Below are 72,089 nucleotides of genomic sequence, written 5' to 3' on the forward strand. Positions count from 1 at the left end.
TCTCCATAGTGGCTGTATCAATGTACATTCCCTCCAACAGTGCAAGAGGGTTCCCTTTTCTCCACACCCTCTCCAGCATTTATTGTTTGTAGATTTTTTGATGATGGCCATTCTGACTGGTGTGAGGTGATACCTCACTGTAGTTTTGATTTACATTTCTCTAATGATTAGTGATGTTGAGCATCCTTTCATGTGTTTGTTGGCAATCTTTATATCTTCTTTGGAGAAATGTCTATTTAGGTCGTCTGCCCATTTTTGGATTGGGTTGCTTGTTTTTTGATATTGAGCTGCATGAGCTGCTTGTAAATTTTGGATATTAGTCCTCTGTCAGTTGTTTCATTGGCAGATATCTTCTCCCATTCTGAGGGTTGTCTTTTCATCTTGTTTATGGTTTCCTTTGCTGTGCAAAAGCTTTTAAGTTTCACTAGGTCCCATTTGTTTATTTTTTTAAAATTTCCATTTCTCTAGGAGCTGGGTCAAAAAGGATCTTGCTGTGATTTATGTCATAGAGTGTTCTGCCTATGTTTTCCTCTAAGAGTTTTATAGTGTCTGGCCTTACATTTAGGTCTCTAATCCATTTTGAGTTTATTTTTGTGTATGGTGTTAGGAAGTGTTCTAATTTCATTCTTTTACATGTAGCTGTCCAGTTTTCCCAGCACCACTTATTGAAGAGACTGTCTCTTCTCCATTGTATATTGTTGCCTCCTTTATCAAAAATAAGGTGACCGTATGTGCATGGGTTTATCTCTGGGCTTTTTATCCTGTTCCATTGATCCTTATTTCTGTTTTTGTGCCAGTACCATACTGTCTTGAATACTGTAGCTTTGTAGTATAGTCTGAAGTCAGGGAGCCTGATTCCTTCAGCTCCGTTTTTCTTTCTCAAGATTGCTTTGGCTATTTGGGGTCTTTTGTGTTTCCATACAAATTGTGAAATGTTTTGTTCTAGTTCTGTGAAAAATGCCATTGGTAGTTTGATAGGGATTGCATTGAATCTGTAGATTGCTTTGGGTAGTATAGTCATTTTCACAATGTTGATTCTTCCAATCCAAGAACATGATATAGCTCTCCATCCATGTCTCCATCTGTCTCCATCTTTAATTTCTTTCATCAGTGTCTTATAGTTTTCTGCATGCAGGTCTTTTTTCTCCTTAGGTAGGTTTATTCCTAGGTGTTTTATTCTTTTTGTTGCAATGGTAAATGTGAATGTTTCCTTAATTTCTCTTTCAGATTTTTCATCATTAGTGTTTAAGAATTCAAGAGATTTCTGTGCATTAATTTTGTATCCTGCTACTTTACCAAATTCATTGATTAGCTCTAGTAGTTTTCTGGTAGCATCTTTAGGATCCTCTATGTATAGTATCATGTCATTTGCAAACAGTGACAGTTTTACTTCTTCTTTTCTGATTTGGATTCCTTTTATTTCTTTTTCTTTTCTGATTGCCATGGCTAAAACTTCCAAATCTATGTTGAATAACAGTGGTGAGAGTGGGCAACCTTGTCTTGTTCCTGATCTTAGAGGAAATGCTTTCAGTTTTTCACCATTGAGAACGATGTTTGCTGTGGGTTTGTCATATATGGCCTTTATTATGTTGAGGTAAGTTCCCTCTATGCCTACTTTCTGGAGGGTTTTTATCATAAATGAGTGTTGAATTTTGTCAAAAGCTTTTTCTGCATCTATTGAGATGATCATATGGTTTTTATCCTTCAATTTGTTAATATGGTTTATCACATTGATTGATTTGCATGTACTGAAGAATCCTTGCATTCTTGGGATAAACCCCACTTGATCATAGTGTATGATCCTTTTAATGTGCTGTTGGATTCTGTTTGCTAGTATTTTGTTGAGGACTTTTGCATCTATATTCATCAGTGATATTGGCCTGTAGTTTTCTTTCTTTGTGACATCTTTGTCTGGTTTTGGTATCAGGGTGATGGTGGCCTCGTAGAATGAGTTTGGGAGTGTTCCTCCCTCTGCTATATTTTGGAAGAGGTTGAGAAGGATAGGTGTTAGCTCTTCTGTAAATGTTTGATAGAATTCGCCTGTGAAGCCATCTGGTCCTGGGCTTTGGTTTGTTGGAAGATTTTTAATCACAGTCTCAATTTCAGTGCTTGTGATTGGTTTGTTTATATTTTCTACTTCTTCCTGGTTCAGTCTGGGAAGGTTGTGCTTTTCTAAGAATTTGTCCATTTCTTCCAGGACATTTTATTGGCATGTAGTTGCTTGCAGTAATCTCTCATGATCCTTTGTATTTCTGCAGTGTCAGTTGTTACTTCTCCTTTTCATTTCTAATTCTCTTGATTTGAGTCTTCTTTTTTTTCTTGATGAGTCTTGCTAATGGTTTATCAATTTTGTTTATCTTCTCAAAGAACCAGCTTTTAGTTTTATTGATCTTTGCTATCATTTCCTTCATTTCTTTTTCATTTATTTCTGATCTGATCTTTATGATTTCTTTCCTTCTGCTAACTTTGGTAACCCTCATTTTAAGTCTTCTAATTGAGGAAGAGTGGGGACTTACTTTATATTACAAAGAATATATTATATACATAAAATATAGTTATGTACATGTAGTTATATGTATGTATAAAGTTTTCCTCATATATACATATCATAATTTTGAATAATGGAAATGTTACATATGGATATATTCCTTAAAGCAGTTTTTACAATAGGAGAAATGTAGAAGTTGCCCAAATTCTCCATCACACAAGAACTGATTGTTCCATATGGAGTATGGGTACATATACAAAGTATGTAATAATCTGTACTTTGAAAAGAAAACTGGGAAGGAATATACCCAAATAGTAACTGTGGTTGCTTTTAGGTGTCAGTTGAGTTTTTTTCGACATGGAATACTGTAATGAATTTTAAGGACAAAAGAGCTCAGGTCATTGAGTTCTAGCTGCCAACCATGCAGACAACCTTCCCAGTGTAGTCATCCACCTGAACTCACTCTCTGTTAAGGATGTTTGTTTCTTGGCTGAATAATGTCAACTATGCAAAACTATTCCTGCTATTAGATTAAGTCACACACATTTAAATTTTATATTTCTATTGGCCACAATTCTGGATCTCTTTCTGAACACAAGAATAGGAGTGCCTGCTTAGAGACTCCAGATTCTCTTTGTCTGATTCACACCGAATCTCCAAACACGGAGAGAACAAACTTCCATCTTTCTTTTTGGGCAGTGTCCTCCAGCTTTGAAAATTCTGCCATGGTTGCTTTAGTCTTTAGCTCATGGCTATTATATCTATTAAATACAATGTTCCCTCCCTCCCTCCCTAACCTCAGAAAACCTGAAGCCTCCAACTATTTCCATTGTTCAGAAAATTAGTATGGACTGGTTTCAGGTCATTTCTTGATACCAGGTTTTGATGGGAATAGAATAGAGGCATATGAGGGATGTGATGGGGAGGAGGGTCCAGGGAAAAGGCCCAGAAAGATGAGAACAAGGAGCCGTGGATGACCTACTTTACAGTTTGCAGAAGGTTGGCAGCTGGCAGCCTCCCTTAGCTACTGCCAAGGCTTTGGATCATTCCAGCAACCGTGAAACACTTTTTTTTTTTTTTTTTGGTGTGGAAACTGCAGGATTCAAAGATTCTGTACTCCATGAATTCTCATATTTTCTTTCAGAGACACTGAGAAAATACACATTTTAATACTGACCTTTACATTTGCTGGGGAGATAAGGTTAATATCAATTCAAGTTTTAAATACTCCGAGTCTACAAGAGTATTTTCCCTGGTACTAATGTTTTTGTGTCTTTCCTTATACTTTGTCCATATGCTTCCTATTTTTCTTAGCTTTGTGAAGTAGGCAGTCCACAGTAGGGACTATTTTCTTGGGTCACAAAGGTAGTAAAAGAAATCTACAGACTTAGGGAAAGCCAGGGTACAATCTCTTACAGAGTTTTGCAGTACAAGGACATCCTTGTAAGGTCTGGCACAAACTAGCAATAACATTCTCATGAGCAGTATCTCCAGCCCCATTGTCCTGCATGTGGAGAAAGGAAAGGTCCTGCTGCTCATGGCTTTGAAAGCCCGTCCAGTGTGTTATCACCTCATGGATTCAGAGAGTGAGATGGGTAAGGTCAGTGATTTAGGAAGGCATCCTATCAAAGTTTTGGATAGATCTGCAGGCATTCCTATGGTACCTGTAGAGTTGTAATAACTACTTTCCAATAATTCAGTTAACTTTCAGTCTCTTAAACTTAGTCATGACTCAGGATTCTCAGCTCTCAACAGGAAGCATTAAATCTGTAAAGATGCTCAGGAGAAAGTCTCCCAGTCTCTCTCTTTGGGCAGGTGTCAGGTGATTGATGGGATCACAAGTATGGGACTTTCTGAGAAGCTGATTCTCATGCCCTGCCCTGGTGGATGCTTCCTGGGTAGTTGGCGGTTGTGCCCCACATCTATTGTGAACTGGCCCAAAGCCAGCAGCTTTTGTTCTCTGAATAGGAAAGGAACTCAAATGTGGGGTGTCAGGGGGTACGGGAACCACAGAATGTGGATATTCTGGGTCTCTGGTGCCTCATAAGGAAGACATTATTAGGCGGGTGGTGAGAAGACTGAGTCAGCAGTGGACTTGAGCAGTTTCCCAGCACCCAGGTTCCATCCATCCCACCACTTTCCACCTCTATCTTAGAATATGGGCTTTTCCAGGTTTACTAGCCAATGTATATAGTCAGGTCTGATTTCTGGGATCAGTGTGATGGTGTCAACAATGCTGAACCAGGAGATCCTCCTCCAGATGTGGAGGAGACAAGATGGCTTGAGGTGTGGAAGCCAAAAAGCAATGGCAGAACCATCTTAACCCTTTGTGGCAAACACTTCATCCAGAGAGAAAGCCAGTGTAGGAAGAAAGTGTCTATTGTTTTTCTTCTGTAAATAGAAGCTAAATAATCTTAGTACAAAATTGTCTTCCCTTTACATACTCATTCTATACTGATAGTTGAGTTATTAGTGTATGTAGGGTGGAGTCTCCATTTTCATCACGGAATTCTCCATATGTAGAACCTATGTACAGGAAGCGGGAGAAATATATCCAAATGTAAAAATAGGGTGCATAAAGACCTGCTTTATACCTAGCTCTTGGAGTCTGTACTGGAGAGACGGAAAGATTTTACTCTGGAGTCAGATTCACTTACTTTAATTTGAGTCTGAAGACTTGCAAAGACTATGTCTTCGTCCAGTTTATTTTTCAGTAGATTTGATCTAACATTAATGGTAGAATGAGGTGTGGTATCAGAGAACACAAGAGCCGGGAGAGTTGGAGTTTTTTAAGGTGACAATGTTTCCTTCTTCCACTGAAGGTCTGTGATCTGGACAGCCCCCATCACAGTGCATAGAACTGGGGCACCTGAGCTTCATACATCCATATATCCTGTAGAATCTGAGATTCAGTTCTGGGACTTTCAAGGAGTGGTACGAACATAGCCCACCTTTTCCAATGGCAAATTCCAGTGATACAGTAGCTGGACCTGAATTTAGGTAGAAACTTGCAAGTCTTTCTGAGTCAGGCATCTTCAAGTGTTATAGTGTCATAGACTCAGCCCCAAATGTTGCTCTGGTGACAGATCTCTGAGAAAGTGTGCACAAACTGGGAAGGTGGTCCTAACTTTCCAGTCCTACATGGGTTGGGGTAGGACTGAGAAGCAAAAAACTGAAATAGGAAGGGACCTGTTTTGCATCATTTTTCAGTTGAGATACAAATGTCCTGGGAAAGGTCATTGTTGGAAGGTGTAAAGCCCAGGGTGAGGGAGGCTGGAAGGAAGAAATGAGAGGTGGAAACTATCAACACTGTGAGTAGATGTTGAAGAAGAAAGTATGAATTTATAAAGTGGAGGCCCAAAGATCAAGATTAGAGAAAGATATTGAGGAATAAACGCCACAGAAGACACAGTGAGTAATTTGTTATGCAACAATGACCTGGTAGGCATGTTTATGGTTGCTATATGTCCCAAGGTTGTCTAAGCTTGAACTCTTTGCTCCCGATAGGTACCTGGGATCACAGAGAGATGGAGGAGGAAATCTCTCCATAGAGGTGTCTGAAGAAATTAAAAAGTTTAAGTTGTACATTGACCTTGTAATGAAATGAGAAAGTGTAGCAAAGCCCTTTGGGAGTTAGCTTTAGAAAGGAAACACTGGAAAATACAAGTAGGATAGAACATTTACAGGAAAAGAGGAGATTCCCTGGTTAGTGAATGGTCAGATTTAACACAGTTTGGAACATGTACTTTTCCATCAAAACATTGGTAACAACATTTTAGTGAACTTGGGTCTGGATGCCTTGTGTGAAGTAAAAATGGCAGCTGGTATTTTGTGGGAGTTCAGTCAGGGAGTCATGGGAAAATTAGTCTGATAGTCATGGTAACCAGGCTGAGGAATTCAGGGGGAAATTCCACTTTTGCCCCTACAGTTTCTGTACAGGTCTCCGTGGGTTTTGTAGCAATGTGCTCATAGATCCCACCCACAGTGCTACAGAGCTTTACAAAAACCTCCCCTTGGTTTTGTCCTATCGAGCCTCTGAGAACACCCATCATAGGATTTTTCTGCAAGTCAAGCTTCAGCAAGATCAGAGTCTTGACTGCAGGTCAGGGCAGGCTCACCTGGGTGCGTCTTTCTCAGGCTCTTCTGTCCTGCTGCTGGGATCTGCCCTGGAGTTTGCAACTAGAATGGACTTTCAGAAATCATGACATCTTCTCCCATCTGTGCTTTCTGGCCAGTCTCCTCTCAGATGGTTTCCCACAGAGGAGTTTGTCAGACCTGAATGTCTCAACTGGGTTCTATAAGCTGTAGGTAGGCAGAAAAGTTTTGTGGTCAATGTAATTTCTGCTCTCACCTGCTATGCTTCCAAATCACCTCTGCCTGCCCTACTTTACACGTGGAGGGTATTATAGAGTCGAAAAGGCTTTCATATAAACTTAGAATTTTATCCTCTCCATTGACTAGCTCGTGGCTAAATTCAGGGCCAGTAGTCCATATGCTTCTTGGTGTGACTTGGAAAGGGCAACCCGCTGGGGAAACGCAGCGGCAGCTCCTAGTGTTCAAGCTTGGCAAACAGAAGGCACCTTTGTGAGCTTTATGAAAGGCTTGCCTTTCTCCAGCTGATGCAGCTCCTCACCAGGGCCAGCAGAGCTGGAGCTGAATTTTAGCCCCACTTGTCCCCTTGGCCGAGGGTCCTTGTGCCAGACACAACCTGTGAACCTAGGCGCAGGGGCTCTGGCCAAATTCAGGCCATGCTATTTATTTATATTCTTGTTGGACTTCTGATTTTTAACATCATCATACCCTTTTTGAAAACTTTGGTGCTCTCAACACACTGGTCTTGGTTTGCCTTTGAACTCTGTGTCTATTACTGTGAAAATAAAGAGATACACTAGGGTCATTGAAAGTGCCCTCATGGAATGTTAACCACTAAAGAAGAGTGTGAATTCTGTTGCTGTTGTTATCAAGAGAGAGCAGGATTGAAAAAAGGTTGATCTTCACACCTTCTTTGGAGGATCTTATCCAAATCCATGGCTTAATTTAAGTATAACAATTTTCCTTATAATTTTGTGACAACGCCTTCCCACCCTCCATACAACTGTATCCCTGCCCCATGAACTCCAAGCAACGTCATCTCCATACACAGGGTCTAACACTCTTTTGCTGATTCAAAAACTCAAAGAATGAATAGGAAAACTGGAGAAGAAGAAATGTTATTTTCTCAGTAACAGACAATGTAACAAAGGATGGCTTGAGCAGAGAGCAGGAGAATGTGGACCTCATGGGGGGGCGCCAGTTGGGAATAAAACATTGAACTTGGATGGTTGAGTATGGCTGGTTTAGGTGCTAGTCTTTGAAATGGCAAGAGGTGGGTGGTTAGCGTGTTGAAGAGTAAATTCGGCTTCTGATGCACCCCTGTGAGGCTCACTGACTCCCTCCTGGTGCTGGTGCACAGACTTTCCCAAGCAGCCATCAGAGACTGGTTTGAATGGGACTAGCTTTAAGAAACAAAAAAGTTGGGAATGAAAAGGCAATTAAAATCTCGAGGAAACCAGCACTTAAACTCTGCAACCTTGTGGGTCTGGGGCCGTGAATCTTACAATCCTGTGGCCGTGGCAGAAAGTTTTGGGGTGCTGAATCCTGAGGAGAATGCAGCGGTTGTGTTTCCCAGAGTTTCACTCCTCCCTGTACCAGGAGTATCACCCAGGGACTTTGCAGGGCCTCCACTCCAGGTGGGTGTACGTCCCACTGCATTGACCTGGAGCGTGGCCGTGCATGGATCCATACATCGTGGGTGGAGGTGACAGTGCCAGTTCCAGGCTGAGGCTCCACATGGCATCACAGCATGGATTTCTGCCAGCACTCTTGAGCCTTTGTCCTCTGAGGTGAGAAGAGTGTGCTCAGGGGGCCACTGCTGCTTCAGCCTGGGTCCCAGAACAGAGACACATAGAGCAGCCCTGAATGCAGCCCACAACTTGAGGCCGAGTCCAGCTGGCCTGCTGACCAATGAGCAAAGGCAATATATGTTTATTGCTGTAAAGCAGCTGCGATTTTGTGAATGTTCGTTATAGCTAATAATCACAGTAGAAATACCTGATTAATAAAGATACTAAGCCTTGTGGGGCCTGACCTATGAAATTACATGCTGAAATTTATTGTAGCACTCCATTCTCCTCAGGATAAGATGGCTTGGAATACAGGGTTTTGCTTGCCTTCCTAGGCTATGTCTTATCCTTTTCCACATGCTCCCCTAAACTCAGCTGTGTTGAACAACTTGCTTCCTGAAAGCTCCGTGGTCTTTCATACCTCTTTGCCTTTGCCAAGTGATTGCTTTTGCCTGAAATGCCCTTTCCTTCTTCAGTTCCCCAGTATTGTCCCTAACCCACCTCCTTAGATCCTTTTATTTTTTTTTTAATTTTTAAAAATTTATTATTTATTTATTATTTTTATTTTTGGCTGTGTTGGGTCTTCGTTTCTGTGTGAGGGCTTTCTCCAGTTGCGGCAAGCGGGGGCCACTCTTCATCGCGGTGCACGGGCCTCTCACTATCGCGGCCTCTCTTGTTGCGGAGCACAGGCTCCAGACGCGCAGGCTCAGTAGTTGTGGCTCACGGGCTTAGTTGCTCTGCGGCACGTGGGATCTACCCAGACCAGGGCTTGAACCCGTGTCCCCTGCATTGGCAGGCAGACTCTCAACCACTGCGCCACCAGGGAAGCCCCTTAGATCCTATTGATTTACTGGTCTGAGCTTAGCTGTTTTCTTCCCTAGGAAGTCCTAAATGACTGCCCAACAGTGCACTGGGTTAGATGCACCCCCTTCCCTTCAATTTTCATGGCATCCAGTGCTTATCTCTATCACTGCACTCAAAACCCCTTTCCTGTGGTCTTAGAGAAGGAGTTTGTCTTGTTCATCTCTGTGTCCACTAGGCCAGCACAGTACCTCAATGAACTAGTGCTCAGAAAGTGTCTTCTGAATCCACTTTAAGACGGAGTATCTCATATTCAGAGAGGATGAGCTAGGAAGTGTCAGATTCATGGCCAGAAGCTACATCTTCCCAATTCCTAGCCCCCTGCTCTCTCTGGCCCTAGGTGTCTTGTGAAATACTACCTTACATTTGATTAGCAGAGCACAGCACTATTAGTTGTAAAGAATTCGATTTTTAACATTGGCCTGAGTTAAGCATCATTATGAAGATATATCTGTTGTGATTTTCTCCACGCCATGAAATATATTCCAAAGCCAAAGAGAAATGAGTTCCATGTTATCTACATGTTTGGAGTAGTTAAATCACATTCTTTCCACTAACATGAGTAATCTAGCGTGGACCGTGCCTCTAGAGAAGCATCCTAGGATGTCACTGTTGGGAGAGCCCTCAAGGATCATATATTTGCTCCACTATGTGTTCAAATGAAGGAGTCTAGAAAGATCCAGAGTGGTTTCACAACTGGCCAAGGCACCCAAATTAAAGAAACATACAAGAAATCAAGTATTCCAATTCCTAATCCAGTGATATTTTTTTGATACACTTAGCAAATACCCAGCCTTTGGTCTTCTATTCTGACATTGTCATTTGAAAGTGTCTGGGTATCCTCTCAGTCCTCCAGCTGGTCTCCTTCCCTGGAGTGGCCTTAGAATGGCCTGGGCAGTCCGGCGTTTTCTTCCTTTCTGTGGCTTTTCATTGTTGTATGAGATGCTCTTCTGTGAGAAAGGGGAGGGGCAGGCAGAGGTTGGGTTCATCCTGAAATTCACCTCTTCCTGGAAGGAGGCTGGGCCAGACAAGTGCATTCTCAGAAAGGACTAGAGGACAGGGATGGTGTGAGGGGACTGGGTTTCCCATGGTGTTGTCCAGTCCTGGGTGGGATCAGGCTTCCTGCCTGGAGACTCAGAGGACTTGGAGAAAATATATGGGATGCCAGGCCAAGAAATGAAATAGGGATTGGACAAGGGCATCCTAGAGCTTTTAATTTTGTGATTGTGGACTTTGAACTTACTTTATTTATCTCTACTCCTTGCTCCTGATATTGACATGTATTCATTGAGGGTTATAGACAAACTGCAGTCTACTGAAAGGAGAATACTAGACTGTGTGTGTGTGTGTGTGTGTTTTTTTTTAAGGTGGAACAGACTGTTGAAAAGACTTCAAACCACATACAAGGAGGAACAGCTAGAAAACTTTGGAGAATATAGACCAAAGGATGGGAGATACTGAAGGTGTTTGATCACAGTCTTCAAATAACCATCAGGGTAGAGCTGGCTTATGTGAAGACAATTGGATTTACATGTCTGCTTATGCCTCCTATGTATTGCAATATATTGGTTTGGTGAAATATATGAGCAAAACCTGGCCTCACACAGATATGTAGTACAAAAAGGTAGGTTATTTGCGTTGTGAAATCAGAAACCGTGTTAATGGGCTTTTCCTGTTCTTTTCCATTAAAGTCCATTGGTGTAGCTTGCATTTTGGATGGCACTTTCATCTATGCATGGTTTTGAATGATTATCCATTGGTCTTTTGGGAAATAATTTGTTCACTGAGTTAGGCAACTTTTGTGTGTTGACATATTTCTTATACAATATCAAATATATCACAGGAGTTAATATGACCACCAGTATTTTAAAATCAGAATCGTATTTAAATACTGGTGAGCCATACAGCTCATGGTGACAGAAACAAGTTTCCCTAAGCTCTATTTTTGCTTGAAAGTTTAGATTTTTATTATTAGCAACAATGATCCTTTGTTTTTCTTGATGTGACAGGCTCAGTTCATTCATTTTCAAGAAAATGCCTGACAGCTACCCAAGTCTGAATACCCATAATTTGTCTGTCAGTCATTCTTTCAAGTAAAAAGAATGGAAAAAGTGGCTAGTTCAGCTTGCAACTCAAACAATTGCACAAATGTTTTCCCTTGAGATAATATAATAATTTGGAATGCAGCAGAAGTGCTTTATGTGTACTTCCACTTTTGTCACACAGAATACTGAAAAGACATATACTCAAGAGTTGAGATTTAATAAAATTAATAGTTTCACTGCTTCTTCAATGTTATGGACAGAATTATGTCCTCCTCAAATTCATACGTTAATTATCCTTATGCCTCGTATCTCATGATATAACTGTATTTGGAGATATGGCTGTTAAATAGATGATTTAGTTAAAATGGAGCCATTTGATTTGTATTACAAGGTACTCTAATCCAGTCTGACTGATGTCCTTATGAGAAGAGGAAATTTGGACACACGAAGAGAAGAGACACAAGGGCTATGCATGTATAGAGGAAAGACTATATGAGGACACAGGGAAAAAGTGGTCATCTCCAAGCCAAGGAGGGAGGGTTCAAAGAGAAACCAGCTCTGTGGGAATCTTGATCTTGAATTTCTAGCCTCAAAACTATGAGAAAATAAATTTCTGTTGTTTAAGTCACCTAATCTGTAGTGTTTTGTTATGGCAGCCCTAGCCAATTAATATAGTCAATAACATTTTAATGTGACACTGGCTTTGTTTGCCCTGCAAATACGTAGCAACAAAGAATACAATGACCACTGATATAGAATCAAGGCCACTGACTTCACTCATGCTAAGGGACCATCAGTTTTACCCACCAAAGCTTTTGCAACATCAAGGCAATTGTCAACACTAGGATAGGCAAATATTGTTTTGATATTATTATGAAAATAGTTCTAACCTCATGGAAACTCCCTGAAAATGTCTTGGGGCCCCTAGAGGTCCATGGACCATCCTTTGAGAACCACTGTCCTAATCCATGTGGTTTGTGCTGCCAAAGCTGTAATGGCAGCAGTCAATCCAGGCTTTCTCTACTGCTTGACCACTCTCTTCTTGTTTGCTAGTGATTAGCAGATCAATTATATCATATGCTTTGACTGATGGATGAATAAGTGGTCAGAAGCCATTGTGAACAGTGACTTTCCAATTCCTTAAAAAAGATGAAATTGTCCTAAATACTTTGGTGGACTCTCTAGAGTCAAGGACCATGGACCTGTATGTCCTCTGCCTGTGGTTTGTTCTCCTTGGTGGTACTCAGTGTCTCAGATGCTGGATCCATGAAGATGGTGCTTTGGGGGCAGTGGGAGGGCTCAGCGAAAGCCCAGAGTCTGACCACATTATGTTCAGTACCCATACTATATTTCTGTGGTGATACTTCAGCCTTTCCATTAAAAATAACATTTACTTGCTTAAGTGACAGGTAGTTAGTATTGTGACTTGAGTTTTTGGCAAAACTGTAAAGAGGAGGAATAGACTGGCTTGGCTTTCATGGTTAATGGGTCAAGCACTATACTTAGTAACTGGACTGGAAATAAAAAAGGCCAGGCTTTTAAACTGGGACCCATATAAATCCCCAAGAATGGATAAACCCGGTCAAGTTCCCCTCAGTCAGGTGGTCCCCAATACACTGGCTTTTGTCAAAATCTTCTCTTACCTTCTTTGTGATGCCTACCCAACTGAAGGAGAAGTGAGCTTGCCAATCCACTGATTGGAGCCATTGGTACATCTGTAGAAGTCTGGCACTCTCCCATCCCCACACAAGTGGAAGACTGGATTTTGAGCTATTATTTTATAGAAAGCCAGTGATTTTAAGATATACCACTTATGCTTATTTCTTGAATAAGAATAATCCAAAATATGCAAGATCATCACTGGCGTTTTCTTATTTTTATTACCTAGGTATTCAGTAACAGATTCATTTTTGTTGTAGAAATATGTCATAGCAACATACAGTATTAATTTGTTTAAATACCTACAGCTTCAGGGTTTCTTTGAGCAGAGCAGTATTCTTAAAATGTATGCTAATTTTCAATAAATGTGGTTTTCCACTTTTTCACTACTTAAACTTGCTGCAGACTTCTTGGCCACTTAAAAATGAAAACTTTAAAAACATTTTATTATAAAAATTTGAAACATTACAAAAGAGAGGTGAAGAGAATCAGTATCTTTATAGTCTCCACCTAGATTTAACAATTGTTAATGTTTGTCATATTTGCTATTTATTTCAGTCAAGTACTTAAAAATAAATTACAAGCACCATGACAATTCATTTCTATCTGCTTTAGCACGTATTTTTTTAAAAAGAAGAATATTGTTCTACATATCCATAATATGACTTTCCACTTAAAGTTAACAATTCCCTAAAATCATTTTGTAGCCAGTCCATGATAAATTTCCCTACTTCTTCCCAAATATCTTTTACTGATGGGTTTTAAAAACAAGAATCTAATCAAAGATCATGCATTTAATTAGGTTGCTAAGCATTTTAAGCTTCTTTATTCTGTAATAGTTCTCCTTCTACTGCTTTCCCTCCACTGTACCTGTTTTTTCTTTTCATCACATTGATTATTGAAGGGACTGGCCTGTTGTCCTGTAGAATATTTCACCTTCTGGTTTTGTCTAGGTGTTTCTTTGTGGAATCCTTTAACTTGTTCTTCTAGCTCCCTTGTGTCCTGCTAGAACTAAAGGTTGGATTAGGCTTTGTTTATTTGTTTATTTTTGGCAGGAACACTGTGTAAAGGAGGTTGTGTCCTGCGTACGGCATCATGTCAGGATAGACCTAATGACTTGATGAGGCTAAGATTGATCACTAGGATAAGATGGTGACAGAAAAATTTATCCTTTGTAAAGTTTCATATTCCCATTGCAACCAGCAAGTAATGTGAGATTTTGCAGTGTTTTAAAACTTCTTCTTTTGGCTTGGAGTATTTTTTTTTCTGCATGATTTCTCTTATGTGAAGCCCAAAACTAGTCACATTTCTTCTTCCTGTAACTGTGAATGCCTCCATTCCGCTATACCAGAAAGAAATGTTATAAACAATCACTAGATGCTGAAAAATTCATATCTAAAAGAATCTGCTCTTTTAGAAATATGTAACCCAGGGAAGACATGTTCCGTTTCTGGTCTAAAAATGAGAATTTCATTAAAAGTGTTATATTTGTGAATTGTTTATATTCCCTGAAATGGACTCTTCTGATTTTATTTTATTGAGCTGATGTATTCTATCCTTTAAGCCATAAGCCCAGTTATTTTGGACAATCTGGGTGGAAGCATAGGTACAGTTTTCCTCCTCCGTTTGTCACTTTTTCTCTTGTGGACTTAAAAATAGCAATTGGACCTGGTGTGCTAACTGGTGATTGTAATCCCAGGATGAAGGGATTAATTAATTAGTATTGAACACATGCAGGGTCAGGGGAAGAGTGAAGGAGAGCCCAGGACTGGTCAACTCTCAGATCAGATGGTGGTATTCACATTGATTGATCCTCTGACTGAACAGAAATTTTTCTTAGTTCCTAGGAAATATCTTTCAAAAACACATAGTGTAAGTGGGTGGGAACAAGTGGTGCCTTTGCTCTGGGATGAGGAGAGAGCTAAGAGGCATTAGGTCACAGAGAAGATTCCTTGACTCTGAAATAATATTTCCAGTCAGGGTGGATCTTGTGACATCTTCAAGGACCAACTCAAGGTTCATCTCCAAGAGCTCTTCCCAGCTAACTCTACCCAACAAAAGTTTCCCTGCCGCCATCTGTTTACTTACTTGGTACTTTGTGATAACTCAGGTTTTACTTGTGAAGGGTCTGTACTCTTCATCTCATAACTGGGTCATTTGTCCAGTGCTACCTAATAACGACCTTCTTGCCATCTCTTCTCCCTCATTTGACAGTGTTTTTTTCATCAGAACAAGACACATGAACTGTCAGAAGTTGGGGATTCAGTGTCAGAATTTCACCTTGTGGATCTTCTTGTAGGTATGGAATTTATAAACACAGTCTTTTAAAAACTGGACTCTGTATGATGGAGTTCAGTTCACAACAACCACTTTCCGAGCACTTGCTTTGTTTTGTACTGGGCATTGAGATCTTTAAAGGAATAATTATTTAAATTAGACAGAAGTGGGTTCAACTTCTTGCCTCATGATATACGAGTGTGTGACCCAGTACACAGGCTCTCCATTGTTAGTTCCATCTACTTCGTCCATGATATTTTTTACTTTGCCATGAGTATATTTAACAAAAGTTGTTAAAATGTGGTGGGATTCCTTATTACTGATTATTTGGTGATAGTCATTTACATCTGAAACTATTGCAGTAGATAATGTGGAATAAATCTCTGATGAAAGGAGTTGGAGGCAAGTGGGCAGTAAACTCATACATTATTTCCCCATGAGACTCAGAAGACTCCTCCCAATGCTGAGACATGCACAGTAGATCACGGCTGGGGTTTTTGAACAAAGGCGTAATACACTTCAACCTCTGTGGTAGTAGTCACAGTGAAACACAGCAGTACAATAACCCTCCTGTTCCTTTTTTCCTTCCTTGGCACTTTGCCATCACCGACCGCCCTCTGCCATCTAGAATGCCTCAGATATCTCGTTTCACCAATGCTGTTATTGCGGTTAAATGCAATAAAACTCAGAGGCACAAAATTATTACAGTCACATAAATCAATAAGTAAAACAGTAAGATCTTAAAAGATAAATGGTCAAAAGGATAAATGAAAAAACTCACTCATTGGTTAGACACATTCACTTAGGAAAATGTTTCAATCCTTTAGCAACAAAAAAATGTAAATAAAGATATAATAAGCTAGTTTTTGGAAAGATGTTTAAGCAATGCTTTTTTTAGAAAATGTGATATTTCTAATATTGGTAAGATGTTGGTAGCAATATATATTGTTTTATTTTTATTGCAAGCTAATTAGTTAATATCAAGAGTGTGAAAATATTCATATTAGTTTGAGCAAATATTTCCACCTTGGGGAATTTACAGTGAGAAAATACTATATATGTTTGAATATAAAGTGAGGTTTATAATCCTTAGAGAAGAGAGAGTCCCCTTATATTTGATTCCTTACAAAAATACAGAAAGCAATGTTATAATACTTTTATGCAATTCTTTGATTTTGCACAGTTAAGTACAGTTTAGTGAAGACACATTCACCTCTAATAATCTTAATGAATGTTACTTCATGGATACTTCTGGAAGTCAGCTGATGAGGTTAGTGAAAAAGATGACTAACAAGTTTAACAACCACTTAGTAACTATTCTTGGGAGTAAGCCTTTGAAATTACAAGTGTTCAATATTGTTTAAACAAATCTTTCATTTACTTATTTTAAAAAATAAATTTATTTATGTATTTATTTTTAAAAATTTATTTATTTATTTATCAAGATAAATAAATTTATTTATTTATTTAAAAAATTAATTTATTTTTAAAATAAATTTATTTATTTATTTTAAAAAATAATTTATTTATTTATTCATTTATTCATTTACTTTAAAAAATAAATTTATTTATTTATTTTTGGCTGCGTTGTGTCTTCGTTGCTGCGTGTGGGCTTTCTCTAGTCGTGGCGAGTGGAGGCTACTCTTCGTTGTGGTGCGCGGGCTTCTCATTGCAGTGGCTTCTCTTGTTGCAGAGCATGGGCTCTAGGTGCGCGGGTTTCAGTAGCTGTGGCACTCAGGCTCAGTAGTTGTGGCTTGTGGGGCTCTAGAGTGTAGGCTCAGTAGTTGTGGCGCACGGGCTTAGTTGCTGTGCAGCATGTGGGATCTTCCCGGACCAGGGCTCGATCGAACCCATGTCTCCTGCACTGGCAGGCAGATTCTTAACCACTGCGTCACCAGGGAAGTCCTAAACAAATCTTTTAAAGTAAATTTTGTGTGTGTGTGTGTAAATCATGAATATTCACTTACAGGAGAAGTGGCAACGAACAGTCCTAATGTTTTGTGAATAGATATTGTGGTTCCAAATATTTTAGTGATAGCTTCATATATGGATTCCTAATGTGCTATAATTCAAGCAATTTAGATACAAGTGAGTTTGATTGCTCTCAAAAAATGTTTGAATATTTAAAAACGCAGCTCTTTGATGACAAATACATTGATTTGAGATGCTTGTGAGGAATTTGAAAAAACATTCTGTGAACTCTGAGAATAGACAAAGACAAGTATTTCAAAACTAATATACTATTTTATATGAAATGTGATTTTAAATATGCATGTGTAACAAAATAATACATTAAAAATTTAAAGAAGAATTTGGCAATTTATCTATCCCTCCTCGGGTTTATATAATCAAGTTGGCTAAGAAACTTTATTTTGAATCCTTTAATTGAGAGAAAGTGAGACTTACATACATATAAACTTCATATATATATATGAAGTTTTACTCATATACACAGATGATAATTTTAAATAATGAAAAGTTATATACAGATATGTTCATCACAGCAATTCTTATAATAGGAGAAATGTAGAAGGTGCCTAAATTCTCCATAAGAGGACTGATTATACCATAGCTATTCCTGGATACAATATTAATGTAGCTTATTAAAAATTCTGTTAAGAAAAAGTATCTGGGGCTTCCCTGGTGGCGCAGTGGTTGAGAATCTGCCTGCCAATGCAGGGCACACGGGTTCGAGCCCTGGTCTGGGAAGATCCCACATGCCGCGGAGCGACTAGGCCCGTGAGCCACAGTTGCTGAGCCTGCGCGTCTGGAGCCTGTGCTCCGCAACAAGAGAGGCCGCGACGGTGAGAGGCCCGCGCACCGCGATGAAGAGTGGCCCCCACTTGCCGCAACTAGAGAAAGCCCTCGCACAGAAACGAAGACCCAACACAGCCATAAATAAATAAATAAATAAAAATAAAAAAATAAACAGGAGCTGTTGTTTAAAAAAAAAAAAAGAAAAAGAAAAAGTATCTGATAACATAGAGAATTGATTTTATAATGTTCAAAAAGATACAAATGTGTATATGGGGGTATAATTACATATACAGAGTGTGTAATAATTTATACATTGAAAAAGAAACTGGGAAAGGATATACCAAAGTAGCAACTGTAGCTGCTTTTTGGTAGCAGTCCTGACTGTCTTTCAACATAGATTCTATAATGAATTTCCTGGAGGAAAAGAACTCAGGTCATTGAGTTCTAGCTCCCAAACAATGAGGACAACCTTTCTAGTGTATTCACCCACCTGAACTTACACTCTCACAAGCATGTTTGTTTCACTGCTGAATGGCTGTCAACTGTAAAAAAGCAATTCCTGCTATTGAGATGAAATCTTTTCCCTTATCTACATCTATATCTATATCTGGAAATCTCTATATCCATCTATCTATCATTTTTATTTTTTTTCTTTTTGGCCCCAGTTCTGTCCTCTGTTGTAGACAGGTTAATGTTCTCTGTCTTCCTGGACACGGGGAAAGAATTGCCTGCTCTGGGAAACTCCAGACTCCAGACTTTGTCTGTTCCACACTGAGCCTCCAAACAAAGAGAGAACAAACTTCCATCTTTCATTGTGGGCAGTGTTCTCAAGCTTTGAAAATTCTGCCATGGTTTCTTTAGTCTTTAGCTTTTGGCTATTATCTCTACTAAAATAAATTATCTCTACTAAAATGTTTCCTCCCTCCCACCCCAACCTTAGAAAACCTAAAGCCTCCATCGATTTCCATTGTTCACTAAATTAGTATGAACTAGTTTCGGGTTATTTCTTGATACCAGGTTTTGATGGGAATAGAATAGAAGTGTATGAGGGATGTGATGGGAAGGAGGGTCCAAGAAAATGGCCCAGAAAGATGAGAACAAGGAGCTATGGGTGACCTACTTTACAGTTTGCAAAGGGTTGGCAGCTGCAGCTTCCCTTAGCTACTGCCAAGACACTGGATTATTCTAGCCACAGTTAAGCACTTCTTTTAGTGAAAACTGCAAGGTTCAAGGATTCTGTACTCCTTTAATGCACACATTTTCTTTCAGAAGCACTAAGAAAATACATATCCTAATATTGACATTTTTGTTATTTTCTAGGAGGTTCAGGTTAATTTCAATTCAAGTGATAAACATTCTGAGTCCACAACAGTATTCTCCCTCGTACTAATGTCTTTGTGTCTTTCCTTTTACTTTGTCCGTGTGCTTTCTATTTTTCTTTGCTTTACTAAGTAGGCAGTACACAGAAGGGACCATTCTCTTAGGTCACAAAGGTAGCAAAAGAGATCTACGGCCTTAGAGAAAGTCAAAGTACAATCTCTTACAGACAGTTGGAGTACAAGGACATCTTTACAAGACCTGGCACAAACTAGCAATAACATTCTCATGAGCAGAATCCCCAGCCCCATTGTCCTGCATGTGGAGAAAGGAAAGGTCCTGCTGCTCATGGCTTTGAAAGACTGTCCAGTGTGTGATCACCACGTGGATTCAGAGAGTGAGGTGGGCAAAGTCAGTGATTTAGGAAGACATTGTATCAAAGTTTTGGATAGATTTGCAGGTGTGCCTAAAGTACATATAGAGTAATACCTGCTTTCCAATAATTCCCTTAACTCTCAGTCTCTTAAACTTAGTCGCAACTCAGCCTTCTCAATTCCCAACAGGAAGCATTCAATCCCTGAAGATGCTCAGGAGAAAGTCTCTCAGTTTCTCTTTGGGCAGGTGTTAGATGATTGATGGGACCACAAGAATGGGAATTTCTAAGAAGCAGATTCTCATGCCCTGCCCTGGTGGATGCTTCCTGGGTAGTTGGCGGTTGTGCCTTACATCTGTTGTGAACTGGCCCAAAGCCAGCAGCTTTTGTTCTCTGAATAGGAAAGAAACTCAAATGTGGGGTGTCACAGGGTACAGGAACCACAGGATGTGGACATTCTGAGTCTCTGGTACCTCACAAGGAAGGCGCATCTCTTGGACGCATTAGGCAGGTGGTGAGAAGACTGAATCAGCAGTGGACTTGAGCAGTTTCCCAGCACCCAGGTCCCATCCATCCCACCACTTTCCACCTCTCTCTTAGAACATGGGCTTTCCCTGGTTTATTAGCTAATCTGTAGAGTCAGGTCTGACTTCTGGGATCAGTGTGATGGCATCAACAATGTTGAACAAGGAGATCCTCCTTCAGATGTGATGGAGACCAGACGGCTTGGGGTGTGGAAGCCAAAAAGCAATGGCAGAACCATTTGAATCCCTTGTGGCAAATAATCTATCAGTGAGAAAGCCATTGTAGGGAGAAAGTGTCTATTGTTTTTTTCCTGAAAACAGAGATAAATAAATCTTGGTACAAAATTGTCCTCCCTCCGTACACTCAATCTGCACTGATAGTTGAGTTAATCAGTGTATGTAGGATGGAGTCTCAATTTTTATTACTGAATTCTTTGTACAAAGAAACAATGTACAGGAAGTGGGAGAAATACATCCAAATGTAAAAATGGGGTGGCTAGAGACCTGCTCCATACGTAGCCCTTGGTGCCTGTACTGGAGAGAGGGGAAGATTTTACTCTGGAGTCAGATTCCCTTACTTCACTTGAGTCTGAAGACTAACAAAGACTATGTTGACTTGGTCCAGGTTATTTCTGAGTAGACCAGATCTGCCATAAATACATGATAGTATGAGGTGTGGTGTCAGAGAACACAAGTAGACCAGAGTTGGAGTTTCTAAGGTGACAGTGCTTCTTTCTTCCATTGAAGGCATATGATCTGGCCAGCTCCCTTTAGAGTTCACAGAACTGGTGCATCCCAACCTTTGTCCTGGAGCTTCACAATCCAAACATCAGGTAGAATTTAAGATTCAGTTCTGTGCCTTTAGAGGAGTGATATGTAGATAGCCCATCCTTTTTCCAATGGCAAATTACAGTGATGAAGTAGCTGGACCTGGATTTAGGTAGAAACTTTCAGTCTTCCTGAGTCAAGCACCTTCAAGAGTCACAATATCAGTGGACTTCAGGCTTGGTCCCAAAAAGATATCCTTCACCCATCTTCTCCCTTCAGAACATGCAAAATGCTTCTCTGGAAACAGATCTCTGAGAAAATGCTCATGAATGGCGCAAGGTGGTGCTAACTTTCCAGACCTGAATGGGTAGGGGTAGGACTGGGAAGCAAAAAACCGGAAGAGGAAGGGACCTGTTTTGCATCATTTCCCTGTTGAGATGCAAATGATCTGAGAAATGTCATTGTTGGAAGCGGTAAAGCTCAGGGTGAGGGAGGCTGGGAGGATTTCAAAGAAGAAAGTATGAATTTATAAAGTGGAGGCCCAAGGATCAAGATTAGAGAAAAATATTGAGAAACAAATGCCACCGAAGACACTGAGTAATTGGCCATGGAACAAAGACATGGAGAGCATGTTTATTGTTGCTGTATATCCCAAGGTTGTCCGAGCTTGAGCTCCTTGCTCCTGGTAGGTGCCTGGGATAACAGAGAAATGGAAGTGGAAATCTCTCCATAGAGGTGTCTGAAGAAATTAAAATATTCAACTTGTATGGTGACCTTGTAATGGGAATGAGAAAGCATAGGAGAGCCCTTTGGGAATTAGCTTCAGAAAGGAAACACTAGAAAATAAAAATAAGCTAGAACATTTACAGAAAAAGAGGAAATTCCATGCTTAGTGAATGGTCAGATTTAACAGTTTGGAACATGTACTTTTCCATCAGAATATTGGTAACAACATTTCAGGAAACTTGGGTCTGAATGCCTTGCATGGAGTAAAAATAGCAGCTGCTATTTTGTGTGAGTTCAATCAGGGAGACACAGTGGACAATTGGTCTGATCCCCGACTCTGTTGTTTAGCGGAGCCTCTGGCTCAGAAACACATTGAGATGTCTTGTGTTTTGCAGGTCTTTCCTTTTTGAATGCTGTTCAGGGCTGTTATCATACCTGAGGACATTACCCTTTCCACCTGCGTATGTACGATGTAGGACACCCTGTATTGGGAACACAGATGACATTGATATTTATGAACATTACCTAAGATCTAATTAATATCAGTACCTGAAGTGGTTTATAAGATTGGATTCTGAGGCTATAATATAGAATATAGACTTCCTGGTCTTTTTGTTACTGTCCCCAAATATAACCAGATAATCCTCTGTCTGGTTACTTGAGAGCCAAGTTACTTTCTTGCAGAAACATTCTTAGGAGTTCCTTTAGAAAACCTAGAGTTCCTTATCTGTAAGACTACAGACAAGCCACAGCCTGAAGCCCAGCCTGCTGACTTGAGCACAGATGGGAGAATGTTAACAGCCAAGAAATATGGGGTCTTTGGCTCTTTTCCCAGAACTGCCAGGCTAAGACCTTGGCAGAGACTCAACAGGAGACTGAACTCTCTTTGCATATCCTTTTATACATGGGAGATGAAAAGCTTCAACCTTGAGTGATCACAGTTTTTGAAAAATCCTGATGCGGCATTAAAGAGGAGGAGGAATATCCCAAGGGAGGTGAGCTGAGGCAAAGCAAGGCAGGTGTGAGGTTAGCAATGACTCTCAATCCCCTTTGATTAATCATGAGTGTTATTTTGTTTAGTTCTTTTCCTGATTTTATCCTTACTGAGTCACATAAAGGAATCAGCCAGGCAGGAATCTGTGCATCGCAATCTTGGGAATCTGTGAAATTTGATCCCCTTTGTCCTACAGCTGCTTCCTTCTCTTTCTTGCTGGACAGAGACCTATAGCTTGTTAGTGTTGAAGGAAGCATAGCGATTATCTAATATAAACTCTTTATTGTACAGATGAGAATCTGAGGCTCAAAGAGTTTAAGTGACTTATCTAAAGTCACACAAAAAAGAGGCGTTCAGACTCCCCCCGCCCCCGATTTTTTGTCAACAGGCTGCTGGCTCCTTTTAGCAGACGGAAGTTTCCTCGGATCTCAGACAGCTTTTTTCCCACTTGGGATTTTGTGCAGACACCCTTCACCATCTTCTCCCATCAGAACATGCATTTCTGGCAGGAGAGCAGCTCTGATTCACTGGCTTTTCTTCCTATTTCCCCTGGATAAGGTCTGTATAGTTAATTTTGTTTTGTTTTGTTTTTTTAATGGAAGAAGCCAAAGTACTGCAGTGAGGATATTTATCTTTGGGATTCATTTAGGGGAACATGGTTTTCTTGGCCAAACGCCATAGTGAGCTAACCCTAGGTAGAAAGAAAGCACGGGCAGCATGAGGATGGACAAATGTAACCCTTCACAGGTTAGTAATGAAATTTAATACTTTCTTTTTTAAGGATGAAAAAAAATCTCTGTATTTCCAGTAAGGTACATTAATTAAATAGCCTACGACTGGTAAGGCCCTGCAGGGGAATATCCTCAAAGCTCGAAGGCTGAGCTTTCTGAAAACTGAGAGTTCCTTGTAGCTATTGTCCTAGACATCCGAACCATGTCTATTGGAAAAGAGTTTGGCATGCAAAATTCATTCTCCTTGTTATTTCTGCTAGAGCTGAGACTGGCCTGGGCCACCTTCATCTGGTACAGACAAAGGACAATGAAGACACAGTATGTTATTGGGGACCTAGATCCTCCCAATACTGGATTTGTCTTTGAGACTTTCACTATTGTCAATGCATGGAAAGAATTAGAGAGGTCGTGTGGGAAGAACATTCCTGATGAGACATTTTTATGAAAAATATGCTGGCAGCACATTTGGACTTCTTGGTTTGAAAAAATGGTAGTGGTCATTGTCAATGTTTCCTCCCATTTTATTTATTTATTTTTAATAAATTTATTTATTTTATTTATTTTATTTTTGGCTGTGTTGTGCCTTGTTTTCTGCAAGCGGGCTTTCTCTAGTTGCAGAGAGCGGGCTTCTCACTGAGGTGGCTTCTCTTGTTGCAGAGCACAGGCCCTAGGCATGTGGGCTTCAGTAGTTGTGGCACAAGGGCTCAGTAGTTGTGGCTCACAGCCTCAGTAGTTGTAGCGCACGGGCTTAGTTGCTCCACGGCATGTAGGATCTTCCTGGACCAGGGCTCGAACCTGTGTCCCCTCCATTGGCAGGTGGATTCTTAACCACTGCACCACCAGGGAAACCCTCCTCCCGTTTTAGATCCTTTATTCTTCTCTCTTCTGGGTTAAAACCACCCTCCTTCAGACCATTAAGAGCTGAGGAGTTAGAGTATTAGCATTACTGAGCACCTTTGGTGTGCTAGTCACCCAGGAGTGCCAGATGATTTCTAGCAATTATTTCATTTAATCTTTGCAATAACTCTGTGAAATAAGTATTATTATCTGTATTTTATCTATGAGGAAATAGAGGTTTAGAGAAGTTAAGCAACCTTGTTCAAGGTCCTACAGTAAATGAGGAGTTGTGATTCTTCCTCGCTTTTGTCTGATTCCACAACCCATGCTCTTTTTACTATTAAAAGAATTCATACATAAAAACATATATGCAATTTATAGACTAAATTTTTTAGACCAAATTTTTTTAAACTTGTTCATATTAAGATAGGTAAAAAGAACTTGCCAACGTTAGGGACCATTTTCAGATTACTGTTTTTAAGTTCAACACATTTTAATATTTTTGTGAATGATAAGCAAATTTATTTTTGTACATCACTTTTGTTATCTGAACTATATTGCCACCTATTTAAGAGAGGAAAATGCACCTACTTAAATTGTGCCATGAAAGCTTTTGTTAACACAATAAGGATGTTTTCATGGATCTGAAAACGTGGGAAGGATTATAGAAGGGAGTTATCTGGAACTCAGAGAAAATCCCATTCTCATCTCTCTTTCACTTTGGCATGATTACATGTTTTGCTCTTTCTGTCTCTTTCCTCCAGTGTCCTAGAAGTCAAGGGCTAACAAAAGTGACCATGATGGGTGGTCAGCTTCATCTGAGAGGCAGGTATGAGTTTAATTTTCTGACCACCCAGTCATCATTCAGAACAATCCCTCTGGCCAACAGGACTTCTGGAAGTGTCACTCAGGACTGATTCCTTAGTGTCCCCATCACATCTCTCCTCACCCTTTGGCCCAACCGCCCCTGGATGCAGTAAACTGGAAAGGAAAATTCAAAGGAGCAAAGTGAAGACACTGTTTCAGATGAGAATAAAAGGTAGACCCAAGTATGATCAAGATGGAGGTATAGATCTGGGAGGGGGAGATCCAGCTGGAGAAAGATCACTGATCTTAACATGCAGATTCTCCTCCTTTCGTTCTGCCTACCAGGGAGATTTCAACCCCCTTCAGTTTCTCTATGGTTCATGGCGGTGAAAGAACAATAATACTCAGCCTCTGGTTTCAGTCTGTTGGTTTGTAAATACAAATGATTATTGATGTTATTCCTAGTGGTAGCAAATCTTCCCTCCATGGAAAACGTGTAATCCTTAACATTCCCCGAAGGACTAATTTTAGAAACAAATTCATGTGGTCTTTCTGGAGCTTGATGGTAGCAGTTCACCCAGAAGAGTCGGAAGTTAAACCCAGAGGCATTGCAGGTGACCATTAGGGAGTCCCCAGGGTCTCTCATGTTCCCCCGCAAAGCCCCAGCTGATTCAGTGACTGGACCTCTGGAAAAAAGGAAGCACTGATAAGAACTGCAAGAGACAGACATGACACTATCTCAGAAAGGATGACTCCTGCATTACCATAGAGGAATAGCACAAGGAAGATCAGCCCAGGCAGATATCCCACGGTGGAGACCGAGGGTGGAAAAGTGCCCACAAACACACCATGGAAGCTATCAGACTTCTTGGATGCAAAATGTAAGGTTAGTTTCTGCAGTACAATGAAGTGAATCAGCTGTATGTATAACCCATATCCCCTCCTTCTTGGACCTCCTTCCCCACATCCCCATCCCACCCATCTAGGTCGTCACAGAGCACCGAGCTGAGCTTCCTGTGCTTTATAGCATGTTCCCGCTGGCTACTATTTTACGCACGGGCATTGTACAGCAGAAACGAACACAACGTCGTAAAGCAATTATACTCCAATAAAAAAAAAAGTAAGGGTAGTATCATGGGGGACCCAACAGGAGATAGTTCTTCACTCCTTGCATAGCTTCTTTTCATAGACTAGAGCTTGCTACAGTCAGAAAGGACTTTGCGCAGGTATCGGACCCACTCTTTTGCCCACAGACATGATTTAAAAGACAGGTTTTAATAAGCTCCAGAAAATGGAGCCTCTTGGGTTGCACAATATCTTTGGAGGCAGGCTGCCTGAGCTTGTGTCCAAGCTTAGCCACTCACCCGTAGTATGACCTTGGGCAATGCCTTACCCTCGCCTTGTTTCCGTGTTTTTTTCTGCAAAATAAGGACAATAGTAGCAATGGGTTGTTTGAAGATTAAACAAATTAAAACATGTAAACTACTTTGAGCAGCGACTTACACATACAAAAGTACCCCATGACTGTAGGCCATCAATGATTATTTTTACTGGTACCTCTTTACAGCTGTTGATGGCTTTCATTTCAAGGAGATTTTTCATTTTGAATTTCTTTTTGCTGAAATTTCAGAATGTTTTCTCTTCTTCTCAGCTCATAGGAAATAGGGATGACTAATCACAGCATCACAGAAGGTGAGAAGGGAAGGGACCTCAGGCTGTATCAGTTCCGGCTTCCTACCCTGGTAAATGAGCCTGGGGAAGGGAGGTGATGGGCTCAGGTTCTCACACGACAAGAGTAGGTTTTGAACACACGTTCCAGTCTAGTGGGTTTCTTTTCCATTGTATAATAACTCTTCACAGGCTGCAATTCAACACTGTTTAATTTCTCCAAGACTTACTCAGGCTAATTCAGGAACATGCCAGGCCAGTGACCCTGTGGGAAGAGCTGACCAGTGCTGAGTATAATAACATTGCCATTCTTATAATCTTATAGCAACTCATTAGCTTTCTTTTTCTTAACAGCATTGTCATATTGTGGACTTGCATTTATTCTGAAAAAGAAAGGGGAGATTTTTTTTTAACATCTTTATTGGAGTATAATTGCTTTACAATGTTGTGTTAGTTTCCGCTGTATAACAAAGTGAATCAGATATATGCATACATATATATTCCCATATCCCCTCCCTCTTGCATCTCCCTCCCACCCTCCCTATCCCACCCCTCTAGGTGGTCACAAAGCATCGAGCTGATCTCCCTGTGCTATGCAGCTGCTTTCCACTAGCTATCTATTTTATATTTGGTAGTGTATGTATGTCAGTGTTACTCTCTCACTTCGTCCCAGCTTACCCTTCTCCCACCCTGTGTCCTCAAGTCCATTCTCTACGTCTGCATCTTTATTCCTGTCCTGCCCCTAGGTTCTTCAGAACCAATTTTTTTTTAGATTCCATAGATATGTGTTAGCATACTGTATTTGTTTTTCTCTTTCTGACTTACTTCACTCTGTATGACAGACTCTAGGTCCATCCACCTCACTACAAATAACTCAATTTTGTTTCTTTTTATGGCTGAGTAATATTCCATTGTATATATGTGCCACATCTTCTTTATCCATGCATCTGTCAGTGGACACTTAGGTTGCTTCCATGTCCTGGCTATTGTAAATAGAGCTGCAATGAACATTGGGGTGCATGTCTCTTTTTGAATTATGGTTTTCTCAGGGTATATGCCCAGTAGTGGGATTGCTGGGTCATATGGTAGTTCTATTTTTACTTTTTTAAGGAACCTCCATACTGTTCTCCATAGTGGCTGTATCAGTTTACATTCCCACCAACAGTGCAAGAGGGTTCCCTTTTCTCCACACCCTTGGGGAGGAGATTTTGTCTCTGAATGGAAGGCAGGCTCTGGCCATTGATCTGTCTATTCCTCAGTAGAAAGGGTCAGAGGTACTGCCACGGGGACAAAGGCAGGGAGTGAGGAGCAGGGTCCCTAATGAGTGGGGTTTACTTAGGTGGAGAAGAGAGAGCGGGAGACCAGCCTTTCTTCTTTATACTGAACAGCTGCTATGCACTCAGTGTGGAGCTAGGCTCCCAAAGGAATGCAAAAGGACCCAGGGCAGGATTTGAGATTTCAAAGAGTTTCTTTAGAAAGGGGTAGAAAGCAAGGGTGGAAGTGTAGTGGACCCTCTGGAGTACTTTGAGGCTCTGTACTCCTGCAACAACCATGAGACTTTTTACTCCTCCAGCTCAGCTTGGCTAGAAGGAGATTCTCCAGCTGACCAGAGGGGAGACTAGCATAGCAGGGATGAAGACTGAAAATACAGGGCTAATAGGGTGCTTTCCCATGGCAACCTGGTGTCAGGGTGTGGTGGGAGGTATTTATGACCAGGGGTTGGCTTTGGCTTTGCCACCCGCTGGCTGTGGGCTGGAGAGAAAGTTAATTTCTCCATTCCTCAGTTTCTGCATCTTCAGTGGAAGAGGATGAACCAGGAGGTGATTGAAGTTTCTCACCGTTCTAACACTCTGTGTGTTGGGGGGCATAGCGGTAGGGCTGTAGGGCTGAGAAGGAGATCCTTCATGTGTGAAACATAATGATGGTTTGGATGCTGAGAAAGGACTAGTTGTGAACTCAGAGATTTTAATTCTTATTACAGAGGAGTGTTATTGCTACTGGGTCAACTCTCTGGTTTCAACATGTAGTGCCAGTAATATTGGCTCCTTTGTGGTTCTTTTATTTATAAACTTGGTGCATGAAACTATTCTTCCTCCTGAAGGCAATTGAGGTGGTTAATCTTCCATCAGTCACTCATGACCATAACGTGCTCTGCAGACACAGTTGAAGTCTTTATGGGCAAGCAGGCCTTGGATGTGGCAGAGCTGCTGACATCTCAGACCCAGGCTATGTGGGCTTTTTGTTTGTTTGTTTGCTTTTTTTGGTATTTTCTCTGTGGATGCTGACTTTCCTTCTACTGTCTCTGAGAAATATTGCTCACTTCTCTTAGGTGACAAGTGAGGATGGAAACCAACTCCGAGGCCTACCCTGGGCCTTGTGGTCCCAGCACACCCAGAAGTCCTGGAGGCGGAATCCCTAAAGTTTTGCGAGGAATTGTGAAAACCCTCCAGCTTTCTCCACAGTTACTCCAAATTCCTCAGGTTATCTGTGGCTGGCTTCCTGGAGACGAGGAAAGACCAAGAACATCACTGAGGTAAACATGTTTTATGTCAGCTTCCCTGTCTATTGGGACAGTTTTTGGGAGGCATGTGGATCTGCAAGTGTAGATGAGGTGGCAGATTCTCTCCTGGGGCTGCTGGAGTAGCGTCATCTTGGGGACCAGCAAGAGAAATTCTTCATCCAATTCGTATGCTCTCCTTTTATGGTTGGGAAGACACACATCAATCCATAGAATGTGGTCACCTAAGGAGGGAGAAAAGGCAAAGGGCTCAATGTTACCTGCCCCATGTTCCATTTGTCAATCATCCAATTCCACCATCTTCCTTTTCATCTCCTAAGTTTTGACCTTTTCTGTATGGCTTCCTCTCCACTTGTGCTAATTCATGGAATTCCATCACGTGGTTTTGAAAAATGAAAGTCTGAACGATTGGTGAAAGAGCTCGCAGCAAGAGAAGAAGAAAATACTGTTGCCTATTCCTCCAAGCTACAGAAAAGCTGGTACTTTTATGTGTCATAAAACTGGACATGAAAATATTATTTCTAAACAGAAAATTCCAGCAAACATCCAGACTCCAAATATACCTTACTGCTCATCCCAGGCCTTTGCTGAAATGTAACCTTCTCCTTGCAACCTTTATTGACCATCTGATTTAAAAGAATTGTCTCTCTCAGACCCCTGATTGCATACTCTCTCTCCCTCCCTGCAAGTCTTCTCCATGGCAATCATCACCATCTAACATATTTTACTTGTTTTATTTTGTATTTATTTTCACTAAAATAAACTCCTGAGCTTCTGTATTCCCAGTATGTTTAGAAAAGTATCTGGCACAAAGTAGCTACTTAATAAATTATTATTGAATAAATAAATGGATGTTGTTATATTCTATGAAAGTAGCTTTAATCTCCCAAAGTCTACACTTTGGACTGGTTTTCTTATAATTTGTTGCCCTAGTAATGTATTTGTAATGACATTTCTTTTTCTGAAAGTTATAAATACTCTTGGGGCTTTGTCCTTATGCCAGAAAAGGATCGTTAAATTTTCCCTATTCTCCCACATGTATGCAGGCAATAGAAAACTTAGGGCTGTTCGATTTCTTATTTAAACACAGAGTTCGAGAGCCTGCCTCGTTAAAATGAATAGGAGCAATTGCAGGGTGGCTTGACTTCCTTTGTCCCGTCAGCAGGTCCTTTTCTGACTGCATGTGTGTGTTGGCGCCTGGGAGCCTTGAGCATCTAGGCTGTGCCTTCAGAGATTTCCTCCAGTGTTTGATCCATGCCACCATACATTGTTACCATTCAGAGTGTATGTGTTTGTGTATGTGTGAATTGCTAAAAACACAAGACCCTGAGGGATTCTGCATTCCTGAAGAATTCCAAAATCATTTGATGACAGTGGTGGTAGGGTGAGAGGGAGTTAGGAGTTGCTCTTTGTTTAGGAAAATGTGTCATGGTGCCTTTTGGTTACGAGAGATGGCTTGCTCCAGCAGTCTGTTTGGAGAGAGATTTTGCAAATTTCCTTTGTGAAATAAAGTGGAAATGTTCAACCTTCTCCCTGAGAGTCCAAGACTCGGGGCCTGGGGCCTTAGGATTAAAAGGAGAGAAAATGTGGTGAAACTGAGAAAGCTTGCCATCCCCGCCCCTCCACTGCTCCACCGCATTTATCCCTGTCATGGGGGGGATGTCCAAGGAATGTAGGAGCACTTATGTCTGCTCTCCAAGAGTAAGTTATTTGGTGTTCTAGAGTGCTCTATTATCAGAAAATCTTGTTAGTGGATAGATGAGGCTTGGATAAAGCATTTCTGAGGGCAAAGTTGTCACCAGTCTTGTGCACTATTATATCCCCAGTATTCAGCACAGTGCAGGGTATGTAGTACTCATTCATTACACATTTCACCCACTCATTCATTCAACACGTTTGTTGAGTGCCCATGTTGTGTCAGATTTATTCTAAGTGCTGGAGTTAAGGCAGTGAAGAAAACAGACAAAATCTCTGCTATCATGGAGCTTGTGTTCCAGTCAGTGGAGGGCTAAACAACAAATAAATAAGCAAGTAAAATATACAGCACATCAAATGGTAATAAATGCTATGGAGAAAAATTAAGCAGAGAGGAGAGATGGTATTTGTTGGAGGAAGAATAAAGCGCTCTGACCAAAAAATATTAGAGATGTATAACCCCATGATTTCAATTTATATTTGGAGGCAAGATGTTGAATTGAGAAGTAGGAAAGAAGCCTCAATTCCAGAGTTTCTTCACCTTGTTGCTGTGGAGAATTTATTAGCCAGCACTTTCTGTCTGAGGCACTGCAGGGGGCTAAGACTCTACTTAGAGTGGGGAAAGTTTTGTTTGAGCTCAGTTCTCTTCTTTGCTTGGTGGCTCCCACACTTTAATTCACCGCAGCGCTTTCTGGTGTCAGTTTCCTCATTTTTGAAAGCAGAGAACTGTGGATGATAGATCTTGAGCCCTTTTGCTGCCTCGATATAAGTGATAATAAGTCAGTCAAAATGGAAGAGACAAACTTGGACACTCTGTCTCACTGTGCAGATATATATGGATGGTAAAGTTGGCAATTCTACGGACCCTCCAGGGACCCACAGAATTTCTCCAGCTCTCATCACACTAGCCCCAGACTCCTGTAGCTGCCATTCCAGACAGGCCTCTGAGAAAGCGAGAAGAAGGCAGTGAATGCATTAGCACCCTAGAGTCTCTTAAGAGAATTCAACAAGCTGCTGCCTTTGACAAACATCAGAAGGGAGGAGGATGTCGGCCCATTTCCCACGTTGTGGCCTGGGAGACAAGCTGCAGACCTAAGGGTGGGCTCAGGAGTGGAAGTGGGAGGGGGCTGGGTAGCTGCGGTCCTCCTTCAGTCACAGGAGTGAGGAATCTCTGGAGAACAGCCTGGAAGCTGCAATTGCAACTGGTGTTTTAAAGCAAGGGAGGGAGAAGTGGAGGTGGAAGGGGTTAGGTACCCCACCCCCATTCCCTCTCCCTGGGACTGGCCAAGGAGTCAAGGGCAACCTCTGCATCACACAGATGACTGGACTTCACACAATTGTTCCCAGCCGTTCTCTAATTCAGGCATTGTTATAGGTGATGTATTTCTTTAGCATATCCCACAGCCCCTAGCCCAGAACCAGGGCTGTCTGCCTCTGACCCAGATCCTAGCTCTGCTTCTGGAAACTGAGGTAAACTACCCAGTCTCTCTGAGGCTCAGTTTCCCCATCTGTGACACCGAGCTGACAATAAAGACCTCGCAGGGCTGTCATGAGGATTAAGTGAGTCCACACCTGCAGAGTGGTTGCATCTTGGCACTCTGTAATTTAGTTCACTTTCTCCTCAATTATTCCACTTTATTGTTGGCCCTTTACTTTACTTATGTTAAGTAACATTTATGGCATAGCTACCATGTGCAATGCAATTTACTTCCTCTCTATCATTTGCCTTTAACAACACTGTGAAGATGGAACTCTTATTATCTCTGAAGATGTAACTCTTCTTATCCTGGTTTCAAAGATGAAGAGTTAAAGATAATTTTAGAAGACAGAGTGAAGCGTGTGTCAGGATCACAAAATCTCAGAGTTAGAAAACATCGAGAAATCCTCTGGGACCCATGCTGCATTGTCCCAGTTTCTTGACAGATGGTCACGGAGCATTGCTTTGAACAGGTCTGGTGGCGAGGGCACAGCCCTGTTGTCCCTTATTTCTGACACATCCTGGGGACAGTCTCCTCTATGGACCACCCTCCCCCAACCTCCTGAATCACATGCTGTGTCCTTCAGCTCCGGAGTCTGAAATCTGTCGCCCTCCCTCATTACCAGTGGTATCTTGGGCAAGTGTTTTAGTTCTTCTGTGCCTTAGTGTCTTCATTTGTAAAGTGGGGATAATAATAGAAAATGCATCATAGGATTATTGTGAGGATTAAATCATATAACACATGTAAAGTGCTCAGAATAGTGCTTGGCATATAGTAAACACTCAACAGGTATTAATCATTCTTACAGCTAACATACAGTTTTATGAATTTGTCCAGATGTTTTCCCTCCTCCTTCTCATCAAAGACATTCTCCCGGTCTCTGTCAGAAGGACCCACTGGGTCTCTTTCTAGGAATCCATTTTGTGGGTCTTTTAAAACTATGGTTCCAAAACTTTGACAACATCTACATAAAGCTTCCAAATGTCATTCTTTATCATATATATATACATATATATGAAAGGTCAGGCAAAATCACAAGAGATGGGAAGATTGGGAGGAGGCTTGGTGGACCAGTGAAGATCCCTGACTGGAACCAACTGTGTAACTGTGTGTGTCTGGCAAACACTTGTCAGCTTTTTTGTACTTCTACGGACAGCACGATCTTTGATTAGATTATTGATAAGATTATTGATCTTTATGAATAAGCCGCACATATGTACAGCACACAACCCGATGACTTCAGATATACCCATACACCCACGGAACCATCACAATAATCAAATGACCGAACATACCCATCCACCACCACAATTCCAATAAGGTATTCAGTAAGGTGAATGGTAGCTTTTCTAGGCGAGGCCAGAAGGAAGGACAGGTTCAGCCTCAGAATAGGCTGTCAATCGTCTAAATCTGGAAAAGTACATTGCTCAAGATAAAAGTGGAGTTTAAACTGAGCTGTCCAAAGAAGGACAAAGAAATGCCAGTGGGAAAAAACTGTTCAATGTTTTGTTTCTAGAACATATAGAAGAAGAAGTAAAGAGGTAGAGAGGGAAAGGAGGGCAAAAGTCCAAAACAGTACAGCCAGCTAGAGACTAAGTCTTGCCATCCACGTTGGGAAGATGACAGACAGTGTGTACCATTGATGCAGAAGGAAGGGAGGAGTCTTCCCACCTTCTCAGCCCCTGTCCTTGAGAACAGCTAGATTCCTGGTGTATACGGTTGGGGAGAAACTGGACATCACCATAGTCATACTTTGGAAAGTGCCTCTTTATGTCATATCCTAAGTACTTTAGGCTGTGTGGCCAAATCTTTTATGAAGCTCCAAGAAAACTGTTAAGAGTGTACCGTAAATGCTACAATTTCTGACTCTGTCTCTCCTCTCTCCTGCCCTACACCGGGCCACACCCCACTGGGGGTTGCCTATCTGAGCACCACTGGAGTGCATGGGAAGGCTGTGAGCCAGTGAACCTGAAGGAAAGGCATGAATATCAGCCTTCTCTGGCTTCCATTTCTTAAACTATTTATTCAGGAGAAAGTCATGATCTTGTTAGAACTGCTGTTCCACTTAGATCTCCATGTTTTTTGAGCTGCTCAGAAGTGAACCCACAGCAGGGTGGTGGTCGAGGCACAGTAGTAAGATCCTTCATCTCTCTCTGATGCCTCCAGGATATTCAGCACAGCCTGGTTGTTTAAAGAATCAATTTTACCTCGGAAGTTGTCCTTGAAACCAGGGCCATACGTGCCCCCTTCTCGGTATATGAAAGTCATTGTGTTACCCGGTGTTTTCCTGTACCAGAAGGTGTAGTAGTTACTGATGGATTCGCCTTTCATGGAGCACCTGAGGGTGACAGGTTCCCCCACAGACACACTCCTTGCTTGGTCTTGAGGCACCAACACGGTAGCTGACATGACTCCTAGAGAAAAGACACCAGGGGGGCTCAGTGAGGACTGGGGCTGAGATCATTGAGTAAGGGGCGCTGTGCTCGAGGGCCAGGCCCTGGCAGCCTTGATGCCTCACTGAGTCTTGCTCTTTTGAGGTTCCAGGATCTGCCTTACCTGCCCAGAAGAGGGTGAGGTGGATGAGGTAGCAGACCCTCTGCATGGCTCCACTCAGGGACAGCTCTGCTTCCCAACTCGTCCTCTGCCTAGTCCCTCCTCAGAGTCAACACCTTCTCTGTGATGTGTTTGTGCCTGAGGAAACCAGCCCCTGTTGGCAGCTGTTCTGTTACCCAGAGAGGTTTTGTCAATCACAGGAAGCACGCAGAGCCTGCTGACTGTTAATGAGATGACAGTGCCCTTCAAGATCAATAACATGGTCCGATAAATAAGGCCAACTGAGAGGAGGTTAACACAGCTTATTTGGTTGATCACAAGATTTTTGCTTCCCACCCTAGAAGTTAAGCTTGGTATAGTTGCTTCATTTTCATGTTAGAGGTACATGTTGTATGCACTGTGGTGATGTTAAGCGTTAATACCCAGAAGAATTATTGACTTTTACAGCCATAATCAAAAGACCCATCAAACGAGGAGGTCGATAGTGTGTGCACAAGGACTGTGGGTGTTGTTGTGTTTACTCCAAACTCCCTCCAGGCAAAGTTGGATAAGGGTGATTCATCCAAGTATAAAAGAGCAATCCAATGAAACACTGTCTCCAAATTTAATGCAGTTTCCTAATCTTTATTGAGCTCATCTATCTTCTTTTCTGTAAGGTTCTTAGGTCACTTATGTTGAATTACACAAAGTAAAGTGTTGTACAAAACTTAGAAACCACAACTACCCTCCAGTTTATGACAGCCTAAATTTAGATGTACTTCAAAAGAGAGGCGTATTTGAATTCTTGGGACCCGCACATTTGGGTTTCAAGGCCAATAGTCTATGAAATATTGAAATTAAACAGGTAAATTAATAATGGAAACTAGAAGGTGCAGCTGAAGTGGGGAAGAGGGTCACCTGGTAAGCAAAGAGGCGTTCAATATCTGAGGATGGGTGCAGGACCTAAATTCCAACGCTAGTAGAGCAGACACCCACCTGAGCTTTCTTGTTTTCCCCAGTGTGACTGGGACCAGACTGGCCTGAAGATTCAGATAGAAGCAAGCTCAAGTTAGCTTGACCTCATGGTAGTTGCTCTCCTTACCCTAGTCATCTCATTTACCCAACTGCCTATCTCACCCACCATTTCTAGAGGACCATTAGCAAGTACTCAAGGTGGTCACGTTCTCTGGTATTACAAAGTGCGCTATCTCTACCTGTAGGATACAATGGTGCCTGTTCTCTATAGTTTGTTCAGAGCTGCCAAGGGCAACTTTTCTGGGCTTACTTGATCTTTTTATATCAGGTTGCTTGCCTATTGGTACATCCTATAAATCTAGTCATTTTTACTATGCACCAGACCTTGAGGATTCACTGATGAATGACAGATATGGTCTCTTCTCTCATGGAGTTTAGTTTCTAGCGTGAGAGCCAGTCATCACCTAATGATTTGCATAATGAATTTCTCCAGTGCTACAGAGTGACAAGTACTCTGCAGAAGCAGAATTAAGAGAGCACGTTACGGGGCCAGGATCTGGTCAGGAGGTCAGGGAAGTCTTCCCTGAAGAAGTGACTTTGCAGTTGAGACTTAAAAGCGGAAGTTATCCAGGTGTGCTGGATAGAGTCTGTCCCCCCAGATCACTCTGTTTCCTCCTCTAGGAGGCTGATCTCAATGGACAGCGTCCACCTGCTTCCCTTGCTCTCTGGCATCCTGTTCAGTTTGGCCAATGGGCGGCACCATCAGGAGATTGGAGAGAAGGAGGAGGGTGAGGTGGGGTGTTCTTACCCCAGATTCCTTCCTGCTAGGCTGTGCCTTGGCTGTGGCTGCTTTCCTCTGCCAGAGGCTGCAGGTTTTGGTAAAGACTCCTGTACTTCATGCTTCAGGCCCAGGGTGGCAGCAATTCTCCTGTTGCCAGACTTAGGGTGTTTCACAGTCTTTTTTTGGTTTCCCGTAACCCAGCTGTATTAGTTTCCTATGGCTGCCTTAACAAAGTACCACAAACTGGATGGCTTAAAACAACAGAGATTTGCTGTCTCCCAGTTCTGGTGGCTAGAAGTCTGAAATCAAGGTATCAGCAGGGCCACGCTCTCTCCGAAAACTTTAGACAAATCCTTCCTTGCCTCTTCCTAGCGGCTGGTGGTTTGCTGGCAGTCCTTGGTGTTCTTTAGCTTGGCTCGCCTTTCCTGTCACATGGTATTCTCCCAGTGTCTCTGTCTTTACACGGCTTTCTTCTTACAAAGACATCAGTCATGTTGGCTTAGGGGCCCACCCTACTCTGGTCTGACCTCATCTTAACTAATTACATCAATCTTAACTAATTACAGCAATTGCAATGATGCTATTTGCATATAAGGTCACTTTCTGAGGTACTGGGGGTTAGGACTTGAAGATATCTTTTTTTGAGGGACACAGTTCAGTCTATAACACCTGCCCACACCTTTGCAAATGTCCTTTTCATTAGATTCTTTCTGATCACCCTTTAGACAGTGCCCTCTGTCTCCTGCTGGGACTCTGCTTGATACACCAAGTATCGGGGGCAAGTGTAGGGAAAGAACATTCTATATAAGAAATGAGGACGTATTAAAAAAAAAGCCCCGAGGCAGGAGGAAGTGCTGTAGGCTTAAAGCTGCATTCACATCAAAAGAACAGTTAGCAGGGCTCAAATAAGCCTGTCTTCTTAGATAATTATCGTTGAATTCTCCCAAATTATTTAGGAAGTCATTCTGAAAAATTCCAAGACTGTGCTTACGTTTACGACTGTGATTTCTATCTGCCACAGGTTAGAGGTAATTTTAAGAGTTTTTGGCTAATGAACAAAAACAACCTTCCTCTAGGCCTGACGAGGAGAGAGTCCATATGAACGATAAATCAAAGCAGAGGTGGAAGACAGTAGAGGGGATGGAGCAGGTGATGATTCGGTTTGGTGGTAGCTGGGGCAGGTTGTGGCTAGGAGACATGCTCTACTGGTCAGGGAGAGTTGGGACCTGCTGCAGAAGCTTGGCCCAGGCCTGCAGCAGGAGCAAGATGGAACTCGAACACAAGACTAGCCTATGTGGGGTGCCCAGGTGGAAGGTAGAAAGTGTTCCTGGGCCCTGCCCTTGGACTCCCTCTTTCTTAGGCTCTGCACAGATTGTGTTCCCTGTACTCATTCTTTCTGTGTCCAGGTCAACAATTAGGCCACAGCTTCCCAGGTCCTGGGAGATGTCTGTCCCTTCATGTGACTGGGGAGAGTCAATGTTTCCTTCCAGTCTGTGAGGGATAAATGAAATTATATTTGCGAACACTTGGCTCATTGCTTGGCTATTTGTTAGTTTCCTTCTTTTTTGACATTGTTACATAAAAATCAGGACACCTGAGACTTGGACAGTTAGTAGGAGAGACAAGACTGCTTTGGAGGGGGCTTTATCCATCCTTTTCCATAATCCCCATCAGCCTCCCATTTTTTGAAATCTTTCCCAATTTTATGTGCTATGAAAATACTGCCTCGAGGCAAGTCCCTGAGACATCTTTCAACCAGATTGCAGCCCCTTAGCCCCTCCTTTGTAGAAATTCTGGAGTTGCCTTTGTATGCTTTACGATGTATAAGTGCAGCCTCACAATTGTTGTTTGGTCTGTCTTTATCTCCTGTGTAATCCCCCTCAAAGCACCCGTTGAACCCATAAAGGTCCTCAAAAATGCTGATTGAAGTGAAATGATTTCTTCTGCCCACAGGAAGTCTGACTTGAAAGTGAGTTGCTGTCTACAACACCCCAGGAGCGGAGGAAGACATTAAGGAGCTCATTCCCAAGATCATGGCCATAGGAAGGATCCCAAGTCTTTGGGTTGTGGCTCTAAAGATAGGCCATATCATTACAGAAACTTCTGCTCCCTTCAGCCTTACCAGACAGAAGAGGGTTAAGAAAGACACTGCTGACCTCAATACGCAAGCTGCCACGAGCACTTCTTGCTTTTCCATTAGTGTACGGTTGCTAGAGATGGCTGTGAGGCTGAGGTAGTTAATATTTCATTTCCAGAGCCAGGGTGCTGCCTGGGGAGTCCCAGGCAAATCAACATAGATTACATAGCAATGGAGGAAGATGTGTTTATTGGCCTCACTGAGAACAGAAGGAAGAATGAAAGATTTGAAGGGAGAAGGGACCTTTGCAAGCCTTCTCATCCACGTTTCAGCCTTCACTTCCCCATGACCTCAAGCAGAGAGCTGCTTTTCCTGTTCTTCAAGTGAGTTCTTTGAACTCATATGCCATTTCTTTGAATTTGCACAGACTGTTGAGCTCAAGCAGCTGGGTAACCCCACCTCTGCTCGGACAACCCTCAGATAGAACACCATCTACACACTGGGCTGGAAGGGGTCCTGGAACCCACGAGTCCTTGTTTTTCACTGCCTGCTCTAGTCTCAAGGGGCAGCTGTGCTGTAGTGGAGAGACCGCTGGATTTAGGCTTGGAAGAACTGGGTGTATACCTGACACCACCACTTACTTGCAAGTCACCTAACCTCTCTAAGCCTCCGTTTTCTAGACAATAAAATGGGGATAATACTGCCTCGTGCGGTCTTAAAATAATGGATGTGGATACACCTTGTGACTGATCTCCAGGGAGACCTGCACTTGGGGTCAGCTCACGAGTGTGGAAGGTGGGAGGAAGGGGCAGGCTTTGCTGTGACCTATGTGGACCCAGAGGAGTTGCACCGTGGGGAGGGCAGCGAGTAGTAAGTCCCTCCTCTTTCACTGTAGTTTCAAGAATCTCCAGGGAGAATTGGCCTCTACAAGTAAAGTTGTTCTGGAGACCAGAGCCATAGAAGTCTCCTCATTGGTTTATAAAGTTCAGGGAGCCATCTTGGTCCCTCTGACACCTGCGTATCGTGTAATTATTCATTTCCCTGTCCCTGTCATTTGGCACTGCAAAATCTTGCTTCTTCTAAAAGGAACAAACATCTCTACTTGCTCCAACAAGACATCTGGCTTGATTCCTGAAAAACAAAATTAAGGGAAAAGGAAGAGAGAGGAGCCCTATCAGAGCATCAAGGGACTGAGCTACCAGGGTGGGATTACACAACCACCTTCCACTTCCATCTTCCCACCTTCTCTCCCAGGAGTCATTTCATCAGGGAAGTCATTTATTCATTCACCCAATTATTGGGCAAACATCCACTGGCTTCTATGGTGGGCTCAGTGCCAGGCTGGGCTCCATGGGGCTGACAATGTTTTGGGCTCTCCGGGGCTCACCTGGCCCAGGAAGAAGTGCAGGGCCTGCGGTTCTGAGGCTCCAAGGCTTCTCTTACCTGTGCAGCCTAGTGGCAGGAGATGCGCTGCGTGGCTTCCCCTGAAGATTGAAGGGTCTGCTTCCAGGACTGTCTCCTGGCCCTTTCTTCCTCATCTCAGACCTTAGTGTCTCAGCGACTCGCCTGTGTGCTCTTGGACTTGCCTGCGGACAACGAGGATATGAGCCTGAATCAGCAGATGTTCTGCCCCCAGAGAGCAGCCTCACCAGTAGTACAAACAATCTAGGGACTTTTTCTTTCTGCTGCAAATGGCAGCATCTCCCTCATAGAGTGAGACCAAGATTTTGGCAAGGCAGATGTTGCTATTTAGATTCAGACAGTTTTTAATCTCCTTTCCCACCTAGTTGTGGATGTTCCTTTTCTTTTTTGTTGCAATATATTTATTTTGGATCTTTTATTTATATACCAAGGGAGCTGCTTCCTAGGAAGGGAGCTAGACTTTGCCAAAATGCCCATCTTCCACGGGACCTGAGCCATAACAGTCACACAGAATTGAACAGAAAATATGATTGCACTGGATATAATTTTTAGTAACAATTAAGTGCCTCCTGTAGTACTCTGCCCATATCAAGAGCCCTGTAAGTGTTGACATTGTTCTAGAGAAACACAGTACAAAATACGCATAATGGAGGGATGGAGTAAGTGGAGCGGGCAATGAAAATTAAATGAGAAAAAGCAAAGTTAAAGCATGAAAAAAGGTTTAATGGGGTATTGTAGAATTATCTACTGAAAGGACAAAGTAGAACAAACTAAAAATAAAAAGGAAATATAACAGCTTAGATAAGAGGGCCGTGGAAGCAGAGAAAAGCTGGAGGGTAATTAGGACAATCACCTCGATGCAGTGGTTCTCAGTCTTGGCTTCATATGGGGATCCCCTGGAGAATTTTAAAAAATACTGAAGCCTGGGTGCTACCCACAGAGAGTCTGATTTAATTAGTCTGGGGTGGGGTCCACCCCACGGCGGTGGGGTGGGGATGGTGGTGTGCTGAATTGGGCGATTGGGATTGACATGTATACACTGATGTGTATAAAATTGATGACTGATTAAAAAAAAAAAGAAAGAAAGAGCTTAATTAGCCAATATTCTGAAATATGAACACAAATTTTTACAAAGTAAATTCTGGATTATTGAATTATTGACTTTGATTTTTAAATTCTGGATTATTGAATTATTAATTTTGATTGTTATCTGTAGTTTCATAAATTTATTCATTCAACAGATTTTTTAAGCACACATGCTATGCACTAAGCTAGATGCTATGAAATACACAAAAAAAGTTTTAAAAGATCCTTTTTCTCAATGAACTTAAATTCTATTATACATTGAATCATAAGATATGCATAAATAGTTATAATCCAAGAAGGAAAGTGATAAGGCCATAAAGAAGGTAGAGATAATGTGCTATGACAGTTTAGACGTGGTAAAAATGATTTCCAGCCAGAAGTCCTATGGAAAGCTTCTTGGAGGAGATGAAATTTGAACTGATTCATGAAGATTAATTAGCATGCAGAGATAAGCGGGATGCCCATTATGGAGGAGCTTAGGGCACAAGGGCAAGAAAGTGGGAATTTCTGAGTGTGTGAAAGAGAGGATAAGACACTCTATCCTATCACTATTGGAAGGAGATACAGAAGCATGTATAAAAGAAAATAATAACTTTGAATTATAGTCTTGCAGCTAAAAGGGATCAATATTAATGTTGCTCTACACTTTTCTAGTTGTTTCATGTATATAATTTTATTTAAATAATTGAGAATGTACTGTATATATAGGATTGTATACATATATTCATATGTGTATATATGTATGTCATATACATTTATATTATTTATTTTAAATAATTAAATGAATATTTTAAGTGAAAAAAAATACTGAAGCCTGGGTGCTACCCACAGAGAGTCTGATTTAATTAGTCTGGGGTGGGGTCCAGGCATCTGGATTAAAAAAATCTCCCTAGGTAATTCTGATGTACAGCTAGGATTGAAAACCACTGTGTAAGAGCGTCATTTAGTAAAACGAAGAATACACCTTATATTGCAGTAAAGTCTTATTATAGTGTTGTCCTCCAGGGACAAGGCAAAACCTGTGGCCAGGTGTCACCTGTGACTGGGATGATCTGCCATTTTATCCTTTTCTCCAGGTGCAGCGTGGACCCTCAATAGCTCTCCTCCCTGGTGATGTCTCACTGCCTGTCTCTTATGAATCAGAGGGCATGAGGACATGCTGAGGTCAGCTTCAGCCATCTCCCTGTTGCCCTGAGCTCCTACAGCAGTGTGGGGCACTTAGTGGGTGCTGAGTAAATAGTTGCTAAGTGCTATGGTCCTTGTCCTTCTGGGTCCTTCTCTGCCAATTAAAATGGGCTAAGTCTATGGGTCTTGGTTCCTCCTCTTAATCCTGCCCTGACCTTCAGGATCTAAATTATACCCTACTCAGCTCGCTCTTGAAAGAACAAAGTCAGCCAAGAGAGTCTTCTTGCTGTGATTCTTTAGGTTGGACAACACGTCGCTGTGTGTGTGATGTGCAATGCAGCCTGCAGCACACCAGATCCACAGGATAATGGGTCCTTGCTGTGTTTCAACTTGTGTTCTGTTGTCCTGTAATTCCCAGACTCACAGCAGAGCACAGTCATCCAAGGAGACCTGCCGCAAAGAGTGAAAATGTGTGCAGTGCCCTGAAGTGGCCATGTGTTTTTGGAGGAGGTGAATTACCTTCTGTTCTCCTGGAACTGTTGATTTCACAGTGAAGATTTGCTGCCACAGAGCTGTGGGTAGAATGTAAATTTATTGCCATCTCTGGAACTCCTCTTTGATTTTCCCCCACTTGCTGGAATAACCGTGGGGTGCTGGCAGTCCTCAGGTAGAACATGGAGAGGCCAGAACAGAGCTGTTCATGCTGATAAGAGACTAACCTTATGCCTTTGCTGATAGTAGTCTATTTATAAAAAAACAAACCCCAAATAACGGTAATTTTGTACTTCCATCCAACAATATCCAATAGAGAGGAAAATGATGGGAAAACTTGGATTGGGCCCAGAGGTTATTAGTTTTAAAGGACCGGAATAGAAGCCCCTCCCCCTTTGTAATATTTCTCTGCACATAAGAAAAAGCACTCCCTACTCTCCTCCTCTGAAAGGGAGAAAAATATTCTGTTCAAGGTTCTTGGTTGGCAGTAGGGCTGGGGGACAGGCAAGAGACAGGGAGAAGATAAATGCTTTTTTTTTCTCCTTTGGTGATGGAAGCTTATGAAAAAGTAGAATGTCCATGCTTCCATGCTTTTAGGGAGCTCAAATTCTGTAGCTCTGGCACCATATAGCTGTGGAATTAAGATCTTACCTTATACATCTTACACCTTCTAACCTGCCAGGTGTTTCCCAGGGTACAAGGTGGTGACAGAATTGGGCTCTCCCAGAACCGTAGGGAAATTCCACAGCCACCAACAAAAACTTGGTCATCCTTGCTTTTTCTGGTTGGCCTTCCAGCCCAGACACAGTTCCAGAGGTATCTCCTATGTCTTGGGCTCTGAACTAACATACCTACTACTTTTGCTTTGTTTTATCACAGATTGAGAGGAAAAAAGGAACGAGGCTGAAAAAATGCTAAAACATGAGGTCAGCTCTAAAGATATAGAGATTAAGAAACAGTGGAAGAGAAACAAGGAAGCACTTTGGGGAAGGCAGCTGTGTAGATTAAAAAAAAGTGACCATGAGGTAGCTTTGGGGGCTGGAAAAAGAGACTTCCGAAACCAATGAAGTGGGAAAGTTAGTATCTGAGTGGATGTTGGTCCTACAGCATCCTGGGCCACCATAACCCAGTGCCGTTGTCATGTCCCAGGAACGTCACTCACTCTGGATCTGCTGCTGCCCCGTTGCCATACTCTGTGTATCTCTGACATTCAAATTGGTTATGCGGGGTTTGTGGCGCGTCTTTGGTGGAAAGGGCCAACGACTGGGGTACATAAAATATTATCCATCATATTCACCACGGCTTGAGATACCATAGTCATGAATGGTTGTTTTATGGTCACCATGGTGCTGCTGTTTTAAAGCCTAGTTTAGAATGCAGGTGCCGTTCTATTCATCAGGGATGTGACAAGTTAAAGGGCTGTTAACACTGAGCTGCGTAATGAACACTTAGTATGAGTGAATGAAAAGATTACTGAATAGAAATACAAGCTATCCAATTGGCAGGGCTTCAATTGCCAAGTAGTCTGAGAGCTCGCACACATGCATGACTGAGTAGTGACTGTGAACGGGGAAGTTACCAAAGGAGCGTGAAGGAAGTACCATGGGCGGCAAGGTAGCCCCGCGTGATGAAGAACCTCAGCATCGATCAGCTGGAAGTAACATCCTGAGTGAAACTGAGGTCCATGACAGCGCCCACAGTATCAATCTAAACTGACGTCAGTGTCCAGTCTGCAGCGAGAAATCAGGGATGCAGGACAACAAAAGATGCAGAGGGAAGGGCACATGCCAAGAAGATGGGCTGGAAGAGCACAGGGAAAGGGGATTTTTGCAAGACTCAGCTGACAATCATCTGTCTCTGTCAGGAAACCTTATTTTTAAGCATGCCAGCTCAAGTCCCAATTGGTGACCCAGAGGCTGCAGCGTGCTGGGAGGAGAACTGTTGCCTCTACTCACGATCTGCTGCACTTGCGTTGACTCACACCGTGGTTGGGGACTCAGCTAGACAGTGCACTAAATACCCAGCAGAATTCCTACAACCGCCATTGGCCCAGAGAACCCTTTGTTAATAAATATTATAGCACAGTCTGTGTTTATCCAGGGAAGTGTGATAGGGAAGGGAAACTAGCAGGAAAAGAAAATAGAGTCTAAATGCCACAGCAGTTGAAAATGTTTATTTTTAGGGAAGAGATATAATCCAGACAATTTTCCTCTTGTTTTGAATGACTAAACCCTAAACTTCAAGCACGTGGAGGCCAATGACAATGTTTTTTAGGGCAGCCAAGATGAGGAAAAGCAGCCTCTGTGTACACTCACCAAAGGGCCATGGGGCCCGCGTCCACATTACAATCAGGGCCTCCCTGTGTGGTCATTGCGGCCCCCGACCCACTTAGGCAGATCATCAAGTACAAAAAGGCTTTTAGCTTTTCTCTAGACAATCTTTAGTTTCCAAGAGGCGTTGGGGGAAGCTTGGAAAGGAACAGGATCAAAATTCAGATGAAGGAGCAGAGGTGCAGTGCCCACAGGCTATTATTAGAGCAGCTGGCGAAACATCTTTCTGTAATCCAGGGAGTCTTCCTCTTTTGCCCTCTTCTTTGGCCCTGACTCTAAATCAAGGAACCAGCATTATGTGGTTGAATCCTTGTTATGGTTGGGTGGGAGGGTTTTAGGCAAACCCTTGTCCTTTTCTTTTGTCTTTTTATTTTAAAGTAGATACAAGTGGGCACTATTGTGAAGAGTAGGTGGCCCATGGCTCTGACATACCAGCCTTGCCAGCTGGGGTGTGGGAATGTAGGCAATTAATAAAACCTTTGCGGCAGCTCCTGTGACCACAAGGGATGATACTGGCTCCATTTAGCATTTTTAAATTTAAGTATTCACCTCATGTCAAAGTATGTAGCTGTGTTCTCTCATCTGAGGTTGTTCATTTGGAAATACAGAAGGATGAGGCATTATTTCTTTAAATAAAATATTCATTACCATCTGTGTCTCAGTGATCCTTAAAGCAGAAATTCAGTTCACACATCAAATTCAATAATCATATATTAAACACTTACTATGCAACACCCTGTGGAAACTGAAGATGAAACAGACTAAGAATTCCTGCCCTCCAGGGGTTTATAAATTAGGAGGAGCATAAAGGAGGTATCCAAACAATCATGGGAAAAGAGAGAAAACATGAAATGACTCAAGAGAGGTAAGTGCAGAGAAAAAAATAAATTAAAAAAAAAAAAAGAGAGAGGTAAGTGCTAACGTGGTTCACTTGGGGAGAGATCATATCCTCAGAGGCGAGTTTTGCATTGGAGATATAAATTTGGGAGTCCTGAGCACATATGTGGGATTCAACTCTGTGAGCATGAATGAGATCACCTAGGAGAAGATACAGAAGGGAAAAGGGACCTAGGCAAGGGTCCTGGGTGCTCTATATTTAGAAGCTAGATAGAAGAAGAGCCAGCAAGGGGACTGAGAAGGAGAGGCCAGTGATGTACAGGAAAATTAGTAAAGAATAGCATCTCAGAAGCTAAGCATGGAAAAGCATTTCAAGAAGGAATGGGTGGTCAGTGGTGCAGTACACTGCTGAGAGGTTGTATAATCGTCAACTATTTATTCCTGTGTTTGTTTTATGTCTGTCTCCTCTTAGCTTAAGGAGGGCAGGCCCCCTGTTTATCTTGCTCACACATGTACTCAGTGTCTGGCGTAGTACTTGGCACAGAGTAGGACTCAAGATATATTTGTTTCATTAAGGAAGGAAGAATTAAAGCCAGTCTGAGAAGTTTGTACTTAATTAAGTAGGCAAAAAATAGTGTCTGAATAGCATCTTCAGATTCCTAACATGGAGTGTGATCTTAGCAAAAATGCAAGCCTCCTTTTGAAGGCCTGTACAGACCCGCTGGCCTCATGCATACCTCCTCTCATCATCATTAGGTGTCTTCCAATCTGGATGCACAAGAACAAGAAAACAGCAAGAATCCGTTGGGTGATTCATATACTAAACATGCAACACCCTGTGGAAACTGAAGATGAAACAGACGAAGAATTCCTGCCCACAAGGGGTTTATAAATTAGGAGGAGCATAAAGGAAGTATCCCAGCAACCACGGAAAAAGAATCATAATCCTTGAGAGCAGTGTTAGCCACTAGAATCTCATGAGATATTAATGGTTGTGCCATTATAGAAAGAATTCTCTGAACACGATTCTGGGCTAAGTAGGTATATTTACAGCAGGAGCTCTCAGAGCACGTAATATGCTAATAAAGAATTGTGAATATTAAGAGAGATCTATTAAGGTAGAGCATTTGCCAAACTTATTTGACCATGGAATCCTTTTTAATTGCTTAATAACTGTTAATATCTTAAGGGACAGTGACATTATGAAGAACAATTTGGCAAGTGTCACCTCTGAGTTTTTCTAAGAAGAAAAAAAATCATATCAAATTCCTTTTTAGTTGACATAGGGAGAAACTCTCCATGTTGTATACAAATTACATGGGTGGAGTCAAAAGAGAATGACAGGTTGTATCATTATTATTCTCAAGTATTTGATCCTCCCTTTTATATGAGAGGATTATCAATCCCTGCCACTCCTTCATGTCCTGCCGGTGTCTTCTGTGGGAGGGGCATGAGTCCCTGCCCAGCTGATTTTGAGCGTGGTCATGGAAAGGCTTTGGTCAGTGAATGTGGGTGGACATGATGTATGCCATGTCTGAGCAGATGCTCTAAGGAGCACTCCGAGTTTCTATCAGCAGCTCTCTTGTTCTTCTTCCTCTGTCATGAGAACAGTGTGTCCCAAATAGTGAGTTATCTTTCAGTCTGGTTTCTGGAATGGGAAGACACAGAGAGCAGAACTTAGCAGACACCTTGTAGCCATCAACTTGTAGTAAAAGCAGGAGCAAAAAGTAAATGCTCGTTGTTTAAGCTATTGAGATATCGGTGCTGTTTGTTACTGCAGCAGAGTTGACTAATACAAAGAGGGAAATATGGAAGGCTGCTATAAACATGACAGTTTCTTTCCAGAGCTCCCAGAAGAGATACAACCCTGGAGGAGAAGCAGAAAACAGAATGGCTTAGTTTGCAGCTGAATTTTTTACACTTCACAGGAAAAAAGTTGTACTTTTGTTCTGATGAAAAACAACTTCATGAAATGAGAAAACTACATCAGCTTAGATAAAGATTTGTAGACTTAGTGAAGACTGTAGATGCTGGCATATCCGAGAAGAAATCTCAATATTTCAAGCTGAATGAAATCAAAGGACACACAGAAGTGGAAGTTGATAACCAGTCCCACTGGCACTACTTGCCTCCCTGTAGAGCACATTACTTTCTTAATTGTCTCTTCAGATTTCCTCACAGTTCCCATTAGCAGGATGGGAAGAGGTCAGTGCCCCACAGCACCAAATTCTGGAAACTCCCAGAGGTTTGGGAGGGCTCTTTAATAAGAACCAAAAATTAAAGGGAGTGACCATTATCCTAGGAAATAATGTTCTTCTTTCCCTCTCCCCTTCCTCTTTGCTCTTCTTAATTCTTTATCTCCTAAACTGATACCACTCCCATTTACCTGGTCTATTTTGTGGTGCGCACAATAGTGGCACTTTGGAAATCTCTAAGCTGTGTTTGACAGGGAATTTGCTACATCTGTGGTTAAAGAGCCCCAGTGAAATCTCTGATAGACATTAGTTTCCCCACAAAAAGACTAATTTGTTTAGTCTAGGCTCAGTATTTTTCTGTTTTCAGTATGTTTGTTTGTTTAAATTGAAGACATCATATAGCCAAATGTGTGTGTGTGTATGTGTGTGCATGCGCATGTGTGTATTTAACTATCAAGGATTCTCATCTTCCTTCCTGGGTCATCTTCAGGAGCCTCCAAGCATATATTATCCCAGGGAAGCAAGTGTTTTCTCTGTTAGGAGCTCACATCACTTCCTAAGGGGAGCCGTCCCCAGCTCTAGGCCATCACTTCCATCTCTATGTTCTCACAGCTGTGCACTCTTTCGTCTGTTAATGTCTCTGTTTCCTTGTCTGTTTCTATCACTAGAAAGAGCACCTTGAGGACAGGAATTGAGCCTTGGTGGTTTCTATAGCTCAGCATGTGGCACACCACCAGGAATATTGTACGTGCTCAGTACATATTTGAGGGATGAGGGTATCTATCCCCATAATTATAAACTTGTGTATTTTAATAATATAGCTACTGAAAATACCCACCCAAAATCCAAAACACCAAAAGGGCTCATCATAAGCCCAGCCAGGAGTCACTGAGAAAATAATCATCATATTGATCCCTCTGATTTCCTCATAGCTGGCCAGTTTCTCTGGGCAGGTTTTGCTTACCTGTGCCAGGTCCCTATGTGGGAACTGGCTCAAATCTACAGAGGATCCTTTGACCCTCTCAGTTGTCCTGTGTGCCCCTAAATGGGCTCTTGAGTATGTCAGACAGCTAGAGAATGGGTGGAAATCACTGGTCTCTGAGAACATTTGATCTCCAGCTCAGGGTGACTCTAGAGTCTTCAAGACCACTTAAAAGTGAGAATATAGCAAGGCTTGGGACCCAGCTGCAGCCCAGAGTCAGGGATGATCACCAGATTCTGGAAAATTCTGGAATCTAGGAGAGTCATTCAATCATTCAGAGAAATATATTTATGCAATTTGTCAGGTTTAAGATAAGTAAAAGCAGATAGAGTCCTTGGTCTCTCAGAGCTTACAAACTAATGAGAAACTAGACATTAATCAAATTAATGAAATATATTACAAACTGAAATATAAATGTATACTTAAAACCCCAAATCTGAACCTGCTGGGATATCTCAAGACATCTATGAAGAATTGATGTGTAAACTTTGATCCAAAAGATGAGTAGGAGTTAAATAAGTGATGAGGAAACAGAAGAAGTATTCCATAGGGAGGGAACAGTATGTACAAAGGCCCTGAGGTGGGAGGGTACCTGGTGCATTTAAGCAACTGGAAGAAGGCCTGTTTGACAGGAACTTGGGAAATGAGGGAGAGAGGGGTGAGAGGTATTGGCAGTGGAGGTGAGAAGAGGTCAGACTGTGCAGGGTCTTAGAGGCCACTTTAAGGATTTGTCTTTTGCTTATAAGCAATGGGAAGTCACTGAAGGATTTTTAATCAGCGGTATGACATGATCATAATTGTATTTTGAAGATCATTTTGGCTAATGTGGGGAGGAATGTATTGGAAGGTCCTAGAGACCAGCTAGCTCATTCAAAAAGCTAATGAAATGATTCAAAGGAGAACATGGTAGTTTGGACCAAGGTGTTAGTGGTGGAGGATGGAGAGGAGTGCATGGATTTGAAGTGATATATAAGATAGGAAACCTTGGGAAAGGATCATATTTAAAAGGAAGGTTTTGACTTAAGTCTTGGAGTTGAGCTGAAGTAACTTTGAAGCATTTAAGTGGATATGGTAAACAATCAAGTGGATACACAGATATTCATGTATTTGTATTCAACTCAGAGTTATTAACTATCTGCTATATGCTAGTCACAGTATTGAGAATTGTATGGAACAGAAAAGTATATTGAACTTGGATTCTTTTCTTGAAGGAGTTCAAAATTATGAGACAGTCATGAGGAATGGTTGAGGATATTTGGTATAAAGAAATGAGGGCTTGGAGGTTGAATATGATAGCTGTCTTCAAATATTTAAAAAATATAAGGGTAGAACTTAGTCTGTGTTGCTCCAGAATGCATAACAAACACCAACATGTGAAGTTACAGGGAAGCAGACTTCGATCTGGTATAAAAAGTGATTTTTTAATATCAGAACTATCATTGAAAATACTTGAGACTGAACGATCATTTATTCAATCAATATTTAATGAACATGTAAATTGAATGGAGGGATTCCTGCTTGACCTTTAAGATCCCTTCTGGTTTCGAATTCAATGACTCTAATTTTCTGTTTAAACTCTTAATTGTTCAGAATGAAGGTCACAACTTGGATTTCCTTGAGTCCACTTCCTTACTTGGACCCTTCCTGTATCCTCCCTGGGCACTTTCAGGATGCTGTAATGAGTTATTTCTTCAAGGTTGTGACACCTTATGATAGAAACGACATTCTCTTCCTTGGTTTGATACAGAGGAAGAAGTGTACTCTGATTCCCTTCTTTTCTCTTGCCTCTCACTCCTTACCATGGTAACACGATGCTGAATGACTTGTTTCTAAGTGCAGCTGATTGATGGCACTGTTCCTGGACACAAGGTACCTTCTTGCTCCCTTTGAACAATCATATCTCCCATTTCTAGCCACACAGGATGCCTAGGGACTCCTTTGCTTGGGAGCCTGGTGGAAGTGTCATGCTTATTGCCATGCCCTGACAGTTGACCTCAAAGACTTTTTCAGAAGATGGGCAGACACTCTCGGAATTCTCTCCACTGCTCTGAACTCTTTCAAGTGAGCCCTTTTCATGCTGAATAAAAATCACAGAAAGGAGGATAATGGGAAGAACAATAATATGAATTTCATCAACCCTCAATTACCTTTACAAATGCAATGGGGAAGAACAAGGACAATACAAAAATATTCACTGACTTTTATGTCATTCATGTGGCTCTGGGATTTCTGCAGAAACACTTGGTCCATGTCCACACTATACTAGAACCTTTGGTGGCCCCATCTCCACCCAAGTCTGAGGCTTCATGTATTATGTAAAAGACTTTCTCATCTACCTCCTGGTACGCTCAGGGAATTTCTCCAGGTATTTAATTTTAATTCTTGTTTGGTTTTTTTTTTTTAACATCTTTATTGGAGTATAATTGCTTTACAATGGTGTGTTAGTTTCTGCTTTATAACGAAGTGAATCAGTTATACGTATACATATGGGCAGAAGACCTAAATAGACATTTCTCCAAAGAAGATATACAGATTGCCAACAAACACATGAAAGAATGCTCAACATCATTAATCATTAGAGAAATGCAAATCAGAACTACAATGAGATATCATCTCATGCTGATCAGAATGGCCCTCATCAAAAAATCTAGAAACAATAAATGCTGGAGAGGGTGTGGAGAAAAGGGAACCCTCTTGCACTGTTGGTGGGAATGTAAATTGATACAGCCACTATGGAGAACAGTATGGAGGTTCCTTAAAAAAGTAAAAATAGAACTACCATACGACCCAGCAATCCCACTACTGGGCATATACCCTGAGAAAACCATAATTCAAAAAGAGTCATGTACCAAAATGTTCATTGCAGCTCTATTTACAATAGCCAGGACATGGAAGCAACCTAAGTGTCCATCATTGGATGAATGGATAAAGAAGATGTGGCACATATATACAATGGAATATTACTCAGCCATAAAAAGAAATGAAACTGAGTTATTTGTAGTTTGTAGTGAGGTGGATGGACCTAGAATCTGTCATACAGAGTGAAGTAAGTCAGAAAGAGAAAAACAAATACCGTATGCTAACACATATATATGGAAACTAAGAAAAAAAAAAAAAAGGTCATGGTTTCTTTTTTCATTGTTTTGTGCTCAGACTCTCTCAGATTGTTATGCGGCAGTCTGGTTGCTTTCCCCCCAAATGTCCCTCTTCATTGCCTCCAGGCTCTGTTTTCCATGCTTACCCCGTGCCCATCTCAGGTTCTGAGTGGCCTCAGCCCAATATGGGCCAGAACTTCATGCTCTCATCCATTCTGCGGGAGGAATTGACAACTAGAGGAACACACTTTTATCTCCTGTCCCTTTTCTTCCCAATCAGACTTAATCAGACACTAATGATTCATGGTTTTTTTGATCTTGAGTTGAAGGTGTGTAGCACAAGGGTTGCAGTGGATAATCCAGGAAGGTCGTCATGGTGTGGTAAAGAGTACACTGACTCAATAAATATTAATTCATTTCCTAATCTGCTTGTGGATGAATGAGAAATGGACATACCTAGAATTTATGTGATGCCTCCTTCCAAGGAACATACAAGGACACAATAGCACCTCAATGAGACTATTTATTATATCAGTAACACAAATAATCTGTAACCTGATTTGGGGATGACTGATTGCTTATTGTGAGTCTCACACCTGGCTGTACATCAGAGCCCCTTCAGGAGCTTTATTTATTTATTTATTTATTTAAAGTTATTTATCTATTTTTGGCTGCATTGGGTCTTCATTGTTGCATGTGGGTTTCCTCTAGTTGCACTGAGCGGGGGCTACTCTTCGTTGCAGTGCACAGGCTTCTCATTGCGGTGGCTTCTCTTGTTGAGGAGCACGATCTCTAGGGGCATGGGCTTCAGTAGTTGTGGCACATGGGCTTCAGTAGTTGTGGCACAGGGGCTTAGCTGCTCCGCGGCATGTGGGATCTTCCCAGACCAGGGATCAAACCTGTGTCCACTGCATTGGCAGGCGGATTCTTAACTACTTTGCCACCAGGGAAGTCCCAAGGAGCTTTTTACAAATATAGGTTCTTGGGTGACATTTGCAGACAACTGATTTATATTTCTCCACCTCCATGAAATTTTTCAATAATGATGGGTTCCTAGACCAGTGGTTCTCAAACTTTAATATGCATGTAACTCATCTAGGGAATCTTAATAAAATGCAGATTCTGATTCAGTAGATCTAGGGTGGTACCCGAGATTCTGCATTCTGACAAACCTCTAGGTGATGCTGATGATGTTGGTCCAGAGACCACATTTGGAACGGCAAGGTCTTAGACCTGAGAGGGGAAGAGGATGGGGTAGCGGAGGGAGGCTGAATTACCTGGGAAGTCAGAGCTCCATGCCCACACCAATTCAATCAAAATCTCTGGGGATATATTCCAGACATTGGTATTTTCAGAGTTTCCCCACGTAATTCAAATATGCAGCTGGAATTAAGAGCCTTTGTTCAAGAGATTCCTTGATCACATCTAATGCCAATTTCTCTGTAGCCAGGGCAGGAGACCTCAGGGACATCTTCCTTGTACTAAAAAACCAACAGTTCTTTTTCTGCTTATAGCAGAATTTCTCAAACATGTCCTCGGACCACTGCATCATAATCGCCTGGGGTCCTTCTTATAAAAACATGTTTTTGGGCCTGCCCCCAGATAGACTGAATTAGAATCTTTGTAGCCTGGGCTCAAGAATCTGATTGGAAACAATCTCTCTTAGTGCTTTGCGTGAATAATAAAGTTTGAGAAAAACTGGCTTATAAGATAAAATCAAATCTCTTTAGCCTTGTAGCCAGGAGTGTCTAAACAAGTTGGTCTCAACCAGAGTTTCTGAGCTCTTTCTTTCCCTGCTCTACTGCATTAATCCCCGGTGGTAGGCAGCCTCTAAGATGGCTCCCAATGAGTCCTACCTCCTGGTATTCATGCTCTCATGTAATTTTCTCCCCTTGAGTGTAGACTGCATTTATTGACTCATTTCTACTGAATAGAATATGGCAGAAGCGATTAGGTTACCAAAAGACTGTGCCTTCCATCTTGGATGCGCTCTCTCCCTCAAAGCCCTTTCTGTAGGGAAGTAAGCACCAGGCTGTGATGAACCCTGTGGAGATGTCTATGTGAGAACTCAAGGCTGGCCGGCATCCACATGAGTGAGCTTGGAAGTGGATCTTCTTCCAACAGATGCTTGAGATGCCTGCAGCCTTATGAGAGGCCCTGAGCCAGAGGACCCAGCTAAGACACACCTGGATTCTTGACCCATAGAGACTGTGAGATAATAAATGTTTCAAGCTTTTCAATGTTGCGGTTATTTATTATATAACAACAGATAACTAGTACACCCACCTTGAAATACCCTTCCTCCTCCTTCCCACTTATCCAAGGCCCACCTCTTTAAGCCTTAGCTGTTGTAGGAGACTTTTCTCATAGTGATTGTCTTTTCATGAACTCCTAGAACACTGCATGTGAAGTCGGCAGCACTCATTGTTAGACTGTCTATACTTGCTGGTATTTTTAAATTCATTTGTAATCTCTAGTTGTAATGTCTAACGCTGTCTTTTAAAATAAATTGTAATCCCATCGATGAGAATAGAACTTAAAACAGAAGTTGACCTAGAACTCTTTCTATTCCTATGACCTATCCCAATATTATAAACACAATAAGTGCCCTATAAATAAATGTGTGATGAAGGTAATAGTGCATTGCAGGAATATTGGGTAGAAGCCATCAGGAGAGCTGTAGTTCTCACATTCACATCTACTCTGTATCCTAATGTCTGATTTTTAACCTTATGTGAACAGAGGATTCCAGACAGATAGATACTTGAGCTGAAAAACAAAGAGTTGGCTACTAGTGCCAACAGGATGAAAGCACTCCCTTGATGATTATTAAATGTTTGTATCCTTAAGCCCTCCTGCCCATCAGTCTGCTCAGTGGTGCCTCCAGACCTTGGCTCCCTGTGGTCCCAGATACCTTAGGCTCCCCCACTTCAACTTGGGACTTGGGGATCTATTTTTTAAATTCAGTTGATTTATGACCATCTCAGAAATCCCACACAGCCACAGATATTTGTCTCCAAAATCTCTCTTGCCAACCGACATAATGCAAGCCTGTGCGTTATCCCTCCCTGCCATCCCCATGGGTCCCCAGGGCTCCTCTGTCAGTAAGGAAGGATATAAAACATTCAGTACCTGAAATAGTTATGGGAGCATTTCAGAAAATGATTCTAGTCATCCTTCATCACAGACTAGGAGTTAATGGTATCTCTAATACCTTTGGAAATTTTGATTAGGATGGTAATGGAAACCCATACTTGCTTTATCTAGTTTACGTACATGAATGGTTTCACGATAAAGACTCTGGAATGAGCTACAGCACTCCCTATTGTAGAAACTTGTCCATTTCAGCCTCTCCACAATGAGAGGATCTTCTCAGTATTGAAGGCTGTTTTTTCTTCAATCTTTTTTCAGGAGTCTGTGAGAGATAGGAGCGGAGTCCCCTTGGTCTCCCTGCACAAACCCTAACAGACTTTCCTGCCCACCTTGGCTGATAAAGAACGCCCCTCTCCACCAACTACAAAGATAAGGTCCTCGCCCCAACTCAGCTCCTGACTCTCTTATCAGATGTTACTGTTGAGGTTATCAAGTGGTCTCACCTCAGGCGTGGTGCTCATTTTAGCCAAAGATGGTCTCTAACTGGATCTGCCGCCTTGGTTTGACTTGGGGATTTGAGGTGATCGGAATCAGAACTGTAGCACTGTGGATGTCGGACCCACAGTAGTAAGTTCCAACATCTTTCACTGTTGTTTTTTGAATGTCGAGTATGTATTGACTTTTTAAAGCATCAATTTTCCCTTTGAAATTACTCCTTTCATTTTCATTAGAATTATTGCTTAGTATGTATACTAAAGTCAGGGAGTTATTTTCATTCTTCTTATACCAGCTCATTTGATAGTTCTTCAAGTCCCCTCCAGTTATGCTGCAACGGAAGGTGGCAGGTTCCCCAAGGAGAACAGTCAGAGTTGTGGTCTCTGGTTCCAAAATTACATCCAGGTAGACCCCTGAAAGGGAAAGCCCAAAGTTAGAGAGGCCTCGGAGAACTCCCTCCACTCCACAGGGAGGGGCTATCAGAGCCATGCTCAGCAATGTTCCCCCTTGGCCCCCAGCAAATTGTTCCTGCCACACATTTCCCTAAGAGTAAAAGGCCCATCGGCTTGTCCTTACCTGCCCAGCAGATGGCCAGGTGGAAGAGGGCACAAGACCACACCATGGCTTCACAGGGATGTCTCTGCGGTGTGCTGGTCCCCGGGCTGCCTCTGCCCAGATCAGTTGCTGTCTGCCCATGGGAAGTTTTGTCCATTATAAGGGTGGCTGGGTATTAGTCACTTCCTCAAAGCGAGAGTGACAGGCCTGCAAGGCCACAGCTTAGGCTGTTTATGTGACAAACATGGGCTAATGACCTATTGCAGGCCGGATACTATTTGGGAGACATAAAGGTGAACTTCTGACATAAAGATGTAAAGTTCTGCCTTGAGAGGGCTCAGCGCTTTGGGGAGACAGACATAGAGCAATTACAAAGGGCTGTGAAATGCTATAAAAAAAGGTAGATCCAAAGCACTCCAAGAGCACGGAGGAAAGAGCTGCTTCTGCCTGGGATACTCAGAAGTGGTAACTGAACTGAGCCGGGCGAGTTGCGGAGGGCTTTGTCTGGAGGGCATTCCTGGGAGAGAGCTGCACGGAGCAGGGGCAGGGGCGTGCAGCAGCAAACCAGTCTGCCAGTCACGGTCATTCTGCCTCTACATAGTGCCTGTGCTGCTTCCGTCTGTCTCCTCTGGCCGCTGCCATCCCTGCCTCAGGCTGAGCATTCTTTCCCAGTTGCCACCTATAGTTCTACTCTTCCAAGAGGCCTTCCTGCTTCCAGACTCTCCCCCTTTTCATCCATTCTCCATGCAGGCCTCACACTAATTTTTCTTCAGACCAAAGGGGATCAGGTCACACTTCTGCTGAAACTCCTATAGTTGCTCCCCTTGGCTTTTAGGGGAATGTGAAGATCCTATGTCATGGCCATACAATCTCCTGATCTGCTTCCCTCTCCAGTCTCACTTTTGGCCATTTCTCCACTTGCACTCAGTACTTCAGCTGCACAAAAAAAACCTGCAGGTTCGAAGATGTATTACAGTCCTCGTATGCCCAGTTTTTGCACTGGCTGCTCCTTCTTCCTGGAAAAACCATACCTTCCTTCTCCTCCCCTCCCCACCTCACCCAAGGGAGGTGTCCCCCAGCGTTCCTTGAACTTGTTGGGTCATGGCACTTATCATCTCCATTATAACTATCTGATAATTTGTTTGTTTTCTGTTTTGGACTTCAAAATTCTTTAGGGCGGAGACAGTATCTTTGTATGTGCATTCTCGGTGCCCAGCACAGAGTTTGTCAATATTAGGAGCTCGGCAGATACCTGCTGGTCCAAGCAGGATTTCTGTCTGGGTCCTCCTGACTCTCAAGGAGGCAGGTGGGTTGCTCATCTAGTGATGGCTGCGACTGGGAGAGGATTTGCTGGCTTCCCCAAGCCAAAAGTTGGGGAAGCCAGGTCTTCTGCCCGTTGATGTAGGTGTGGAGGAGAGGTGGGGTTCTCTGCAGCAGCAGGATAGCTCATACCCGACCAGAGCCTGCTTGTAATTGCTTGTGGCTAACATTCTGATCACCACTGGTGCTTAGATGGTATCACTACCTACATCATCTATATGCAAAAGGGCCACTGGCTTGGCAGGTCTTAGAGCTCTGGGTTTTGAATCTTGCTTTGCATCTTACCAGTAGCTGGGCAAGTTACATCTCTGAGTCTTGATTTCCTCATCTGCAAATAGGGTAACTACTTCGCAGGGATGTTGTGAGGTTGGAATGAGAGAACACACGTGAAATACTTATCCCTGTGCCTGGCACACATTGGTAGGTCACCACAGGAGTTGGTTTCTTTGTCATGGATGGGTTAGTGACTTAGTCAGAGCTCCCTACCTGAGCCAGAGTCACCTGGGGAGACATAGAGCTTGTCATTCCAAGCCTGGCACAGGACTTTCCTGTGAGGGAAGGAAGGAAAGCTGAGCTATGTTAGGCTGTCCATAGGACTTTGGGCAGGTAAGTGGATGAGCTGAATAGAGCCGTGTCAAAGTCGAATGGGCAGTGTCAGTAACTTCTGTGCCCTTAGGCAAAGGGTCATCTCTGGCAGCTAAGGGTTGAAGCCACATATGAGCTAGAGCCCCAGTCTTCTTTGTCCAACTGGGATGAAGAAACAATAGGAGGACTGGAAGAAGCAAAAAGACCCCCGGGTCAGATCAAATCAACCCATACTTGCTACTAGTGCCGTTCTCTCTGATGGTCTCTGCCCCTCTGAGTCTTTAGTATCAAATACCCACAGTGTCACTCGAATATCAGTGGGAGAGAGTGCCAGAACTTCTGAGTTTCTCTATAATTGGAAGTTTCAGGACCTACCTTGCCTTTGATTTGAGAGCACATCTACTCTCACCCTTTTGAGTTCTTTGGGTGAAAAAGGAAATAAATTTAGTGAACAAAAGCCCTTTCCTTGCTTTATCTCTCACTCATTAGCCTCAGCCATCTCATGTTAAGCATTAGTAACAGTGAAGTCAGACTCTGACGTTTGCCCATGGTTGGTCTCCGTTTAGGTATGGCAGTTATCTGCTCTTTGCCTGTTTCTAGTTGCTGTATTCGCTCTCTGTTTCTCTGCTCTGACACTGGCTGGTTGGACAAGCAACTGGAGAATAGGAACGGAGGTGAATGAAGAGAGAGGAAACTGCATTTCTATTTCCCCTGATCGGGATCTCAGCTGTCTGGTGTCCCAGGATGGCCTTCAGTAAGTAAGTGGCTCTTCTCCGTCTGACTGATCTGGACTCAGAGTGCTCAGAAGGCTGGGATGACTTTGTTTCTCTGATTTGTTTTTCCTGAAATGTCTGGACCACACTCGTTGTTTTAAAGCAAACAGAAGATATTTTTGGAAACTAGTGAGGAATTTCAATGGGTGTCAAGGAAAATCACAGCGTCATTTGTCTCTAAAAAGATTTTGGTTGCCAGTGTTCCATCTGCGACTCACTTACCCAGCTGTTTGACACTGAATGGAGCAGCTGTGAAGCAAAACAGCATAGAGGCAAGTGGGGACTATTTAGAGTTATAATTCTGCTTCTGTTGCTGACTTGGGACCTTGTGATGTAAATAAATAAACTTTTCCATATTTAGTCTCAGCTCAGCTCCTTTAAGATGTTTTCCCGGCTCCCGTCACCCAGCTCATCCTGAAGTCTAAAGGTCCTAATTCCACTCTGTACCTTCCTTCTCGAACCCTCCCGTAATTATTACAACCAAGTACTTGTCTTGCTTTCACATGTGTCTGATTTGGTTCCTCTATTAGGCGACAAGCCCCACTACAGTGTGAACTCCAGAGTGGCAGAAAGCTTGTGTTACTTGCCTTGGTATCCTCGGCTTTTGGAATGATGTCTGGAAGGCATACAGTAGACACTCAATATATATTGTTGAATTAAGAAAATAAACCATGCCAATTCTATAATCTGAGACTTATGGATACTTGATGAGCATTTGTTAAATAGTTCAACGTTCCTGTTCACCTTTTCTTCTAGGATCACATGGGGAGGTTAGAGGGCTTCCAGTTAGATGATGAGGTGGTTGGAGCAGGTGCTCTCAGGTATACCATCAACTCCATCACAGTTTTCATTTTGGTTCCTGCAGATCACTACCGGGAAACCCACCCTTGGGCAGTGCTCTCCAGTCAATGCATAGTTCTTTAATAACTTTCTTCTACTTTATCCAAACTTTCCTCTACCTTTGATGGTAGTAGAAAAGGAAGAACGATTATTTCTCTCACTGAGACTGTTAGCATGGCAGAATCAGAGATCTGGGTGACAGATAGAGTCACATAGAATCTCCTATTTCCACTTTTAACATTCAGCAATTCTGGGGATCTGTCACAAAGAACCCCAAAGTACCCCGGGGAAGAGAAAACCCAGAAAGAAAGTGACTCACTCACTCACCAAACACTGTCTGTGTCTGGGCCTGTCCCATCAGGGTTAAGACTTTGAAATCTGATTTCCAAAGCCAAATTTTGCAAAGGGTCTTTCTCCAGTTCTTTTATCCCAAAGAAAAGCCTCTTGTTTTGTGTGATTCTGTGCACTTGAAGGGCTGTTCTTGGGGGCACTGGTGCTGATAAGCCCATATGTTGGCTGCAAATGAGAAAGCCAGCAAGACAGTAGGGGATTAGTGTTTTCGCTGATGAATAAAAGCAAGATCTGAAGCAGCAGGAGACCCTGCATCTTCAGAAAAGAAAATAGAGAAGCCAGGTCTCAGCTCAGCAGTTCACGCTCAGTAGTTTCCATGGGTGGTTCCTTGAATAAACAGAGGCCAATGTGGAGGTGTCTTTATAGAGCCTATGCACGTCTGGAATCTTGGTATGATCTTCACTTGACAGTTTTTTAGGATGCCATAAGGTCAGGTGTACTTTGATTTAATTTGTAATCTTTTTGGACATAGGAACTGTTTCAGGTCATGTAGTATGCCTATTATGTTGATAGAACTAATTCCTTACTATGATTATGTTTATAAACAACCTTAATTTTATTTCTGGCTCTACATTTACAAATTATTCCACTATCCATTTAATGGGTAGGGCTACTGTTTTATTTTAATATCTCATAAAGTCTTACTTTCCTCTGGTTTTATTTTTTTCTATGTAGGAAGCCTGTAATAATTTATCAGCATCCAGTGAAAAATGTCCTGAAGGTCTTTTGAATTGTATTTCTGTGAATTCCCATTGAAATTTAGTTCTTACTAGATGGGATGCTAATGTATAAAAAGTGTTTAATTGTCCAAGAGATTGACTTATTTCTTATCAGGTTCCTAAAGGTCTAGGCCAGCCCAATAGTAGGGACATGGATATGTAGTAATAATCCTCATCATGATCTCATCACCATCCACAGCAACAGCCACTAATACTTACTGAGTGCTTCCTGTATGCCAAGTGTTGCTCTAAGTGCATTACATGTAATAATTCACTTAATCCTTGCAATAATCCTCTAAGGTAGATATTACTGTTATCATTATTTTATAGCTGAGAGAAGCAAGGCACAAAGTAACTTGTCCAAGATCATATAGCTAGTGAGTCTGTAAGTGGAAGATGTGGGATCCAAAATTCAAGAAGTCTGGGTTCCAAGTCTGAACTTGAGCTCAATCATTGGTACTGTACTACTAGTCTACATCTATCTATCTATCTATTAATTATTTATTTAATTTACTAGTCTTTTATATATGTATATACAGATGTTCAATATTTTTCTGGGCTTTTAGAAATGTTGTTAGGTTTTCAAGGGTCTGTGATTAAGATGTTAATTGTTGGTTTTGATTTTTTAATGTGTGTGTGTCCAATTCATTTGTCACTCAGGGTATCAGGGACTGTGCTTTTATTTGTCAGGTCAAAGATTCAAGTAATTTAACAGGATTAATTTTCAATTCTCACGGTTTAGCAAGATAAATGTGAGGAGGTATTACTTGCTGAATACATTTTATTATTTGAGAAGTGCTTGTTTTATATCTTTGTATTCCCACAGCACTTAGGATATCAATTTGCAAACCATGAGGGCCCTTTAGTTTTGAATGAATGAATTGATGACTGAGTGGGGGGAGTTCAAGGTGACACTGAACGCCCTCTGTCTTGGTGGGTGACCCTCTGAATTTTCTGTGTCGAGCTTGCCTGAGGCTTACAGCTTTGGTCTGGTGGGATATAAAGCACGCATTGTGCTGCCTGTTGGGCACAGGAGTAAATGGCTTTGTCTCTTGGCTCCTCATGCCTAACAGTTAAGGTCCTGGAGGACAACTCTGTCCACAGAAAATTGGTAACGTTCCAAGTCCAGGGTACCTTGAAAGGCATGGTAGTATGGGTGAGCCTTTGTTAGTCTCTGCAGACACCAGTACACAGAGTCATAGTTCCCACCAGGAATATTATATTGGCACTGGAACTTCACATCCATCCCAATCATGGCAGCTCTCTTGGAAGTTGTGTAATTTCGGTCCTGTAGGAGCCATCTGGCAAAGAGAAAAAGGATAGGAAACGAGAAATGAGAAGTGGTGGGAGATTGCACCTGTTTACCTGGGAGCCGGTTACGGAGGAAGGGCAGCACAACGCAGAGCAGCCGGTACCTGGCACGGCTGCAGTTCCTCTCGGTGCTGTTTACCGCGAAGCCTACTTTGCATGCACAGTGCACTCGGGCCACCTTATCTGCAACGGCCATGTGGCTGCTTCATTGCTGCAGCCATAAAGGAAAGAGGTCCTCAGGGGTGGTTGGTGCTTGTGCTATCTAAAGACACAGTCAGATTTGTTCAAAGGCAGCCATCCAATGGGCCTCTTTAGAGGGGCTCCAGTGCCCCTCTGCCTGCGTTTGCGCCTATGGCACCATTTCCTTATCAGCCCCAGGGGACTCATTCTCTGAAAGGAAACCACCAGGGAGAGAGTCTCTTGTTGAAAGACATTTGGTGGGTCATGATCTCTTGGGTCCTTGTTCCTGAGTTTCAGGAATCTAAGGTGCACAGAAGGATGAGGGAAGTTAGGAACAGTCATTTTCCTGAATGCACTATGGCTTTCGCTGCCCATTTGGTTCTGGGACTTGCTCTTCAGAAGCCAGACAGGGAAGAAGTAATTTGTTTATTTTTAATGAGTTGAATAATCAATCAACCATTCATTCAGCAAATATGTATTGAGTGCCAACTATATACAAACTTTCTGCTGAGTGCTGAGGATACAAATGGAAGTGAAAAACAGCCAAAATTTCTGCCATCGTGGAGTTTAAAGTCTGGTGATGATGTTTAACTTCAGACAAGAGAAAGAGAAAGAATATATGAAGTTGGGCAGGGGTGGGTAAAGGGGCCTCTGGGGTCTACACAAATCCAGGCAGGGTTTGTTCCCAGTCAACACAGCTGGTTGTGAGCTCACCCGGGAGGAGCACAGACTGGAACTTTCCCTGGCAACTCATGCCCCATCCTAGAGTCGGAGGGTTCCTTTTCTGCCTACCTTCCTTTACAACCATTCTCCCTTCAAGAAATCATTCTGTTTGTTGACAATCCAAAGTTCTGAAGCTCCTGACTTAGCACTGTTATCTTTCTATTCTTGGAGTAGAATCAGCTTGGCTGTGATTGTTCCCACTGTGAGGATAACGGCATCTTTTGTGTGTTGGTTTCCTTTTCATCGTGTATACAATGACTGCAGAGCCAGTAAATTTTAATTTGGGATAAATAATAAGCTATCTTTAGGGCTAATCTTATTTTGAGAGCCAGGGCTAATGGAGGTCAAGGATTCTTTCTCTTTTATTGCTTTCCTCAAAGCCTTGACTCCTACTTCCACTTCTTTCTTCCCTCATCTTTTTCCCTCTCTCTTTCCCAGGACTAGTCCTCTTTCTGCAAGATAGTCTCATGAAGAACTTTCAAGGGATAATGAGACAATGGACAAAGAAATAAGGAGACACTCACCCCAGGATGTCTGGACTTAGGGTTACACAGAAGTGAGCTGGGGATAGCTGTGGCCACATAGACATACACACAACAGACGTGCAGAGGTGGAAGGCTGGTGGTGTGACTGTGGGTGTGCCTGCACCAGGGCAGGTGGTGTGACAGGGCGGCCAGGAGTCCTCCAGAGGCATGGCCACAGCAGTGTGGATGGTGTTTGGGACAAGGAAGCTAGTTGGGAAGATGCATGTGTGCAGCATGGTAGCCCTAGACCAGTTCACCAAAGACTCCTGGGGAAAGCTGTCCCTGGTGGTGGGGGATATGTCATACCCAAAGCCATTTTACTGGAAAGAAGCTCTAACTGGATGCGGAGGCCAAGAACTTATGACGGACTTCCTCTGGATCTAGATCTCCTTATACCAACCTGAAGAGAGAGGAGAAAAGATAACGGTAATCAGGTGGTTTTAGGCACAGTAGTTGGGTACTTCTTTACATGCTGAATTCATAAATAAGAGGGGTGGGCAGTCAATTATGTAATGAGTTTTGAGGGCCCAGAAACCCCCTGCCCCCAAATGTTCTTTATTGGTACCTGGAATTCTGTCATTGGAGATTAGTCCTTTGGGCCATAGAAATATTAAAATATTCCTAGGAGGATCAACACCTTAAGTCAGTATAGTAAAAACAGTAAGAATTAATTTCTGACGGCAAAGCCTTGAAACATGCAAACTAGAGAATCTTCCAGCACACAACCAGGATGCTGGGAAGAGGGCATCTCTCTCTTCTCCTTCACCCACATATATCATCCATCTGCTTTTAAAGTGGCTCTTGAATCTCTTTCCTCTTTCCAGATCCTTATTTCTGATCTTTCCCATTGTCTACCTCAACTTTCACATGAACTTTATATCTGAGCTCACTGCTTTGGGTCTCAGAACCAATCTTCCCACCCATAGTGATCTTTCTAAAACACTTTCCAAGCACATTGCCTCTTATGTATCTCTGATTTCTTCCAACTTCTCATAAAATCCAAATCCTGTAGCCTGGTTCGCAAGACCTTTCAGGCTACACCTTACCACGGCAGCCACTGCTCTGCCCCAGCCACTGCCGACTCATTCCCGCAGACTGGATGCTCTTCTCCAAACATGGTCCTACCCACCTTCCTGAATTGCCTAAACTGCTCTCCCTCTGCTTGCCACGTCCTTCTCCAGTCCCTCCATTGGTCAAAATCCTTCATCCTTTAAGTCAGTCAACTATAACTTCCACCAGGGAGCCTTTTCCGGTCCTCCTGAAACAAACTAATCTCCCCCTCCTTTGGGCAACTGTGCATTGTACTCTGCTCAACATTTATCATGGTCTGACTTTAGAAATTAGTGCTAGAAGGGTCTGTATGTGCCTCCTTTTGGAAAATACACCCCACCCCACCCCATTCTCTTACTGCCCACAGGAAGGTTCATATGCCCGAGGAAAAGGTAGATTTCGCAGGGGATTTATTTTCAAGAGGCTGCCAATGTGCGCTCTCCAAGTACAGCTGATATGCAACAGCATTCCCTGAAGCCTGAGAGGGAAGCTGCTGGTCTCTGATGAGAATTTGAAAGAACGCTTCCAGCTGGGTCATTTCTGGTGAATGTGCTAAAGGATTTGGCTCCAACACTGGCAATATTTGGGGTCAACCGTCCTTATTGAGGTCCTTGGTGTTCGACAAAGTAGCGTAGTGTCACTGTCTCCTTTAGGGAGTAACCCATTGTGTGTGGTTTGGAGGGACTGACCAAGATTTCCTACACTGTCACAGCAGCATGAAACATCAAATCCACCAGTTAATAACCAGGGTTGCCTGGTATTAGAGTTGTCAGAAAGAACTATGGTTTCAAGGGAAGCAATCTCAGATACTTCTCACCTGGGACAAGGTGTCAGTAGGTTGAAAACTCAGGAGAGATTTTGAGTTTTTCAAAATCACAAGGCAGGAGGGTCTGAGGTCATCAACGTCAAACCAGGACATCAGACCTGGTATCAGGCCTCAGGCATTACCCACCTACCGAAGATCTGGACCTGGAATTCAGAGCCCCGAGGCAGGTCTGTATTTGAATGCAGTGCATTAACTCTGTGGACTTTCCTCGGCTCTTGAGTCTTATGTATTGACTGTCAATCTCCTCTCTTGTGGAAATTGTTTTTTCCAGGTATAGAACAGAGATTATGTCCTAGAGGCCTGTCCCTTGATCACATTGAAGACATCTTGAAAAAGAACATAGGATGGGACATGCTTAACCTATGATTAACTCAACTCCCATAGATAGTGATAGGAAAATGTTATTTTAGAGTGAAATTTTTCCCAGTTGCTGTCTGCTCTAAGGAAAGTTTCCTTTGATTTATAACATTTTTGTGAGAAGGATGAGGACCAACCATGTACCCTGAGGACCTAGATTTGAACTGCAGGGAGATATTTAAGTTAGGCATTTTTATAATAGGAGGATCTATTTTCTATTTTCTTTCTTTTGAGGGTGTGAGGGTTTTGTGGGTAGACTAGAGACTCTAGATGAACTTTAGAGTACTCTTCTTTTGTTGAGACAACTAGAGTAAGGTTGAGAATGAGTTTATTCACATCTAAAACAAACATCCACTCGTTGTGGAGATTATGAAGTCAGCATAAAACTAAATGCAGATGTTGTACACTAAGATGGTAAGTATTCTGTTAAGAAAAATCAATTTGTGTCTTTCAAGTTAGAAATGAAGGGCATATTTTCCTCCAAATATGAATTTAGTCAAAGCTATTGGTGTCTCATACATGATATTTTAAGACCTAATAACACTGTTTTTGCCTTCTCGGGCCATGAAGGCCAGGCTCCACCTGTGATGGTGGAGAGCTTTCCAGGAGGGAGCAATTTTTTTCCACTGTCAGTCATCCTAGGGCAGGAAAAGAGCTGGCCTTGGGTTCTGCACATGGAGATGTGGGGATGCCTGCAGATTTTTACTGGGGGCACTGACTGATCACTGCTACTTGGAAGTCCGCAGGGAGACAGGAAGAGGTTGGGTTTTGGGTCTCAAAATGTGCACTTCTTTCTCTCCTCAAGCATTTAGCTGTGCTTTGAATGATTAAGGGAGCAGGCTGTGCCCATAGCCACATGGGATCTGTTGGCGGCAGGTAGAAGGGAGAGCAGCCTGGAGAAAAGTCTCATGGGATGACACAAGGTGGCTTGAAAAAGAGCTCTGGTTCAGTGGAGTTGTGGAGCCCCATGGGGACCCACTGAGGGATGAAGCGACCACAGGTCCCCTGGGGGACAGAATGGATACTCCATATTCCCATGATAGAGGCTGCAGGTTATTATAAATTGAATATTCATGAAACAATGTCAGTATTTTGTAATTCACGGGCTGATGAGGTCTGAGGACACATGGGTGACATAACGAAGGATTCTAAAAGTAAGAGATCTGAAAGTCTTAAAGTGGTGTTTGAAATAACATTTGTACAAGGACAACCACTGCTTTAATTAATAACCTAATTATCCTTAACTGTCTTCAAGACTAAGAATGCTCAGTAACTAACTGATGGCTTAAATTTTAGGTGTTATAAGAACTGGAAAACAGCAACAAATCTGAAAATGGTCAATTCCAATTTATGCGTATATAGGTATGCATGCTTTCATCCACACATTCATTCAACAAACATCTATTGCCAAGCACCGTGTTTACTGCCAGGAATATAGAGCTTACTAAGACATTACCCTCAGGGAGCTTACATCTGAGCGGGTAGAGACAGGTAGGACGCTGCGTCCCCATTCAGAGAGACAGACTGTTCCTGATTAATGACGCGATGAGGCAAGTTGTCTTCTCAATATCTTTCCCAGGGGATTGGAGGCAAGTCTGCATTCCAGTGAACTGCCTTTTATTCCGATGATCCCAGGTTTGGGGGAGCTGCTGTGATAGACCTGGCTGTGCTACTACTTTCTACTTTCATGGTGCTACAGTGGTCCTTAGTTTTGGCTTCCAACCAGAGGCTGCAGCCTACAGTGACGGGTGAGGTGGGGACAAAGATGGAGCAGAGCACCTAGAGATTTGGCTGGTCCAGCATTGCCCTCCAGTGGTCAGACATAAGCATGCGGGGACAATAGATTTCCTAGAGGGAGGTTCTGAGGTGTCTGCGGATTCATAACGGGGCTCAGGAATGACTCCTGTAGATGAGGTCGGGAAAGCAGGAATTGGAAGCCACAGTCGAGAAATTAAAGTGAGAATTAAGACGGATGAATGACCAGGCACCTAGAATTGTGTGCGTAGAGAGAACCAGAAACAAAGACCACGTCAGTTTCCCGATTTGGATTTTGGCTGACAAGACGGCCAGGCTGCCTTGGGGTTTAGAAAGCGCAGTGGTGGTGGTGGGGACAGTGAACTCTCAGAGCTGTAACCCCAGTCCTCTTGGCCCACCCTGGTCTTCAGATTGACGCGCAGTCCGGGAACGAGCACAAATCTCATGAAATGAAATCAGATGCAAATTTATGTGTCATGAACTTTTGAAATACTAGATTTGCAAAGGGATCTAGTCCATAGGAAGACAAATCTGTTCTCAGCATTCCTCCTGGGACTCAAGTGGTCTCTCTCTCTCTCTCCCTATGTCTTCCATGTGGGTGGTTCCATAACACTGCTTTGGAGGGAAGTTTCTCTCTCTTAGCAGGAAGAAGTCTTCCTCCCAACCCCCTATTGGGTCAATGTCACTGGAAGATGTCCAGCACAGTAAGATGCTGTCCTGTGTCCCAGATCATGGATCTATGAGTCAAGGCTGAAGCGGCCTTGGCAGCCAAGGTGCTCTTGGCAAAGTCTACAACTAGAGCAACGTTTCCTTCCTTTTTTGTTTCATCTTAGCACACAGTGTCCTTCAGATATATCATCACTTACCTTTCAAGGTCATGGAAGCAACAGCATTTCACTGTACCCTGAATCTTCCCCTGCTTTATTTCTTCTAGTTGATCTATGACTTGGCTTCCTGGATCTTCAGGCTTGAAATCTTCCCCGTCCCTGCCCTTGCTGCTCTCTTGCTCTGCTCCCCTGAAGAGAAAGAAATGGGTTAGAGAAACTTCCTGATCAAATTGAAAAAGCAATACCGGGCAAACAGTGACCAGCTCCGGAACTGGATAACTGTAGCATCATGCATCGGTGGTCGAGTTGCTCACATTGTTGCCTATAAAATCCAAGCATCCATAGCCCTACGATAGAAGAGCCCAGGCTTTACCTTAAGAACAGGTTCAAACTGTGAATCCAGGGCAGGAGTTTGAAAGTAGGAATAATGAGGACAGATGGAACATGAATATTTTAGTTACAGGACTCTTAGAAGACACCATAGGTCATAGCAACTCTGTGTATATGTGTGTAGCTCTGTGTGCACTGCCATGGAGTAAAACAGAAACTTTCTGAAGTCAAGAACTGTGCCTTCCCTGCTCTCCTTCATAACCCCAGTGCACTTGGTAATAAGCATATTGCCCCGTAGCGCAGCAGTTAAGAGACGATCCTTTGGAATCGAACAATTGAGAATCCAAGCCCTTTTACTTTAGTTTTTCAATCTTAGGAAAAATTCCTTTCTGAGACTTGAGCTCCTCACCTGTGAAACAGGGATAATAATACCTGCTCCCTCTTCCACCACATGCAGAGCGTCTGTGGGGATTAGAAGAGCTGGTGCCTGTGCAGCCCTGGGCATTGTGCGTGTCACGAGGTCAGTGCTCAGCCAAGAGCAGCTGTTTCATTATTTCCATGTGCGCATGTGCACATGGGTGCATGAGCTCTCTGTGGGTGCGTGAGAAGTTTTCAGTCAAAGCCCAACTTAACTGTAAAATAAATCAGCCTCATTTTAGAAAACCAAAGCATGCAGGCATGGGGATGAATAGATTCCTTCCCTGTCCACCCTTTGCCACTTCCTTCCATCACTGTAAAGCCTTTGCCCAAGTTTCCAGGGACCAACATGCTCTTGAACCCTGTCTAGAACGGGAGAACCGTCTGCATATAAACAAGCTTTCAGCTGAAAGAGGCATGAGGTGGCTGGCCCGCCCCTCCTGCCTCGAGCCTGGGCGCTCACCGCGCGGTTGGCAGGGCTCCGTCTCCTGCTCCGGATGGTCGTGATTGACCCAGTCTCGGGAGCTGCCAGCATGAGAGAGACTGGGAAGCTTGGTATTCAATCATCACTGAGAGCCTATTAGGAGAACAAGGTACCATGCAGCCACTCGAAAGGCGGAGAGTCTACAAATGTCCATTACAGAGGAAAAACCTTCCACTTGGCTGACTGGGGCCAGGTCTATGGCTTTTATTTTTAAATTATTTATTTATTTATTTTTTGTTGCTTCAAAGATGTGCTTTATTTTTCATCTCAAATTCACTTAAAATGTTTGTCATATAATTTAATACCTAAGAAGACCCTAGATAAAATTGATTGACAATATTTACAACGTAATACTTCTCTGGGTAGACATATTTCACACAACAGTTTTCAGTTAATGCTGAAAAAATCACTTAATTTTCAACACGATCATTGATTGATTAATGGATTAACAATTTACTCAGTAATTTAGATGGCATAAGGTCCAATAAAGGGGACAGTCTGATAATTGCTCAATGTGCAATTCTGCCCCTTAGTAATACTAAATCAAGAATATGACAGATATTCCACTTAGATCCAGGTCTGTGGCTTAAAAGAAATTGGCGCAGATGCCCAGTGAGGGGGTACCTTCATTTTGTGCTCAATAACACCAGTTTAATTCAGGGAAGTGAACTGTTATCCCCTCAACAAGGGTGAAGGTATAAAGACAGGTTGTAATTCTTGGAGGATCTAATTCTTCGGTAGCTGGAGACAGGAAGAGAAAGAGAGGGAGAGAGAGGGACAGAGATGGATGAAAGGGAGCTCTGTTACCCCAGGAAGTCCTAGGGTGATTACCTGGCTGAATTTCTCCTGGAGCTTCACGATGCTGCCAGATGTGTCCAGGCCCTCTGCGCACCACCCCGCAGAGCCAGCCTCCAGGGTCCACCTCTCCCTGCTCTGGCTGCTCCTCATGTCTGGGAGCACATCAAAGGAGGTGTGATATTCATAACTGCTGTGGGTCATTTTCACATGGAGCTGTAGGGAGCCGCCTGTACCACTGCATGCTGTATTCAGCCCTTTGTCAGAGCAGCTGAGCTGAACCAATCCCCCATTATGGGCGAGAGGAGTTTCCTCCTGGGAGACCTGGATTTGCCCCTAGACCCTCGTGCAGAATAAAATGGGTCTTTTTTTTATTGAGAAATAGTTATTAAAACATCTGCGAGTCTCAGCTCTGCATCTGCACTGCCCACAGGAACAACTCTGCGTGGTCCTTCCATAAGAGTGTGGTCACCTCCAGGCCCCGCTGTTAGTGTCAATAACATCTGAAACCTCCCTGTTTCCTTCTCTCTGAGGACAAAGGACGTCAACAAGACTCCAGCCATGACCACATTTCTTACCAACCGGAGGAGGGAATTCTGCTCACCCCTGTTGAGTTTGGCTGTTGTTGGAGAGGGCTGACAGAGACTCGTGAAATTAAAGCTGCAGGATTGCAGAGCTGGAAGGGGCCCTAGTCATCATCCGATTCTAGCCCCTCAAATTACAGATGAGCAAATTGAGTCACAGAGGGGTTAAGTGACTTGTCTAAGGTCACACAGACCAGTGAGGATTTCTAGCACATGGAATCATTTTCTAAAAGAGGGAGGGGAATAGTGGCAGTGTGAATCTTCCTATCACGCTCCCACCGCTTCAGAGGTTCGAACCTATAGGAAAGGGATGGGGACCAGGAGACCTGAAGCTGTATCTCAGCTTTGCACCTCAGTTTCTCTGTATGAAAAATGGCTGTCTTATTTACCTTCACTTCAGGACTGTTGAGGGGCTTCACGAGTGACTCTAAGAAGTCCTGGGAGCTTGGGCTTTGCGGGGGGATGAAAGAACAGTCTCTTTCTGGGCTCCAGAGTGGGGCTGCTTGCCTGGGCTGACTAACCTGTTCTCAGATCCTCAGTCACCACCGAGGCGTTAAGGAGCCCCTGGGTTTGGGAGGGTGGGAAAATCAGTGCAGAATGATCAGACCTGGTGGTTGGACACAGGGTACGGGAGTGGGAAAGTGGGCGGGATGTAGTAATAACATATAGCAATACCTGCATGCTCGCAGCCCTGGTAACAGTCTCTCAGGAGAATATGTGAGATGTGCCCACCAAGGGAAAACATTCTCCCTGGTTAGCAGGACCAGATTCCCTACCTTTGCTTGGGGCGGCGTGGGAAACATGTTCCCCTATCTGTGTGCATTTGAATGCATTTTCATTACACTGTATATGCCTTCAGTG

General features: G+C 42.6%; 2 long non-coding RNA genes across 2 annotated transcripts in view; both read right to left on the minus strand.

Annotated features, from left to right (window-relative positions):
• Positions 1-16,771: 16,771 nt before the first annotated feature.
• Positions 16,772-42,804, minus strand: LOC309656301. Its single transcript, XR_014261277.1, has 2 exons — positions 34,962-42,804; positions 16,772-34,819 (listed from the first exon to the last, which is right to left on the minus strand). It is a non-coding gene; the product is annotated as an uncharacterized lncRNA (long non-coding RNA).
• Positions 42,805-59,819: 17,015 nt separating this feature from the next.
• LOC309656296 overlaps positions 59,820-72,089 on the minus strand; it is a 20,625-nt gene continuing 8,355 nt past the window's right edge. The window contains exons 2-4 of the long non-coding RNA XR_014261272.1: positions 70,681-72,089; positions 64,110-68,807; positions 59,820-62,366 (exon numbers count right to left, since the gene is read on the minus strand). The exon at positions 70,681-72,089 is cut by the window's right edge and continues 5,077 nt beyond it. This is a non-coding gene — a long non-coding RNA (uncharacterized lncRNA). The remainder of the gene's footprint in view (positions 62,367-64,109; positions 68,808-70,680) is intronic.

This window comes from Balaenoptera physalus (assembly GCF_965194825.1).
Source record: "Balaenoptera physalus genome assembly, chromosome: 2".
NCBI classification, from domain to species: Eukaryota; Metazoa; Chordata; class Mammalia; order Artiodactyla; family Balaenopteridae; genus Balaenoptera; species Balaenoptera physalus.